Source organism: Vipera ursinii, assembly GCF_947247035.1.
Source record: "Vipera ursinii genome assembly, chromosome: 9".
NCBI classification, from domain to species: domain Eukaryota; kingdom Metazoa; phylum Chordata; class Lepidosauria; order Squamata; family Viperidae; genus Vipera; species Vipera ursinii.
This window is the reverse complement of record NC_139523.1, coordinates 17,435,772-17,498,112: the sequence shown is the minus strand read 5'-3', so window position 1 is coordinate 17,498,112 and position 62,341 is coordinate 17,435,772. Positions and strand designations below refer to the sequence as shown.

The following is a 62,341-nucleotide window of genomic DNA, read 5'->3' as shown; positions in this document are numbered from 1 at the left end:
CTGTCATTTTAAAAAAGACACATATGACTTCCTACCCTTTCCTAGCCACTGTTCGCTTCGCTGCATTTTCATTATAGAAAATATTTCATACAGTTTACCAGGAATGAGCAGTCAACCCCCAATGTCCAACCTCAGATCAAGTCCAGGAATAATAATAGAATCCTTTCATCGCCAGAGCACATCTGTAGTTCCACGTATGAATGGAGTTCCCGGCCTCAATTTTTCCTCATCCTTGCCTGTAATATGGGTATAAACTTATAGTATTCCCCAAGGATGATTAGAATAAGGTGTATGAACTGCTCTGAACCACTTTAAAGCTCTAGGTAAGCCCTAAATATATCTGGCTTAGATATCACGTCTCTCCTCCCAGAATGCTCCTTTCTCAAATCCCCCGAGATCAGGAATAGATTGCAGTTACTGGATAAATTCACTTCATACATAATGATAAATAAAACCACAGGGAGGAGAGAAGCCGAGAGTTAAATCTCAGCCCCTGACCTTGACTGATCTTGAAAAGTTAAGGAAAATCAAATCTAATACTTCAAAGGGGGGCCACCAGGAGATCCAACAGCTGTCCATTAGACAGAAGAGTCCAAAACACATTCCATCAAAAGGCAACACCTCCTTGTTGGCCTGGACTTCTCCATCCTTCAAAGAGTAGATGCGCATATTTGTATTAATTAGGCAATCAAGGTAGCAATGTGAACTGGCTCTGCAGGTAACTTAGCCTGTGCTTTTTTTTTTTACAGGGCATCTTAAGTAAAGGAGGAGGGGTGAAATCAGATGCATGCAAATGGAGAAAGCAGCCCATCCCATGGTCAGGAAAGCGCTTTGCTGAGTGGGGTTGTTGCATCAGGTTGTTGTGTAGCCTGATTCTCCCCCCCCCCCCAGCTTACAGAATATATTCTTTTCTTGTTCTTCCTTCCCTGCGAAGAGGGTCAGAAGAGCCTCCCAGCTCCAGTGCCCCAAATAAATAATGCAACTTCCACACTTTGCAGCGCAGAGTCCGGCGTTAGAACTACTATAGGAGCAGAAGCCTTGGGGGGGAGGGACACACACACAGAGAGAGAGAGAGAGAGAGAGAGGGAGGGAGGGAGGGAGGGAGGGAGAGGGAGAGGGAGAGGGAGGGAGAGAGAGAGAGGGAGAGAGAGAGAGAGAGAGAGAGAGAGAGAGAGAGAGAGAGAGCAGGTTTCAACAAAAGAGCCATTGAGGCAGAAGCAAGTCTAAAGGTAGTGAGGTGGAAAGGCGGATTCTCCGGTCAAAACGGGGCATTAGGATTTGTCCCAGCCCGAGAGATCCGACAGGCTGAGGGCAAGCAGCAATACACCCATACCCACACCTACACCCCTACACTCGCCATAAAACATACTTCCCAAGGGCGCTTAGCCTCTAATGGTTGCAAATCCCAAACAACCGCCACCTTTTCTGATTTCTTTTTCCCTTACTAATGCGTTAACCAGCCAACCATTCGCTGCTTTCTCACGACCTAGAGCAGACCCCGAAGGTTGCAGCCTCATGCTAAGTGAGGGGTGGGGAGGATGGACCGGCCCGGGGGGGGGGTTTAAGTTTGGCGTTTGGCAAATCGGACCGTTAGGAAGCGAAGCGGGGCAGGGCGAGGGGGATACCAGGACCACCCCACCCCAACCCTTCTGCCGGTGGTCTGCCCTCGGCCCCCCCACCCCACCCCACCCCTCTCCAACCGCCTTGCCAGAGCACACCCCAGGCCACGCCGGCTCTTCTTCGGCAAGCAACGAGGGCTGCTTTCTCCGCCCCTCCCCGGAAAGGGACTCCGGCGATCCGGCGCTTTCGAGCCCCGGCAAAGCCGGGGAAGGAGGAGGGCAGAGGTGAGCCGGGGTGGGGGGGGTGGGGGGGGCCGCCGGGCGGGTAAAGCGGACGAGCCGCCCGGTACGTGGCCGCGGGTTGCCCTGCCCGCCGGCGCCTTTCAGGGCGAGCGTGCGATTCTGCGCCGCCGGCCGGCCTCCCCCCCGCCACCCTACACACACACACACACACACACCCGCACCCCGCAATGAGTGCAGCCTCCCGAGCAGCCAATCCGGAGCCGGGATGGGCGTGGTCAGCCTTCTGCCCTGCTGAATGAGCACGAGCTCTCTGGAGGGGGACGGCGACAGTGTGCCAAGTAGCTGGGGAGCGACTTGGAGGGTCCCGGGCATCGAAGTGGACGGGAGGGGGGCGCTTCTTTTTTTTTTTTTTCCTCCTGGGTCACTTGCGAGCCCCGCCGCCCCACCCACCCCCCCCCCCATCCCCGCGCTCGCCGGGCTGGTCTTCGGCTTGCCTCCGTCGCTGCGCTTCACTTTTGCTTCCCACCAACCAGCCCGCGACGGCAATCAAGGTCAAGAGAAGAAGCGGGGTCTCTTCCCCGCGTGGGCGGAAAGGAGTGCTGGAATTTCGCCCCCGAGACACGCACACACGCACGCACACACACACACAGAGACAGACACACACACTCCGCCGGGCAGAGGAATTCGAGGCCAAGCCAGGAGGAGAAGGGCGAGGCGGCCGGGGAAGCGGAGGCTCCCGCAGCGAGCCCCGTCCCAGCCCGCCCGCCCGCCCGAGCTGCACGCCCTCTCCGACTCCGACCGGCGCCCTCGCGCTCTCCCTTCCCATCATGAAGCCGGCGGTTTGGCTGTCTTGGACCGTTGCCCTGAGCTGCTGTGCGCACACAGGTACTTTGCACGGGCTGTTGCTGGATTCTTGTGGCTTTCGGCGAACTTGCTCTCGATGGGGAGGCAGCCGGGAAGAGTGGGTGGGGACCCCCTTCAGTGGGTTGGAGAAACCCCCCCTCCCCTCCCCTCCCCTCCTTCCGCGGCAACTCGTCCCCTGGTTGATTACCTGCAAGTACCTAGCCCGGTGCAAGTTCTTCTAGGAAAGGAATAGTTTTTTTTTTTTCTTAATCGGCTAGGTTGCAAGGACTTTAAAGGGGGGTGGGAGGGAGGGAGGGAGATTCGTAGGGGAGGATCCGCTGCGAGGGAGGGGGCGCGAGAGCCCCCTTGAAGGAAAATGCTGCCTAAGGCTGATGGAGAACGTGCGGCTCAGTGGTTAGAGCAAAGGAGGCAGCGGGGAGGCAGGAGCTCCTGTGAGGCGGAGGGAAGGCTGGACCGATTGAGGGGTGGGGATTGGGTAGCAGGGTGATGAGGCGCGGGGGGGGGGTGTTTCATCCAAATTACGCCTGCGAGCCTTGAGCATGCATGCATGTACTGTACGTATGACCTTGAGGAAAACTCGCTCGAGGTACGGCGGCCCCTCCCTCGCGAGCGGGGAAGGAGGGAGAGAGAGAGGGAACGCGGTGGGCAAATGGGCTTCCGCGCAAGCCACCGCAAGAAAGAGGAGCTTTTTTCTCCCGCGCCCCGGAGAGGAAAGAAGGGGGGGGATCTTCTCCCTTCTTCTCCTCCCCCACCCCCATTCCATAGGTGGAGTTTCATCTCCGCAGAAGAGGGGCTTGGGAGTGTGGGGGGGGGGGGGGAAAGAGAATTAGCTTCCTGCAAGATCTGCAGGGGAGAGGAGAGGAGAGGCGGGGGTCCCACTCAGGTCGCCGTGAAAAGTGTTGGGGTGGAGGGGGGGGCGTGCGTGGGTCGGGGTTGATCTCGTGGCCTTCTTCGGACGGACTCCCCCTCGCGGTTAACCTTGAGACGCTACCTCGGAGGCAGTCGCAGCTCCGGCGCGCCCTTTCGCCAGCCCCCACCCCATCTGTGGGTTCCCACCGCGTTGTCATTCCGAGGGCCGTTTTAGTCGCTTGCCACGGCCTTTCCCTTAGAAATCTGGAGATGGGGCGGGAGGGGGGGGGCGCCGCTCAGAGAGCCGGTGAAATCTTCCCCTTTCTTTTGAGGGAACATTTTTGACATTGGGGTACGTGTCCCATAACTCTTTCTCTCCCTCCCCCCAGCACTTGAAAGGCCTTATCCCCCCACCCCCCCACCTTTCAGATCCAGGACATAAAGGTGTAGATCAGTCTTCTTCAACCTGGTGCCCTCCAGATGTGTTGGGATACAGACCCCCCCCCCAACCTCCCTCACTGTTGCCTTCAGGCTGGGAATCCCTGGGTGTCAGTGGGTGGGGGGGGAGGGGGCAATGTTCTTAGCAATTCGGTCAGCCTCCCCTTTTGACCCTTGGAAAATTAGCCCTTTGTTTGCCATTGCACCATCCATCCCTGGGTGACATGCACTCTGCACATGCCCAGATGCCATACATTTATATTCTTCAGCTGATCCAAACCAGAGCCATGGGGGAAGGAGGGGGGGCAGCTGGCCTCCCTCTGTTTGCCAATTCCAGTATAATTTGTCCACCTCGACTTGGGATGATTCCCATAGATGGGCTGGATCCCTGTGCAACGTAAGAGCGGATCCTGCCTGAGTCGCTCTCCTCTCCTGGCTGTAGAGGAGAATGCAAATAGGTTCGGCCCTTTTTTTGGCTACTGATCCACAATGTGCTCATTTTGGGGAAGCTCTGTGGCAAACCTCTGCCTCTCCCCTTGATGGGAAGAATTGCAACTGGGTTAGAGAGAACAATAGTGACTCTGAACTGCAGCCGAGGGGCCTGGTGAGTGGGTGGGGGGGTCAGAGAGCTGCCTTCTTTCTCCTATGCAGACAATGCTGCCTTCTCCCATTGCCCGCAGCATGCCAAAGCTGCCCCTGGGCAGGGTCAGCCTGGCAGAGGAGCACAGGGAGGAGCTGGTGGGTGGGTGGGTGGGATGCCTTCTCTAAGAAAGATCTCCAAAAGGGGCTTGTCCAGTCGCAGTGCAGCCACCACCAAAGGTGCACCTGCTAAACTTATCCCTGTCATGCGGACTGCAACTCTTAAAGGCACAGCAGCCCTTTTAAGCGGGACAGAGAAAACAGCAGCAGCGGGGGGGGGGGGGGGGGAGAAAAGAAAAAAAGAGGAAAAAAAGCTGATGGCTAGGCTGGGTGTCCCGGTAACTCTGCTGTCAGATGCCTTAGTGACAGCGATGGGAGTGTAGAAAGATGGCCCCCAGGGAAAGAGTTAAGGGGGTCAGGATGTGTGGGGAGAGAAGGACAGAGTTCACACTTACACGCCTGGCTTGCTCTGGGTGCCCTATGGCTACAAGTTCCTTTGCAGTAACACTAATGGTTGCTGAGTGGCTGTGGTGCTCTTATCCTGGGGTGCCTGCACCGCCTTGCTGGAACGAGGGGAGGGAGGTGGAAAAGGCAGCAAAGGGGACGATTCTTTAATGATACTATCTCTTGAGCAGCAGCTAGAGGCAGCATTCAGAGTATGGGAGCCTAACAGGGCACCAGTGGGGAGGGGGGAACAAGATGGGGGGGAGGTTAATTTCCAAAGGATTTCACCTCATCTGATTTTGCTCTGAGCTGCAATTACAAAGTGAATTATTACACAGTTAGATGTGTGCTTTTTGGACCCGTGAAGACCTCTGTGTCATCCGAAAGCCTGCATAGGTACGGCACCTCATTTGGTTGTTAAACACTTGCTGTTGATGTGTTTCCCTTACTCATTTTCCAGAATTAATTTCAGGTTTGGCAGGAGACTGAAAAGGCCGCTAATGAAGGAAGTGGTCTACTGTTTGGGTAGCTGGGATCACCTGCCAATTGGATCTGTGCCGTAAGATCTACTTTTATCTAGCGGTGTTCTTCAGACTTCCTGCCAGCATGACACACAGCAGCTAGTTCCCTAAGGAACGCACTGTGTTCACATAACACATTAAATCTAATTACTGGATTAATCCATTTTCTGAATTTGCACAATAACTTGAACGATCTTCATCACTCTAAACAGGCTGCGTTTGTATATCACACTAATCAACACCAACAAGCAAACAAACCTAAGTTTGGGGCATTGTGCAAATACAGCACCCCAGTTTTTCATTTATCTGGGTTATCCTATGGTGTGAACATGGCACTGGTATACAGTACTTGGTTTTCTGAATTTTTCTGTTTGGCAAAGGTTCTGAAAATATTCTAAAGCAGGGATTGGTCAAAGGAAGGCTATGATCTAGTTCTAATAGGTTATTCTTGGTTGGCCTTGGTGGATCTACAATGATCTTCTTATCTCCACGTATATAGAGGGATCTGCCTCAACAATCAGTAATAAGACCATTTGCTTGGTCTTGCCTTCGAATGTGTTGTGAACCGAATCACAGTTCATGCATTATAGGTAGACTCAGCCAGTTTTGTCTGAAAAAAGCCTTAATTAAAGTGATCTGTAATTTAGTGGAATGGTTTTAATTTAGCCAGATGGTAAGCTATATTTCCCCTATCTTGTCCCAATGTTCTTTATGCTTGTTTGCTCAGAGGTCTGAATAGGTTTCAATAAGGTGGTGGGGCGTGTCCCCAGCTGCCCTCCAGAAATCCTGGGATTGCAATTCCAAAACTTGGGAATTCTCACAATTCTAGTCTTGGCGTATCAGGGATTGGAGAAATCGGGTTAGGGAAGGTCGATCTGCAGAACTGCAGGCTTAGGGTTGGTTCAGCCTCTGAAACGGAGTCGGTCAGAATTGTAGTCAGAGTATCATCTTTCACAGTGCCAAGATATAGAATAATGACATGGACAGTGGTAGGCAACCTTGGCTCTTTTATGACTCGTGGACTTCAACTCCCAGAATTCCTGAGCCAGCATAGCTGACTCAGGAATTCTGGGAGTTGAAGTCCACGAGTCATAAAAGAGCCAAGGTTGCCTACCCCTGACGTAGGTCAGACATTTCCCTGCCTTTCGAGGGAGGCCTATAATAGAGGATACATTTCCTCTGAGTGGAGCAATACTCACCCATCCACTCTTATGCAGCTGTGGAGTTCCTTGCAAGACGTTCTGAAAATGCTAGTGGCTGCTCAAGTCGATTATTTGGATTTACCCACAATAAGGTAAACGCTGAAGAAACCAGTGGCTTTGGGCTGCCACAGTACATAAGCCACCGCCAACCACCAAATGGATCAAGATAAGCCCTAATCAAGCTTTGCCTGTTGTATAATTGCATCGGCTAGATCTTCACCTGACCGAATGAAATCTGCAGCGTGGAATGCGAAGCTTTTATTTCACGCCCTGCTCTTTTGGCAACCTAGAAGAAGGCACGTGGGTGCCTGTTTTATTTTTATTTTTTATCCCCTGTTCGGTTTTATTTTCCCCATATCCATACCCCCCCAGCCCACCCAGTGTCTTCAAGCTCTTCTCAATTCCCCACTGAGCAAAGACCTTGTCCAGGGGTGTCGCAGGAAAGGGGCCCAGGAAAAAGCCAAACGGCAGCCTCACAGCCATGTGATCAAAGCTTTATCCCTTGTTAACGTGTGTTACGGTTCACATTAAAAAAAAAAAAGGTCCTTCGGTCGTACGGTTGGGTCTTGGCATTTTTCCTTCTCCCCATGGATACCCCTGGGCTTACGCCTAGGATTCCCCCCCCACTAATTTGTTCATGCAGTATAAATGCAAAAATAGATACACTGAGTGTTTTGTTCTCAAACCATTGCCATTTCTCCCCCCCCCACAATCGTCTAGGCTGACCTCCCCCTTTGCTTCAGTTTGCTCAGTGTAGACCATGATAGATAGATAAAGCAAAGCAAAACAACCTCCCCACCACCATTGCCACTTTTCCCGGTAAAATCCAACGGGCTCTGCAAATGATAGAAAAGGATTATTTTCTCTCTCTCTCTCTCTCTTTCTCTCTCTGCATACATATATATAAAAATAATTTTAAATGCAGCCATCTCATTGAGAGGCTGTGTGACTGAAATTTGGCAGGAGCAAAAGCTGGCCTAAGGGATGCGCCTTCTGTTGTCTCGGTGGAAATCCACTCAAATTTGCAGTGATCTCAAGTTGGCAAAGTTGCAAGGAGTGCATTTATCTGAATACTAATGCCCTGCCTTGCCTGTATTAAGCGATGCAAATGACTCTTCCCCGTTGCCTATCGCTGACACAGGCTGGGGGGGGGAGGGGAGGAGAGAGCTGGCCAGCAACTCCAGGGATGATGGAGAAAGGAAAGGGGCGTCCGCAAAGGCTCCTTCTGTTGGAAGCTGACAAAAATGATCATCGGTCCACCGATGAACTAAAAAGAAGCAATAAGCGTTGCAGTAACTCAAGGTGATCTTTTGAACACTTCTCTGGAAGCTGACGTTGGGATGATGGGCGCGTCATTTCCACGAGCGCGGGGCGCGCACATACACACAAACATGCACATCATTTCATCTGAACCAAATAACAAATTATCGAATGGCAGTGAGAAGCTATTCAACCAGCTTGGCCAGCCTCGGCTTTGAGAATGGGAAATTCATGCTTTTCCGGATGTGGCACTGCATCAATTGCCAGCCTCCCAAGCTGGCACAGCCATTGCGGAGGGATGTTGAGGGAGGCTTCCTGGAAGGTCCCTGGGTCCCTTTGACTTCACTAAGGAGATGGCTTGGGGCAACCTCTTCCCCGAATACCCGTCAACAATGTTAGGGGGATGTTCTGGGAATTGTGATCTCCAAATATCTGGGGAAGATTTCGTGAGAGGGTTCCATAGATCGTCCTTTAAGATACCCTGCCAGAAGTAATGGAATCCTATTATAAGAGTTGTTTCCAATGAATCAAGTTAGCAATCAATGGAGAAACCTCAGAAAAGTCCCTGCTGGATCAGAACAAATTAGCTTCATCTTATCCACCTCCTGTTTTTCCTGAAACCAGAGTACTTATTAATTACATTTTATGTCCCTGCCTTTCTCCGGGGAGTTCACAATTGTGTTCACCAGGGATGGCCAGAAGGTAGACCAAGCTCTATTGTTAGACCTCCATGTGAGTTGCAGAACAGATCATCAGGGGATTTTTGCTCCCAGCTGTTTAACAACTGTCACAACAGAGAGCGTGCCCCCCCTCCTAATTTAGGCAGTAGAGATGAAAGTGAGCTAGAAAGAAAGAGTAGGGGTTCAAAAGTGGATTGGTTTATCTCTAAATTTGGAGTCTGATCTTTCCTCCACCTAGATGATGGTCACCACAATCTGATGAGTCTCATTAGGCAGAAAAATGGTGGCTGGTTCAACGCTCCCAAGGCTAAATTAACATTTCCCCGTTGTCCCCCAGTCCTAGGTCACTTCTGTAGTACGGATTTAGAGCATCTTCACTGCATCACCCAACCATTGGTGAAGCGATTATAGAAGCGGTCCACATTACTGCTACTTTGGCAGAGTAATACCAGGGAAACCTGAAAAGATGCTCTAAATCTGTAGTGTGGAAATTACCTTGATGCTCCGGCCATTACATGACACTGACTTTCAATTCTTGCACTGAAAGCAACTTCTTGAATTAAGGGTGTCCTCTGAGATAACCTTGTTCCCTATTGCAGTCTCTGTTTTTGCCATTTCCAAGCCTTTCTTTGAAACTAGCTCTGGTTAGGGAACGTCAAGATAATAGCTATCCAAACTGGAGCCCACAGATTTGTCTCCCTCTATTATTGGCAGATTTGTGAAATAAGAGAAGCAGAGAGTGAGTGGTTGGGTTCCTATCAAAGCTAGGATCGAAAAATCCAAATAGCCATTAAATGGCAGCAAAAAAACAAACAAACAGAATTATGACTTTCTAGTGGTCATCCAGAATTTGGCAGTAGAGGTAGACTTTAGAACATGCTTAACTCTAAATCTGGACCAACATTGTACTGTATTCATATAACATGCTATACCCAAACAAATCACATTATGCCTGAAACAAGTCACCTAGTTCACACAACCTGCTAGAGCAGGGGTCTTCAAACCTGGCCCTTTTTATGACTTGTGGATTTGTGGACTTCATCTCCCAGAATTCCTGGCTGAGGAGTTGAAGTCCACAAGTCATAAAAGGGCCAGGTTTGAAGATCCCTGTGCTAGAGCAACCATTTGTTTCCTACAAATAAACTAGAAATCACCCAACTGCGTATTAGCTGATAGTGTTCTGACTTCCAAACATGAATTGGAATAAGGTGGTCCTCGATTTAAAACCAGAATTAGGACCAGAATTTCGGTCGCTGAGCCAGGCCGTTGCTGAGTGAATCTCATCTGATTGTATGACCTTTATTGCTTATGGTTGTTAAGTGAATCATACAGTCATTAAGTAAAATCCAGCTTTGCCCATTGACTTTGCTGGTTGGAAACCAGCTGCAAAGGTTGAAAATGGTGATCACATGACCCCCAGAATATTACAACCATCGTAAATCCATGCCAGGGATGCTACAACAGTTGTAAGTGCGAGGATTGGGTTTAGCTTTCAGTGCTACTGTAACTTTGAATGGTTGTTAAATGAATGGTTTTAAGTTGAGGGCTACCTGTAATCATTGGCTAAAAAAATAAAAGTATCTATCATTCTTTCCATGTTGGTCTATAAGTGAGGGTGAAGGTTCATTACGTTTCCTTACCAAGCTAGGTAACATCTTCAGCGGTGTTTAGTGGATGTCAGTGTCCATGTTCTTCTGTTTATAAGGACTTCAGGTGTGGGTGTGTCAGGTGAGGGTCCTGTGATGGGTCTTGTGACACCTATCCCATCACAAGACACACCCACATCTGAAGCCCTTATAAACAGAAGAACATGGACACCCCTGAAATTCCACTGAAGATTTTGCCTAGCCTGGTAACGAAACCAACCCAAAACTCAGAGAACAATCCTACACCCTCATTCTTCACCTGAGCTACAGATGCTTGTTACTGTTGGTATATAAGTGTTTTGGAGAGGGAGTGTTATAGAATTTGTCCCCATAAAAACACGTTAATCTGAGAATACAATTTGCAATGACTATAGAAACGGATGAACTGGTCCTCCTTGTACTGGTCATCTTAGGGTGCAGGCAAAAGGATAGCTAGCTGGTTGGACATTCTCCCACTTAACCCCAACATTTTGCTGTCATGCCCTTCTCAAACACTGTGGCCTTTTGGGGAGGACTTGGGTCGTAGAGCTGGGTGTGTATACTCAGCTCTTGTTTCATCGCAGCAGCTGGCATGGGAAGTGCAGCATTAACAGCAGAGAGGAGCTGATGCCCAAGCTAATGAACTGTTGAGTTTTGGGGTGAAAACATAGAGCCCCTGTCTCCGCTCTGGAAATGTGGAGCCATTCTGAGTGCATTTGCACTATATGCAGCAGATGTTTCTGCTGGACAAAATAAAGCCTTTTATTTCAGATGTGTGTGTGCGTGCGTGCGTGTGTGTTTTCCAAGCCTCATTCTCTGTCACAAAGTAATTGTCTGCCCCCTTAATTTCCTGTGGCGGTAAACATTTGGATTGATTTTTAAACACGTCTAGTGAGATGCTTTAAGATACCCATTGATTATTGCCAAGTAAAATTGTTGCAGGAAACAGAAAGATTGAATTTTCCCAAGAGGAGGGGGAGGGAGATAGCGAAGACTTCAAAAACTGCACTTATTATATGCTTAATGGCCACTCGATCGATTGGCAGAAACCCAAAAGATTGGATGATTGCTGAACATATTTCACGGGGAGTGAAAGGATTTTGAAAGGTTGGGTCTCACCTCATGGCTCCTCTTTTTCAAGATCCAGAGACTTGATTAGACATACCGATACAAGCCTCCGAACTTGTTTGATGGCCAAAAGCCCAGCCCAGTAACACAAGCTGGGCTAATGACAGCATTTGACCTAAGGGAAGACTGTTGTTCTCAAGCCATGGTTTATCCCAGGGCAATCCGTTATTTTAACTTTGCCAACTTTTAAGATGTACGGACTTCAACTTCCAAAGCTGGCTAGGGAATTCTGGCAGTTGTCAACATCTTAAAGTAGACAAGATTGAGAAATGCCGTTTAGAGCTTCAAAAAAAAAATAGGCAGGGCCAGGACAAAGAAAAGGGTATTGTTAGGACAAAACCCAGTTGCATTTACCAATAGTCCTTGACTTATGGCCAAAATCAAGACCAGGATCTCCAATGCTAAGCTAGGCAGTTGTTAAGTTATTTTATGACCTTTTTTACCATAGATGTTAAGCAAATCACATAGTTGTTAATTGAATCTGGCTTCTGCCACTGATCTTGCTTTTTGGAGTCACCCCCCCCCAAACACTGCAGCTATTGTAAATACAGGGCAGCTCCAATCACTGGCATTTTGATCATGTAACTATCGAGATGCTGTAATCATTGTAAATGTGAGGACCCAATGTAGGTCACCTTCTCAGTGTCTTGTAACTTTGAATGGCCAGTAAATAAATGGCTGTCATTTTTAAAGATAGGTCATGTGTTATGGCACAGTTGCCACCTTGTGCATGGCACAGATGATTCCAGAGTTTGGGTACCACTCCAGAAATTTGGGTTTGCTGTCTTGGCAGGAGTTCAGATTGGGAACCTAGCTCTACTGCCAAAGCAGAATTTTTTGCAGAATCTTGCAATATCGGGACTACATGTCCAGTAGATGATCAGGAATTGCATTCTGTCATGAACGGAACTCCATACAATAGTAAGAGCAACTAGATTATATTCCCTTCCACAATTCCAATATCGTGTTGGCCGACACATCTAGAGTTGCAGTATCAACACATCTAGAAGAGTGCCAGGATATACTGAAGATATCTGCTTCACTCCATTTTGGAGGCATAAACTAATATATTGTTAATATTTTGATGGAAACCACACTTTGTCTAACAGCTGGACAACAGGGCTGGACATAAGCGCTTAGAGGATTTTCATAGGCCATGTAATTCAGGGCAGAGGGGAAGGAGGAGAAGGAGTAGCCAGCTTTACGGGGACAAATGCACAAAATTAACATCTGTTGGCTTCTGGGAATGACCTAATTTCAGGTCTGAACTGATGCCAGGAAGCTATGGCAACATATACTGCAGGGGTCTGCAAAGCCTGTCAGTACAAAGGACTCATAAATAGCAAAGGTGTGTCCCTCTGACCAGGCTTGGTACATATCAGTGCCCTAGCAAAAAAGCCATGTTGGCTTTTCCCACCAAACCAGGTGGGAAAGGACTTGGAGGGGATCCAATTGATCTTCCATAAGAGTAGAAAGCAGCCTGGGGGCAAGGGGGAACAGTCCTAACTTCTTCCCACCCCTGGGTTGGTCAGTTTATGTAACTATGAGGAATGTCTTTGGGCATCTTTATCACTCCTCTCAATTTTAAATATACTGGTGGTGCTCAACTTACTTCATTTAGTGACTGTTCCAAGTTACAACAGCACTGGAAAAAGTGAGTTACGACCGTTTTGCACACTTACAACCGCTGAAGCATCCCCATGGTCACGCGATCAAAATCCAGACACTTGGCAACTCACACTTATGACGGTTGCAGGGTCCTGAGACCATGTGATCACTTTTTGCGACCTTCTGACGAGCAAAATCAATGGGGAAGCCAGATTGACTTAACAACCATGTTACAAATTTAACAGCTGTGGTGATTCACTTAACAACTGTGGCAAGCAAGGTCGTAAAATGGGGCAAATTTCACTTAACAAGTGCCCCGCTTAGCAACAGGAATTTTGGGCTCAATTGTGGCCGTAAGTCGAGGACTACCTGTACTTATGGAAGACATCGCTATAGGGCCAAACTTATAGAGTGAGCCATTAATCAACAATAGACTAGCATCCTCTAGATAGGTTGGGACTCTTCGGCCAAGAATTTGGATCATTACAGTTCCGTTCTACGTCGAGTTGAGGGTAATTGCTCTACCGTGGTTCCCGGAAAATAAGCCCCACCCCAAAAATAAGCCCCAGTTAAGATTGTCAGCTAGACGGACGCATTTAGTACTGTATTTCCCCAAAAATAAGACGGGTCTTTTGGAGCAAAAATTAATGTAAGATCCGATTTTATTTTTCGGGAAAACATGGTAGCATCAAGGATAATGGTGCACCAACTCCTTTTTTATTTTATTTTATTTTATTTATTTATTTTAATCCCATTTATATTCCGCCCTTCTCCGAAGACTCAGGGCGGCTTACAAGCTTAGCAGTAGCCTTCATTCTATGTATATGCCTGCTTGTTAGGGCTTTCACACACACCCCAAGCGGCATTATTACAAAGTCAGCTTAATTGCCCCCAACAATCTGGCTCCTCATTTTACCTACCTGGGAAGGATGGAAGGCTGAGTCAACCTTGAGCCTGGTGGGACTCGAACCTGCACTAATTGCAGGCAGCTGGTGTTACTTAAGGAGGCATTAGCCCACCGCTCCACCAAGGCTCCTTATTTTGAAGGTTTTAAGGCTGTCTACATGTCAGAAAACTGGGTCAGTGGGGTGATTCTCTAATTTCCCACATTGCCCCAGAATGATGCCACTGTGGGTAATTTACAGAGCAGATATCTCACAACACAACTGCAGTGTTGCCAACTATTAAGTACTATGGTAGTCCCCAGCAGGGACATTTTATTTTTGTTCTTATTTATTCCTGCAAATGTTCTCCTGCTCCGGTCAGACTCCAGGTGGTGTACATACCAACATAAAAACAATTCCTTAGGACACATCTCCCAACCCACCCCTAAAACAGCCAGACACCATCATCAATAATCAGGCAATTGCCTGATCCCCACCAACTGAGACATCGAAGAAATCCAGACCTGTTTAAAAATAAAAGCTTCCCCTTCTTGAATGCCTGGAGTGAAGAGGCCAAGGACGATGATATCTGTTGGGGATAGCATGATGGACTAGAGGACCTCCGAGGTCCCTTCCAATTCTGTTATTCTGCCAGCCACAGAAAAGTCCAGCTTCTAGGTCATGCAAGTTTTTGTCTGGACGTTATTGAGCAAGCTTGTCTACGCGTGACAAGATAGATGGAATAATTGTGAACTGGGTGGTCCCTATCCGAGCCCAGCACCGTCCCGTAGAGGCGATATAGGTGATAACCGATACTTTCATAAAATAGGCGTTGTTTTGCACTAATGGGTTCCACTAATGGGTTCCACCAGGACAACTTCAAATTTACACTGTATTGGTTACAAAATAGTCCTCAACTTACAATCATTTAACAAGTTTTGGTGTTATGACAGCACTGATTTATGACCAATCCTCGTGCTTACGACTGTTGTGGCATCCCCAGGATCATGTGATCAAAATTTATTTGGCAGAGACCCAAATCATACGGGACATCATTTTCTCAACCTTCCCAGGGGCCGTCCAAACAAGCAGAGTCAATGGGAGAGAAGCCGGATGTGCTTAGTGATTCGCTTAAGAGCCATGGTGATTCACTTAACGACCACAATGTCAAGCAAGGCTCCCTTAATGAGCCCCATTTACTGCTAAGCTTGTAAGCCGCCCTGAGTCTTCGGAGAAGGGCGGGATATAAATGGAATTAAAAATTTTTAAAAAATTAAAAATTAATGATGGAAGCTCTGGTCCCTGTATGCATGTATTCTGAGTCGTATAAACAGCATCTTTATAGGAGCTTTTCACTATTAAAATATTATTTGCAAAGTGGCAGTGGGATCTGGAGTTCCTCCAGAATATTCTGCAAAGCCCAGAGTCCTTTCTCTGAAGCTTGGTGGAACATTTCCAATTTATGGGTAGAAAGCAAGGATCCGGGGCGGGGGGGGGGAGTTGCCCAGGCGAGGGGCATGTGTGGGTCAGAAGTAGTGGCAGAGACATTTAGTGGGAGAGGTATGTCAAGCAGACAGGAGGGCTGGCGGAACTGATGGCAATTGAATGAGCCCTTGATACAAAGGGTCTATTGTCCAACCCCCCAACTCAGGCCCTCTCAAGCTGCCAGCTCTGGCAATTCTCCCTCCCCGCTTACAATGTGACAATATGGCCACTCTCTCTCTCTCTCTCTCTCTCTCTCTCATGGATCCCTCGTCATCTTTCTCTCCTTCCTGGCTCACTTTCGGAAGGCTTTCTCAGCAAAAGAGAATCAAAACCAGTTTGGAGATTCAGCCACACCTCAATACTACAAAGCCCAGAGGCCTGACTTGCTGACTTTTCATCCAGCAGCGAAAAGGCTCTGTTCAACGCCAAGTCAAGGGATAGCTTTTCTAAGAATCGCTCAAATGGATGATGCATTTGAATGGATGCTGAGATCTTTACTCTGCCTGTCCATGCTGGAAGAGCTTCTGACTAAGAAGATCCCCACCATCGAGAGTTCAGTTCCCTAAAAGATTTTCATGAAACACCTAAAACAGCTCTAGCTGACATTTTCCTCGAATGAATGTCAGAAGCCAGTTTATTCCACTATTTCTATTGGTCTCGTAACAATTCAGGAAGATTGAGATCTGGTGATAAGCATTGACGTATTTATTTGTCCGCGATATATCACTGCATCCACACCCACTTTTTTTTTTTGGCCATGGATGGACTACTCCTATTGTTCTTCCTTTTCTTTTCTTTTTTTCAGCCACTTTTTTTAGAAAATGCTGCTCAGCCTCAAACCCATTTCCTTCCCCCCCCCCCCAGATCTTCATCATAGGAATTTTTTTTTCCTTAATTAGGTTGCCTGGCAGGGAATCAGTTTTGTGACTGCAGAGCCATAGCAGAGATGGAGGGAGGGAGAAGGGCAGGGCAGAAAGAGAAATGTTGTATACCGGCCTCCTAAAAGATCCTGGTGGACTTTTTTTTTTTTTTTTTTGCACATTCACACTTTCCGGTTGGGGAGAAGAAGTCAAGCGTCCTGCTTTTTTCAGAGTTGAGGAACAAGGGACTATCCAGAAATGGCTGAGGTGGAGAATTCACAGCCTTTGGCAGGCCACGATGTCTCTCTCTCACGATTCTAATTAATTCCCAAAGATGAATTTCTTCCTGAATCCTCTGGGCTAACTTTTTTGCCTGGGTGGAGGAGCAACCCACCTCCCCTTGGATGCCGCTCTAGTTCTGTGGGGTGGACAAGAGTTATGTGTGCTTTCATTCCCCCCCCCCACTTTTTTTCCCCTGCAGTTTTGGCACAATGGAGTGCAGATTTCATGCCTATTACCAGGCAGAAATTCAGCAGTTCGTTTCAGCCTCTGTGCCGCTTCAAAAAGGATTTGCTGTGAAGCATGGAAATACGAGGCAAGGACGTCCTAGAGCCTGGGGGATGTAATGTGGGGAGGGAAGGAACGGGGGGGGGAGTATAAGTGTTTTGGAAAGGGGAATACTTGGTTCACAGCAGGCCTCCATTGCAGTAACCATTAGGCCATTGCTTCTTTCTTTGCAAAGGCACCAAATGCCTTCCAGATGTTTTTAGATTTATATCCCTATCAACTACAGGCAGTGTGGCCAGTGGCAAGAGACTCTCTGCCTGTTGTGGTTTAAAATAATTCTTGCAATTCTGTATACCATACAAAGAGGAGAGGACTTCCTATTCCCATTGTGTGGTTTCATGCAACATGGTTTACCCACGTCCTTATCTGGTGTCTCCATTCACCCTAAATGCTAAGCCAGGTTGATTCCAATCTTGGTTAGGTTTCATAGGGCTTGCCATGTTGCCTGAGCCCAGACCATTAATTTACAAGCCAGCGCAATGCACAAATCACCCAAAAAGTTAATTCAAAAACTAGATTAAGTTTTTGTTCTATGAATACAACCCTGGAGAACCTCGCTGCCTCTCACATCGCTCTTGATATCTGCATTCCTCATGCCTCACGTTAATCTCTGCTCATTGAGCAAAGCCATTCATCTATTTCAGATGTGTTGGGACTGCCCATCTCTTGCGTTTATCTGAGACTCTTTTGTTTCTAATCTTAACTTGACTTGTGGAGGCAGCTGGTTCTCATGCCAAAAGAACTTGCTCAAGATAGATGATAACATTTCTGCCTCTTCTCACCGTCTATTCCTGTTCCACTGATAAGTCATTACATTCAGACGCTTCTTCTGAGTCCTGCCCTGCCAAGCTGTCAACAGAACCCAGACCTGCTAACTTCTCACCAGCCTCAGAGAGGTAGGTCCAAATATGGCTTTGTGCTCAGGACTGGACGTCCTTCGTGGGATGTTACAGTAATTCCATGATTTAAAACTAAGCACTAGTCAGATTTGTTCCCAGTGGTTCCTAGGAGAAGGTGAAACATAACAATAATTGAAACATCAAAACATCTCTCTTTCCTCAGTTCACAAAATAGAGCAGACACAGCTTTGGAGAATGTGACACACACACACACACACACACACACATGTGCACCCCGCCACCCTTCCCAAGTTCACATAATTACTCAGCTATTCATTCTGTGAGTGACAGGCTGTCATCATTATTTTTGAGATGGAACCGTGGAGTGTCTTTCAAAGGCTTGGAGTCACTTGAAAGACTCCGCTTTTCCTTGTCCATTTCGACTCCGAAGAGAGAGGAAACAAATGTACGGTGGTTAGAAAGAAAGAGCTCAATTCTCTCTCTTTCCACCACCCTGCTGCCTGGTCTTTCAGCCGCTGCACCCCTACTTTTTCAGAGCTCCCAGTCCAGTCCCATTCCATGGCCATGCACCTTCCATTGGTCTTCTGCTATTTGCAGTGGCTCTTACTGGCATACTGTTTGTGATCTCATACATCAGAGTTGCATAGGCCTGAATTGGAAGACAGTAACTTCTCTAAAGCAACCAGCAGTTGTTCCTGGAGCAAAGAGGGGCTTCCAGGGTCATTGGTAGGCGGTGAGCCGACCTACAGCTTTTAAGTAACACTGCCGCATATACTTGTGAATAGTAGAATGCTCTTGAAAGTCTCCAGATGAAAACCCAGATGGATAGTTCCTTTGGTTGGTCATAAGAGTGTGTCTGTGGGTGTATCTGTAAATGAGAGAAAGAGAAGATGTGAACAAATTTGCTAGGAATATTGTGGACTCACATTTTAGGAGACCTTTGACAAAATGCTCTCAAAGGAACCATGTCTGCCACTGCTGCTTTCTTCTCATCTCTATTTGGTCCCCGAAGGACATCCTTGTCTAGAGGAAACATCAAGGAAGATGGGACTGCTGATCCATCGCTTGGTTTTTGTCACTAGGTCCAAGCTTCAAGAGAACAGGTGACACCAGACAGAATCAGGAAAGATCAGAGGCCCTTGAAACTCAGGAGTTCTTCCTACTCGGAGCAGCCAAGGGCCATCGCTGTTAATCAAGGATGCACAATATGAGCTGAAACCGTGCCTTTTTTTTTTTTTTTTTGGACTGGTGTTGTGAGAGTCGTGCTCCGGGAGTGGGTGACTTGGCACAGGAGCTAAGTTTGACTTGATTCAATTTACGGTGAATTAAAATGAAGCAAATACATTAGTATGATTTCTTAATCATTATGGACTTCATTAACCACTGGAACCAGGTACCATCCAAAGCATTCAGAAGGCCACATTGCAGCCCTCATGGCTACCATCGGCTATTCCTGCTCTAAAATCTCCATTGTTCCCCAATTAATTGCATCAACAGTTTGGAGATGCAAAGAGGTTCTTAACACCACTTGCAATAACCAAACGGGTTCTGTGTTTCTTGATGTTCATAATAGGCCTAGGAATTCACTTCATTTTTTCTCAGAAGGTTGATCAGCTGGACCTGGTTGGTCCTGCCTCTCTGGGGTAACTAAAGCCCAAGAGAGGTGGGTTAGTCTGCCTTTCTGACTCCCATCCAAGCCTTTGTCTTTAGTTGATTCTGTGTCTCAGTCTTCTTGACCCTCTTGAGAGGATTATCCCATGATTCAGACCCTCGTGGAGGGAGTAAACTTCTAAACAATAGAACAAAAGGCCAACCTTTATTGGATTGCAGTTAAGCAGGCTTTTACATTGGAGGGATCTGTGCATTAAGACGGTCCTTGAATGTTAACAACTTCCCGGTGGTCAAAAGGGGTGGAGAGTAGATTCGGCAAGGGCAAACCACTTTGCATGGGTAACTGGATTTACATCAGGTAGGAATTAATACCCTAACTTAAATCTTCTGGGTGCATTTTCCCTAACATAAGTCAACCTAATGGGATTTGCAGACCTATGTCCCTGGAGGACGCCTGCCTGGGAACACTGTTTACCCTCAAGGTATCAAGGAACCTACATTTGAAATAGCTCCATGGATCTGTGTTGTCATTTATCAACATTTAGGTAAAGAATTGAGGCCTTTGAACTATGGTGCTGGAGAAGACTCCTGTGAGTCCCTTGGACTGCAAGGCAATCAAACCGGTCAGTCCTAGAGGAGATCAACCCTGCCTGCTCTTTAGAAGGCCAGATCCTGAAGTTGAAACTCAAATACTTTGGCCACCAAATGAGAAGGAAGGACTCACTGGAGAAGAGCCTAATGCTGGGAAAGGTGGAGGGCAGGAGAAGAAGGGGACGACAGAAAATGAGGTGGCTGGATGGAGTCACTGAAGCAGTAGGCGTGAGCTTAAAGGGACTCCAGAAGATGGTAGAGGACAGGAAGGCCTGGAGGAACGTTGTCCATGGGGTCACGATGGGTCGGACATGACTTTGCAACTAACAACAACAACAGGTAGCTTTGATTGGACCCAGCACCCTATGCTGGGTCCAATCAGCAATCAGTATGGAGAAACCATGACATTCATTTGTGTAAGAGACCTCTTGAATGGTGATAGCGCTCATTTTGGAGTCTGCATGACAAGCAACAGTTAACAGAATTAAAGCATAACAGAGTTGGAAGGGACCTTGGAGGTCTTCTAATCCAACTCCCTGCTCAAGCAGGAGACCCTACGTATACCATTCTGGACAAATCACTGTCCAATCTCTTGTTAAAAGCCTCCAGTGATGGAGCACCCACAACTTATGAAGGCAAGCCATTTCAGTAATTAATTGTTCTCACTGTCAGGAAATTTCTCCTTAGTTCTAGTTTGCTCCTCTCTCTTTTCCATCTGTTACATTTTGTCCTGCCCTCAGGTGTTTGGAGAATACGTTGTCCCCCGCTTCTTGGTGACAATCCCTCAAATATTGGGAAGACTGTTATCATGTCACCCCAGTCCTTCCCTTCATTAGACTAGACAAACCCAGTTCCTATGTTTTATCATCTAGCACAGGGGTGTCAAACTCAATTTCATTGAGGGCCGCATCAACATTGCGGTTGCCCTCAGGGGGCCGGGTGGGTGTGGTCTGAGTGGGCGTGGCCTACTGGGTGGGCGTGGCTAGAGTGTGTATGGCCTACTGGGTGGGTGTGGCCAGCTCTACATCATTCGCATCAAGGGTGCCTATGGGGGCCTGGTCAGGAGTGGGACAGATCTGAAGGTCTCTGGCAGAAGGAGGGTCTCTGGGCCGGGGCCGAGGCAGTGGGGGCCGTTCCCTCACTGTTTCCAGGATGGCTTCGCGGGCCGCATGAAACCACTTCGCTGGCCGGATCCGGCCCCCAGGCCTTCTGTTTGACATGTCTGCTCTAGCACCCTAATTATCTTAGTTGCTCTTCTCTGTACTCTTTCTAGCGTCTCTTTTTTGTTCCTTTGTAAATCTGTTTCAGTATTTCATTAAAGGACGGAATTCAAAAGTACAGTGCGCCCTCCATGAACTAATGTAATAAAATCAGTGTTACAAGATCTACCAATCTATTCACATGCACGTCGTCACGATCATTTGGACCATCCGCTCCTGCCTTCATTTCAGGAGAAAGAAAAGTCTTGAGGTCTAGGATTCTAGTCATCTGATGGCACATTGGTATGCACACACCTGTCCGCGTACAATCCTGGATGCCTGCCAACTCTGAGCTGCCTTTAAATGCTTTTGCCAAGAGCGACAGAGGAAAGCAGGAGAGGAAGTAGTTTCGTAGGAGTGCTGGAGAGCCCAGCAGAATCTTACTTGGCCGAAGAGCAAATTCACAGCACACCGAGCTGCATCTGTGTGGAGAGATAAGGCCGCGCCAGGATACCTGAGGGCCAACGGTGTCATCTTTAAAAATAATAATAATAAAGCACGCTCTGTCTACCTTCGTTCTCCACATTTTTGCCTTTCTCAGCTCTCACAAAAGAGAGGAAGAATGCAGTCCTTACTTTAGAGAGCAAGTAATTGTTTCTGAGTAGGCAGGCTTTGAATTGCAGTGGAAAATGCAATTTTCGGCCACAGGAAGGGAAAGAGGCTGGGAACACGCAAGAAGCACATTCTGATCATGAATGGGTGTTGGCAGGGGCAGGACACAGACCTTGCTAACCGGAAGATAGATAGATAGATAGATAGATAGATAGATAGATAGATAGATAGATAGATAGATAGATAGATAGATAGATAGATAGATTTACAAAGAGTAAAAAAGGGCTTCCATTTTACTCTTGGCATTGTTCTGATTGTCCTGGGTGGTGTTTGTGAGCATTGCTCCGAGTTGCAAGGTGAGGGAGCAATAGCAAGAAGGCCCACTGGTAAAATTCACTTTTTTGATACCTTCCCTTGGAATGTGATGGAAAACCAGGGTGGCACTAGACTGCTGAGAAGTTGATTGTGCCATAGATAATCCCCACTCACTCAGCACATTCCCCTGCTCTCCTCACAACTAAGCAAGTGTGAGAGATCTCCATGATCCACTCGAGAGAAATAAATGTTGTCTGACAAGTCCTTGGCAGTGGCATTATCATCCACCACTCCCATGCTCTGGAATGTTCCTGTTAAATTTCAAATGGAGATCATTCTTAGTCTGACTGGAGGGAAGGGGATGCAGCTAACCTGAAAATGTTTTGCATGTAAAGTAAATATTTAATTAGCATATTGATAGGAGCATAGAACATTTCTTCATATTGATGTCTGCCAACCACACGGCAGGTTTTCAGATCCATGTTACAGGTGGCATAATGTTACCTAAAAAGAAAAAAAAAGATGTACTAGTTCAGAACTGCCAATCACAAAAAAAACACCTGCCAGGTAGAAAAACTGCTTTTAGATAAAACAGTGGTGTTGATCCTCCAGGTATAGAAGTAGTATGCCACTAGTAGCTGAGCCTGAAGACAATCTTGGAGAAGCTTGTGTTTCCTCCATTCCTGTAAACCTTCCAAGATAAATGGGCCACTGGCAGAAGCAAAATGCCGGTCTTGGCAGACAGTCAGTCTGAATTCAGGAAATCGGTTTAAGCGTATCTCCTCTGAAGCTCCAGCCAAAAAGTTCTGATTTCTTTATTAGGATCACTAAACAGTCTGACTTTAAATCTTTGTTTTGCTTTGGCAGGGTTGGCAGCTTATTTCTTTCAACAGCCCATGGATCAAGTGATTGTGTCCGGTCAGTCAGTGACGTTAGCGTGTGTGATCATGGGCTACCGTGGTATGGTTCAGTGGACCAAGGATGGACTGGCCTTAGGGGGAGAGAGAGACTTACCTGGTATGTATGTATGTATATCACGACCCTATTAAGAGCGACAATGTTGATGACTGGAGAAAAGAGACCCATAGGCCTTATGGGCAGAAATAACTGGGTTACCCCAAGCTGCAGTCTGTGTTGATCATAACTCAACCTTATCCTGAGTGACACAGAAGTGAATTGTCCTTCGGGAGATGTTGTTGTTGTTAGCTGCGAAGTCGTGTCCGACCCATCGCGACCCTATGGACAACATTCCTCCAGGCCTTCCTGTCCTCTACCATCTTCTGGAGTCCATTTAAGCTCACGCCTACTGCTTCAGTGACTCCATCCAGCCACCTCATTCTCTGTCGTCCCCTTCTTCTATTGCCCTCAATCTTTCACAGCATTAGGCTCTTCTCCAGGGAGTCCTTCCTTCTCAGAAGGTGGCCAAAGTATTTGAGTTTCAGCTTCAGGATCTGGCCTTCTAAAGAGCAGTCAGGGTTGATCTCCTCTAGGACTGACCGGTTTGATCGCCTTGCAGTCCAAGGGACTCGCAGGAGTCTTCTCCAGCACCATAGTTCAAAGGCCTCAATTCTTTGGCCCTCAGCCTTTCTTATGGTCCAACTTTCACTACCATACATTGCATTCACTACCATACATTGCATTCGGGAGATAGGGCGGGATATAAATCCCATCAATAAATAAATAAATAAATCCTTGTAATGGTGTGTGGGGAGGACCTTGGGAGACCGGGGCAAAGAAAGGCAGCCTCGGGGATGATCAGAGAAGAGGGAGCACAGCCCACAGCTGCAGAGTGGGCCTAGGACGCTCAGAAGAAACCACACACCCCCAAATGTCTTGGGCTGTAAAGGTGATGGTGGGAGATGTCTATTTTCAGACTTGCAAGATTCTATTAATGTAACTTTACAGTAAAGTACAGGTAGTCCTCAATTTACGACCATGACTGAACCCCAAATTTCTCTCGTTCAGCAAGACAGTTGTTAGGTCAATTTTGCCCCCTTTTGTGACCTTCCTTGCCACAGTTGTTAAGGGAATCACTGCAGTTATGTTAGTAACACGGTCATTAAATGAGTCTGGCTTCCCCATTGACTTTGCTTGTCAGAAGGTCAGAAAAGGGAATCACATGGCCCCGGGACCTTGCAACCCTCATATATATGAACCAGTTGCCAAGCGGTCAAATTTTGATCGTGTGACCTTGGGGATGCTGCAACGGTCGTAAGTGTGAAAAATGGTCATAAGTGCTTTTTTCAATGCCGTTCTAACTTGGAATGGTCACTAAATGAACTGTTGTAAGCCGAGGACTACCTGTAGAGTTAGCTTATTTCCTGTCTGGTCTATCTAGTAAGGCTGACCTCTTACCCCATCACTTTTCCACAGGCTGGTCCCGCTATTCTATTGTAGGAGACGCCTCTGCCGGTCAACACAACCTACGCATTGACTATGCTGAGCTAGACGATGACGCTGTCTATGAGTGTCAAGCCACACAAGCAGCACTGCGCTCCCAGCGAGCCAAACTTACTGTGCTCAGTGAGTTCTCTCCCATCTTCCTGTTTTTGTTGGTGAGACGATCCCAGGGTCTCAGAATTCCCAATTTGTGGCCACCTGAAAAGCAGCCCCAGCTAATACACCACAAGAGAAACTCAAATATATATAAAATGTTCTACCGGTGGCATCTCCCTCCAGCTCGATTAGCTAAGATGTACAAAACTATATCCCCTAGCTGTTGGAAATGTTCCGAAGAAATAGGTACTTATTTTCATGTTTGGTGGTCCTGCAATAATAAGAAATATCAGGACAGAGAGTAGATTATAGACCAGAATTTTTCCTATTTGGCATAATAACAGAGAAATATACCAAAGAAGAGTTATATATAATGATAGACATCATCACGGCAGCGAGAATGACGTTCGCCCAGAAATGGAAAAATAGTGAAATACCTGACGAGAGTGAAGTGATAAATAAAATTTGGGCATGCGCAGAAATGGACAAGTTAACTATGGAAATTAAAAATAAAGATCAGTCAGATTATTACAAAATTTGGAATAGGTTTTACCTATGGTGGGAGCAGAAAGGAAGGTCTAAATAGAGATACACAGGATGCTGATTTCACATATTATTAGAATAAGATGGTTGATAAGATCGAATATGGTCGGCAGTTTGGCGGGTCGAATCCCAAGTGCCGCATAACAGTGAGCACCTGTTACTCGTCCCAGCTTCTGCCAACCTAGCAGTTCGAAAGCATATAAAAATGCAACTAGAAAAATAGGAACCACTACGGTGGGAAGGTAACAGCGTTCCGTGCTCCTTTGGCATCTAGTCATGCCGGCCACATGACCACGGAGTCATCCTCGGACAAGCGCTGGCTCTTCGGCTTTGAAATGGAGATGAGCACCGGCCCCTAGAGTCGGAAATGACTAGCACACATGTGTGGGGGAACCTTTACTTTATATAAATGATATGTATATAAAATGTATATATGTGTATAAAATACAAAAATGATGTAGACAAGAAGGAATGTCAGACCGTTAACACTTTGTCCAAAGTTTTAAATAATAAAATTTGCAATAAAAGAGAGAGAGAGAGAGAAACTCAAACATCTAATACTGTCTGTCAGAGTCTATTGTTGATTCTTCTGGTTGATCTTTCCATGAGAGTATCGTGAAAGGCTCAACTGAGCTAGGAGGAAAGGGATATGGCTCGTCTGAGATCACGGCTTGTTGTGTAAAGTCACCCTTGGCTTCTGGAGAAAGCTGGGCCATGCCCATGTTAAATCTGGAAGTCATTTCCAGTGATGAAGATAATTTGGAAAGCTTGCATAGGACAAAAAGTGTGATCTGAGAATCCCTGGGGGTCCCTTCGCTCAGAGGTCCATGAAATAAAAGTTATTTGCCAGATAGTAAAGAGACTTGCTGAAATTTAAAACAATATAACTCTTCTCATTACAGATAGTCCTTGTTTAGTGACCACAATTGGGACCAACCACTTGGTGACTAAGCAAAGCAGTCACTAAGTGACTGTGCTTACAACATTCCTTCGGCTTTCTTTTGCTTTATGGACCTGTGAAGGCTGCGCTTAAGTCATAAGTGCGAGGATGGGTTGTGAAGTTACCTTTTTATCACCATTGCAACTGTGAATGGTGACTAAACAAAGCAATGACTAAATGAGGACTAACCTACATTATTGTTTATTTCTTATAAGATTGCATATCAGAGATCTTGTTGCGTGTCCACATATGTTCAGGCAACATATTTTTAAGTTCAATTTTTCTCTCCTTCCCTCCTTAAATCCTCCGCCCAGTTCAAAATTAGGCTGTCAAAATATACGAAAATGACTGCCAATTTCAGTGGTATGTTTTTGGACTAGTTGAGGGGGTGGGGGGGATGACCTTAAACATTTGAAGTTTGAATTTGGGGCATTTTTTGATCTTCTTTCTGGTCTTGCAAACATTTCATTACTCAACTAGGTATGTAATTAGTGCAGTGGGGTGGGGGACACAGAGTTTGCTGACTCATCAATGCATTAAAAAAAATGGAGCCAGCAAACTATCCTGCATTGATGATGATATTTAACCCGGTAACGAAATATTTGCAGGAAGAGAAACAGGCTCCAGAATTCAATCCTGGGCTACATACATATTCTCCATTATGGCAAGAGTAGAAATGGACCAGTTTGTCTCTTGAGGGTCTCTTGTTCCCATCTCTCCTCCAGCCACATTTTTAAAGCGTTGTTGCAGAAAGGTAATCACTTCACCCTCAGATATGGTTCATTGCAAGGGTCTACGTATGAATCAAGCTTACCTATTCTGGTCTAGCATAATAAGCCTTTTCTCCATATTTTTCCTGGCAGCGTAGATTGAATGATAAGCCAGCGGGGTTGTTGGAGAGCCTGCATCACTGCTCTTTGCTGATTATATTTCCAATTGTTTCAGAAATCAGACCAAGAGACAGAATGAGCAAAAGTGAATGAATTGTGGACATCTTGGTGCTGTCCGACTTTGGTTGTTTCCTGGCAGACGTTCCGTTACCAAACTAGGTATCCTCATCAAAGCGGTTGGTGTTAATTTTCAGTGCAATGAAGGTGTTCCCTCACTGGATAATGAAACATCTGCAAGAAAACAACCAAGTTCAGAAAGTATCAAGGACTCCACAGTTCAACCCCAAGCTACAAATATTCTCTTCTGCTAGTGAATGAATTGTACTGCAGTTAGCCAACAGTTGGTCATTCCCAGGCCTGCTTGTCAATAGACTCATTCCAAGTCAAGGCAACCAACCATATCTTTCTGCCTCTCTTCTTGCAGTCCCCCCCAATGACCCTGAGATTCACGGTGGCCCCATTGTCCATGTCATCTCCAACATCCCCTACAACCTTTCATGCCGCGCAGCTGGAGCTAAGCCAGCAGCTGAAATCACCTGGTATCGTGATGGGCAAAGGCAAGAGTCAGCTGTTTACTCCAAGGTGAGTCAGTGAGTGTTCAGCTTTGGTCCCCAAAGAGAGTATGGGACCAACCTGAGAATTTGTGCTTTTGGGGGGTAAACTCAGCCTGGCGGTTTTCAATCACTAGTTGTGCAATGGTGCAATGGTCAGAGGGAGATCCAATCTGGAAATAAGGAGGGATTTCATAGTACCAGGGCCTTTTTTGTAAAAGAAAAAGGTGCCGGAACTCACACATGTTATACAACCCGCCTAGCCTACCCTACAAGGTTCCATCCAAAAAAAGGTGCCGGAACTCCGTTCTGAGCGTTCTATGACAAAAAAAGCCCTGCATAGTACTGAGAATTATTAAATAGCGGAAGACCCAAAGGCGCTTTTTCAAAAAAGGCAACTGGACTCATCTTGGTTTGTTTGTTTTTTCCTTTGAAAACATTTCGCTTCTCACCCTCTCATTCAGAGATCTTGAAGAAATTTGTTGGATGAGAAGCAAAACGTTTTCAAAGGAGAAAAACAAGAAAGCCCAGCTGCCTTTTGGAAAAAAAGTACCTTTGGGACCCTGACTTGGATGATTGGGAATCTTCATAGACAAGCAGTGGAAGAGTTTATCTCCTGGAATTGTGGATGCTCCATCACTGGAGATTTTCAAGACCAGTTACGACAACTATTTTGGCGGGATAGCAATAGCAATAGCACTTAGACTTATATACCGCTTCACGATGCTTTACAGCCGTCTCTAAGTGGTTTACATATTGCCCCCAACAATCTGGGTCCTCATTTTACCAACCTCGGAAGGGTGGAAGGCTGACTCAACCTTGAGGCCGGTAAGACTTGAATTGCCGAACTGCTGGCAGCCGGCAGTCAGCAGAATTAGCCTGCAGTACTGCATTCTAACCACTGCGCCACCAGGGATGATACGAGGACCCCTGTCTTGGACAGGGGCTTGGACTAGAAGACCTCCGAGGTCTCTTCCAACTCTATGAGATTGAGAAATGGGCAAGTTAAGGTGAAGTCTCAAAATGTGGGCCAGCGTGTAAGGAAGAGGGGAACAGGGGGAAAGGCTCATCTCCAAAACAATTCTATAACACCCGGCTCTGCCTTCCTAGAGTTGCTAGAAGTTTGGATATAAATGCTTCTCCTTTCTTCTCCTGCAGTCCCTGATGGATGATGGCAAGCGGGAAGTAGCTGTCAGCACCTTCCTCTTAATCCCAAGCAGCCGAGATGTGGGCAGCACCTTCACCTGCCGCGTCAGCAACCCTGCAGCCCCTGCTGGCAAGCAGACCTCAGTCACCATTAATGTTCAGTGTGAGTATCCAAGGCCAGGAGATGTTCCGAAGGAGACTGGGATGAAGGAGGGATGAGTTGGAGATACCTGCACTTGGGTTTGTGGCCAAGGAATGGCCAGGTAGACCACTGAGTTTGGAAGGGATGATGATGATGGTGGTAGTAATAATAATAATAATAATAATAATAATAATAATAATAATAATAATAATAATAATAATAATAATATTTTAAGGAGGTACCTGGTTGATACCTAGGATGCTGGCAGCAATCCGTGTCAACCATCAGCGCCAGTCAGTTTGAATGTTCAGTTGGCTGAGGTTCACGTTTAATGAATAAAAGATAATAATAATAATAATATAATAATAACAATAATAATAATAACTACTACAACTACTACCCGTGTCAACCATCAGCGCCAGTCAATTTGAATGTTCAACTGACTGAGATTCATGTATAATGAAATAACAATAACAATAATAATAATAATAATAATGTTGGAAGGGACCTTGGAGGTCATCTAGTCCAACCCCCTGCTCAGGCAGGAAACCCGATATTATTTCAGACAAATGGTTGTCCAGTCTCTTCTTAAAAAGTTACAGTGTTGGAGCATTCACCGCTTCTGGAGGCAGGTTGTTCCACTGATTAATTGTTCTAACTGTCAGGAAGTTTCTCCTTAGTTCTAGGTTTCTTCTCTCTTTGGTTAGTTTCTATCCGTTGTTTGTTGTCCTGCCTTCAGGCACTTTGGAGAATAGCTTGACTCCCTCTTCTTCGGGGCAGCCCCTGAGATATTGGAACACTGCTATTGTGTCACCCCTAGTCCTTCTCTTCATTAAACTAGACATACCCAATTCCTGCAACCATTCCTGAGCAAACCCCTAGCCACAGATGTATTTATTAAGTGTCAGAAATCCTCACGGAGTATTATCCCAACAACAACAACAAAAAAGATTCAAGGGTGTCAATCCAAGATCTGGGCTAAGGCCATCTAGGAGGAGACTGACACAAATGAATTCCCAGACTGTAATTTGCTTTGTGAAGGGGGACATTCTTCTATCACTGGAAATGAAGAAGGTGTTGAAGATGTTTAACCTTGAGAAGAGAGGACACATACAACAGCATTCTTCAGATAGCAGAAAGAATGCCTGAGATGTTGTCTTTTGTTTCCAGAGTGCAGGGCAAAAAAAATGAATTATGGGATGGCAGATTCTCTGTCTGAAGGTTAGGAAAAGCTTCTGAACTGCCAAAGCCATTCAGTAATGGAGCTAGGGATCTGAGGGTGGAGTAGGTTGACCTTCATCAGAAGTGTCCAAGCAGAAGAAGACATCCCTCCGTCTGAACGCTTTAGTTTGGATTCCTCCGCTGAACTGTGGGTGGGACATGATGGCTAAAAGTAACTTCTTCCAATTGTAGGATTCTGTACTGTTTTGTACATATGAGCGCTGCCTATATCGTAGGAGCTGACTTCAGCATTCTAAGACTGTTATTAGAAGCCGTGATCACGAGGAATCATAGTCAAACCATGAAGTTGGAGACAAATATTTACTGCAGCTGGTCCTGAAAATCAGATACCTGATCCTTGAGAGAAGCCCAGGAAACCTGAAGGGGCAAGCAACTGGGATTGTAGCTTCCTGAGTTTGGTGTAGCCTCCAAAACGGTCTAACTCTGTTTAGATGGAGCAGCTATTGGCAGTCCCACTAGGACAGAGGTCCCCAACCTTTTGGGCAGCAAGGACTGGTTACATGGAGAGAGGTTTTTCTGCGGACCGGAGGGGGCATGGTTTTGTGTGCTGCCTGCATCCCACAGGTGGGGCTTTGCTTCTTTGTGCAGACCAGTTGCTGGCATGCCTTGGCCCGGTACTGGTCCACGGACCGGGGGTTGGGGAGCCCTGTCCTAGGGATCCAACTAGATCTGCAAACCAGACTGTAAGGGAGCCAAGTGGCTGTTGGAACATCAGACAGTGCATCCCATAATAATTCTCCCACTTTGCAAAATTTGTTTCAAAGAGTTTTTGGATGAAGATTAGGGTGCGAAAGAACTATATTGCACTATGGAAAAGTAAAAGAATTGGGATTTCTCCCATCCCTCTTCTCCACCCTACAGATCCACCAGTTGTGATCCTGGCAGTGCAGCCACAAACTGTGCCTGAGGGTGGCAAAGTGAGTTTCCTCTGCACAGCAACCTCCAATCCTGAAGTGACGGGTTATCGGTAAGACTTTGTATACGAAGAAGCTGCAGACTAATCTAAGAGTTCAAGTAGAGCAACTGTGTGGTTGAGGCGCCCTCTAATGGCAGCATGGAGGATTTGCATGCTCAGTTACACAGCTAGTCCTCGCTTACTGACCACAATTTGAACCGGCAACTCTACATGGCTAAGCGGGGCAGTTGTAAAATGAAATGTCATGTGACTTCACCAGATTTAGGATCATCAATTCCAGCTACGGTCAACAAGAATATTGCCCACAGTCATTAAGCATGAGGTCACATGACTGTGATTTGTGACTTCCTACTGGCTTCCCCATGGAATGAATGTATTTGTACGAAGCTGGCTGTGAAGGTCATGAAAGGTGATCATGGGACAATGCAACTGTCATAAATATCCGCTGGTTGCCAAGTGCGTAAATCGCAATCACATGACTACCGAGATGTTGCAACGGCTGCAATTTCCTGGACCAGATGTAAATCTCTGAACAAGCAGTTATTAAGCGAGGACTATGCTGGCCAGCTGATATGTAAGAATTAGCTAACATGGATCAGCTGAAAGTTACACTACTTCCCACTTGTATTCCCACTATAGAAGTGTATGATTGCTAAATCTAGTGATGGTTGAAATCCAATTGATAGTAATCAGTGATATTCCCCATTGATTTCTTTGGTCCAATTTTAATTTGGTAGCCACCATCCATTCCTGTGGCAGGAAGTTGCCCAGGACAATTATGCATTGCATAAAAAATTCTCTATTTGTCTTCTCTAAGTCTCAACCATTCAGCTTCATTATGGATTTTGGTTTCTAGTATCGTAACAGAAAAGGAGTAAATTCCTTGCTCTTATGCCTTTATTGATGTCTTGAGTAAATTAAAAAGGGCCAATATCACAACTTTTTCTTCTAAGACAAGGATGGGCACACTTTCAATGGCCAGAAAACACATTAACGTTTTCAGTGGAAAGGTGACAGGTTCTACTGAGGGGCAATAACAACCAAGCAACTGAGTTCCTATAAAATGCAAAAGTATAGTAAAGTATAGTATAGGTGGGTGCTTGGGTTGTGCTTGCAAGAATCTACTCAGCCAGTGTTGTAGCACGGAAGATGAATCAGGTCACCACATTAAGCCAGGCTGTGATTTATTTATTTGTCAGCTCTTCGTAGTAGTCCAGACAAGGAACCAAATTCTTGAGTATTTAAACTGCCTTTTATTGTAAGGTTACAGCAGGGGTCTTCAAACTTGGCCCTTTTATGACTTGTGGACTTCAACTCCCAGAATTCCTCAGCCAGGCACGCTGGCTGAGGAATTCTGGGAGTTGAAGTCCACAAGTCATAAAAGGGCCAAGTCTGAACCCCTGGGTTACAGTAACCAAACTTGCAAGTCTGAAAGTACTTCTCCCCTCCCTTACCTTTACTTTCCAGAGAACGAAAGAGGATTCCCTATGAGATGCTTTCTTGACCCTCTTTTGTGGCACGAGACATCTCTTGTCAGGCCCTGTAGCTCTTCCTCCTACTCCCAACTTATTCTCACAGCTCGTTGCACTGCCCATGACATGAACCCAGTTTTAGAGCTTAATATGTTGAGTCAAGGTCTCCTAAGACCATATCTGCCTTGACAGGTGGGCTAAAGGCGGCATCCCCATCCCAGAGGCCAATGGTGACAGCTACGAAGCCACAGTTGACCAGTCTTTCTTCACAGAGCCTGTGTCGTGTGAAGTGTCCAACGCTGTGGGCAGCACCAATGTTAGCACTCTGGTGGACGTCCATTGTGAGTGAAAACTTTCAAGAATGAATTAGGGAAGGGGTTGGGGGTTTCAGCAAGCATTTTTTTCTAGCATTTCCCCGGGGACGGAACCTGTAATTTCTATAGGGGTACAAAAACAATAAGTGGCTGGGGCATTTGGGGGGTTGAAGTCAACACATCTTAAAGTTGCTGAGGTTGAGAAACACTCAGAGATAGACCCAAAGGTGCTTTTTCAAGAGGCAACTGGTCCTTCTTTGCTTTGGCTTGAAGGCATCCACTTCTCCTCCAAGAAGCTTCTTCAGTTCTACCTGAACTGAAGAACTTCAGTCAGTACTGAAGAAGCTTCTTAGATGAGAAACAAAACATCTTCAAGGAAAAATAAAGTCCAGTTGCCTCTTGAAAAAGCATCTCTGGGAAAACCATGACCTGGATGACTGAGAATCTCCGTAGATACTCAATGGCAGACAAAGAGATAAGAGAGAGGCTACAAAGTGTAGCGGGGTCCTGATGCCTCTAGGAGCCTATGGGCTGCTGTCATTGATGCTGAACTATTTCCTCTTTTTTGCTCCTATAGTTGGACCTCACCTTGTCTCCCAGCCCAAGCCCCTAACAGTGGACATCGGCTCAGATGCCTCTTTTACCTGCACCTGGACAGGGAACCCACCTCTTACCTTGGCCTGGACAAAGAAAGGATCCAGTGTGGTGAGTTCAACTTCAACAGTCAATTTCCATTTTCTCTACAACAGGGGTCTTCAAACATGCCCCTTTTATGACTTGTGGACTTCAACTCCCAGAATCCCTCAGCCAGGCATGCTGGCTGAGGAATTCTGGGAGTTGAAGTCCACAAGTCATAAAGGGCCAAGTTTGAAGACCCCTGCTCTACGATTTCAATAGTTAACCACAAGCTCAACATCAGCAAGTAGACAAGAGATCAGAATGGGAGATTTTCACCAAAGTCTTAACCAGACTTGGGCATCAGCTAAGCAACAGGGATGTTCACAGCCTAAAGGGGCTTCTCAAAATTTAAGACTTTTTTGTTTTCATTTATTACAGTTACAACTTTAATACGAAGAATCTGGTAGCGTTTTTTTCCAACAGACACATTTGATTAAAATACATCAGCTTTCATGAGTTGTGTCTGATGAGATGAGAAGGTTGATGCCTTCCAATCACATGTGTTCATCAGAAAAGATGCTACCAGACTCCTGATTTCTTGGCATCATAAATTAACCCAGTTCTCCTACAATGTCATGTGAGAAAGGTCTCCTCTGTGGCTCATCACTGAGGATTAAAATGCAGTATGTTTCTGCAGCATTCTCCCTGCGTTACAAAGAAAGCTTATTTCCAGCCCATCACCGATCAGTTATACATCTTGGTGACATTCTTGCCAAGTTCAACTGTTCCACAGCTGCCTTCTTTGTTAGCAATTGCCAAATATTGCTCTACAGCAGTTTTTTCTCAATTTTGCCACTTTAAGATGCATGGACCTCAACTCCCAGAATCCCACAGCCCACTGGGATTCTGGGAGTTGAAGTCCACACATCTTAAAGTGACCAAGATTATGAAATACTGCTCTCTCTCTCTTCCCATATATTAGGGACTCCCCAGGACTAAACTTGGCCCTGCCAAATTTCTTCCATTAAGGAAGACAAGGTCAATTGAGCCAACTTATATCAACAGGTGCTGAGTAATGGCAACACATTGCATCTCAAGGCCGTGACACAAGAGGACGCCGGCATGTATGTGTGCAAAGCCATCGTGCCTCGCATTGGAGTGGCTGAGAAAGAGGTGACCCTGGCTGTAAATGGTGAGAGTTCAAGACTCGGAAGGGCAAATCTGGCAAAGGGGAGATGGTTCAAACCATTTTCCAATTGTGGGGGAGGGAGGAATTCCTGTGAGGAAAGTAGGACTTTCCCATCCTCGTTTATTAAAACCATCCTATTGTGATCAAATCATGACTCCCTATCAAATTCAATTCATTCATTCATTCATTCAAGTTTATCTAGCCTTCCATCTCACGATAGAGACTCTGGGCAATGAATAGCAATCAGATTATAAATAAGAAATTAAGCATAAATTTAAACCAGGGGTCCCCAACCTGTAGGCCATGGCCTGCTAGAAAACGGGGCGGTGTTAGCACCTGCGCAGCAAAAACAAGATGATGGTAGCAACTATCATTCAGGCGCTAGCACCACCCCGTTTGCATTGCGTGTGCTCACGGCCCCGTTTGTGCGCACGCACGCATGTGTAAAATGCTTCCCCCTCCCTTTTCCTCCAGTCCCCAACTAGAAAGATTGGAGACCTCTGATTTAAACTATGAATACATATTATGAAACATCATAAAGGCTGGAAATATAATTCCCCCAGGTGAGGGAGGATAAAAATGGCAACCTTGTCAATGGAGCCCTCTGAGCAACTCTCCGGTTGCCAGGGAGCCCCCATCCCTAAGGCCCCAGCCAGGTGTTAAGGAGTTTTTCAATGAGAAGCTAAGAGGTCACCTGACAAGTTCTAATTTTCAATAGAAGAGAATATATGCAGCTCAGTCTTTGGTGCTCTTTGAGCTTGTGTCTACAACATACAACAATCTACAGTACATCTACAGCAGGGGTCTGCAACCTTGACAACTTTAAGACTTGTGGACTTCAGCTCCCAGAATTCCACATGTCTTAAAGTTGTCAAGGTTGCAGACTCCTGATCTACAACATACTTAAAGTTCATCTAGAACATAGGTATGTCTATAGCACACATACAGCTACAACTTTGAGCATGGTATGTACAAGATAACAGTGTTAAGAATTGTAACAGCCACCATGTAGGACAGACAGGCAGAAGACTAGCATTCATGAACACCAAGTAGCAATTAGAAGACACGATGAAAACTGGGTTTGTTGTCACTGTGAGTTGGGGGGGGCATGAAGGGAGGCTCAGCTAATCTCAATGTATACATGTTGTACTTTGATAATAAAGGTTCATTCATTCATTCAAAAATTCCTAAATTTCACAACACAGGGATTGACTCAACCATAGTTTCAACTGGGCATTCTAGACCAAGCTAAATCCAAAACCGCCAGGGAATAGCTTGGCATTCAGACATCAATAGACACATAGAGATAGACGTATTTATACACCATTCATAAGAGACAATAAAAAAGCTACCGATGAAACAAAAAGGCCTGATTCTGCCCAGCAGCTAACACCCAGATAAGCAGGGATTAACACCACACAAAAGTCAAGGAGAAAACAATACCCTAATCAAGGAAATAATAATAATAATAATAATAATAATAATAATAATAATAATAATAATAATAATAATAATGATGATGATGATGATGATGATGATGATGATGCAAGCAATAATAGTAAGGTAAAGGCAAGCAAGGGTAGTACCAATAGTAATGGGTGCCTTAGGTGCAATCCCAAAACAATTGGAACACCACTTGAACACCATTGGCATTGACAAATTCACCATTACCGTAGTCAATTGCAAAAGGCGGCCTTACTAGGAACTGCTTCCATCCTGCGACGATATCTGTAATACCATCAAACATCCACATCTGCCTACCCCAGGTCCTTGGTAAGGACTCGATAGGTAGACAAAAATGCCAAATCCAGTCTGAACATCTGGCTGACTGTGCAAATATTATTATTATTATTATTATTATTATTATTATTATTATTATTATTATTATTATTATTATTATTATTATATAATAATAATAATAATAATAATAATAATAATAATAATAATAATAATAATAATAATAATAATAATAATAATAAAGAGTTGGAAGGGATCTTGGAGGTCTTGTAGTCCAAACTCCTGCTCAGGCAGGAAACCATATACCATTTCAGACAAATAGTTGTCCAGTCTCTTCTTTAAAACTACCAAGGATAAAGCCACACTCCCAGCAACATTAGCAGGGCAAACTATTGTATAGAAAGAGGGAGCAAGCCCCACCCTCACAAAATACTGACGATGTTATCTGTAGTAGTTTCATGATGAAATGTCTACATGCACGCAACCAAGCTCAGAGAGCACCAAGGAACTCCTAAGCCTCTAATTTGTGCCTTTGTTTCCAGGTCCTCCCATTATTAGTGCTGAACCAAGCCAGCAGACAGCAGTGGGGGCCAAAGCCCGACTGGAATGCTTGGTGGAAAGCGTGCCCCACCCGGACAGAATCGTAAGTATTTCGATTCTTTAGTGACCTTCCGCTTGCCTTCATTAGACTTCTGCTTAGAATCCAGCACCCTGGAAGTGCCAGTTCTTTAACTGTATACAAGTTTCTAGTTCTCAAGACATCCTGTATATAAGTTAACTCCCTCGTTAGCTTAATTTCTTAGCCAAGGTTAAAGTCATCTCAAGGTGTTTTAAAATACAAAAGGCAAGCCCAAAATGCAAAATGTACACAGCGTGCCTCTTAACACAGTTGTTTGATGGATTAACTGCCTGGAAAGAAGTTTCCCCAAGAGCATTTGAGAGCCAGTGGGGGGGGGAGTTGTTTCAGTTATACCAAACAATTTTAAAATTTGAATAACCAATATCTATTTCAAAAAGGAAGCTCGGGTTAATTAGCCATTTAAAAGAAGGGGTTAGGTTAAAGCAGTATCAGCTGCAAAATAAACAAGTCAGCGATATCATAAATAAGATGCAGTCAGCTCTTGACTTAGAACCTGTCATTTAACTGTTCACAGTTACAGTGGCACCTGAAAAAAGTAACTTACTGTATCACCATTGCAGTATTGTCCAGAATGGTCATGTGATCAAAATTTGGGCATGGCAACTGACATCGCAAACTGTCATGCATTTATGACTGTCGCAGCATCCTGGGGTCATGTGATCATCATTTTTCAACCTTCCCAGTCAGTTTCTAACAAGCAAAGTCAACAGGAAGCAGGATTTGCTTAATGACTGTCTGATTCTTTTCACAACTGCAATGATTCGCTTAACAACCCGGGCAAAAAAAAGGTCATAAAATCGGGCACAACTCATAACAGCTGCCTTGCTTAGCAATAACAATAGCACTATATACTTATACTTACCTCTCTAAGCGGTTTACAGAGTCAGCCTGTTGCTCCCAACAAACTGGGTCCTCATTTTACCAACCTCGGAAGGATGGAAGGCTGAGTCAACCTTGAGCCGGTGAGAATTGAACTGCTGGCAGCCGGCAGTCAGCAAAAGTAACCTGCAGTACTGCACTCTAACCACTGCGCCACCACGGCAGCAGAAATTTGTAGTCATAAGTCAAAGACTGCCTGTAATCCCTTTTTAATGATAGGTTTTTATTTTATTCAAAACAAAGTTAAAATACAGAATGTTGTGTTTTAATTTTGTTTAGGACTACCTGTAATCTCAAAGGCCTTGCGATAGCCAACATTGGTTGGGGGCCATCAGTACAGTACATTTCTACAGAAGATGCGGGGCCGACACAAAAAAGGTCCTGACATTAATGCCAGCAATGGTTCGAATATTCGGACAACATGGGCAGATCTTCAGCTAAGATAGTTGAAAGGACATTTTAGCCCGCAGGGATTTATAAGAGGAGGCAATGAGCTCATTTGCTTGGCTGCTCCAGCTTCTGCCTTGCTGACCAGGAAAACTATGGCAACCGCTTTATTCTGCCCGTTCATATCCTTGTCATGTGCTTCAAAGAGCCTCCAGGCCACCAGCAAACAATGAAGCACCACCTTAAAAAAAAGTGTAATTGATGGGTGTACAAACAGTTAAAAACAGCAAGAAGGCTGGAGTGGAATTATTAATGAAACAATAAGTCTCAAATCCAATTTCTCATCTTTCCCCAAAGCTCAGCAGGCTTAGGTGGCAGAAATATCCGGGCTTACCTGCTTGTCTCCGTGGAGACTTCTGTCTGGATAGATGTGCAGAGATGTGCAGTGCTGTTATCGCTCTTCTCCAAAATCAAAACTCTGCAAGGCCATTAAATTACTGTAGGGGGTGCCAAGAGAATCAACACGGCAGACCCCAACTAGAGCAAGCAGGGCTGCATTTGAAGATGCAAACCAGCATTCTCCAGCCAGAGATGCATCAGATTGGGGTCGGCTTTCGTAAGCCCAATGAATCCTAGGTGGGCTCCATTGCCTGTCTTACTTGGCCAGACTTTGTCAGCCCTTCAGAAGTTGAACACCCAAGTTATAAATTATTTTTATTAGAAGGTTAAGGCACAGAATCTTGCAACTCTGAATGGGTCTCCTCCCATCCTCCTTCCCTTCAGCTGAAAGAGAGCTAGGGAAGGTCTGATACGCTTTTTCAAATTACATTCCTGCTTTGGATTCAGAGTTCTCTTATCATCACCTTGGCTGCTGCAGCTCTTCCTCTTCTTCCTCAAAGCTAATCTCCCAGCCCATTACAGAGAGTCCTCGACTTATAACCACTCATTTAGTGACCCTTTGAAATCACAATAGCACTGAAAAAAAGTGACATGACAGTTTTTTTCACACTTACAACCGTTGCAGCATCCCCATGGTCCCGTAACCAAAATTGGGATGCTTGGCCACTGTTTCATATTTACGACAATTGCAGCATCCCAGGAGATCATGGGATCTCCTTTTGCGACGTTCTAACAAAGTCAGTGGGGAAGCCAGATTCACTTAACAACTGTGTCCAGAAAGGTCGTAAAATGGGGCAAAGCCGACTTAGCAACTGTCTTGCTTCGCCACAGAAATTTGAGGCTCCAGGACTTTGAGGACAGGGCTTAAGTTACCCTTCCAGCCCAATGAGCAAGAGGGGGCTTGCAGCCTGTCAGAGTGGGGTTTATAAAATGTTAGGTTTGGAATTTAAAATGACTTAAGTGCTTCCCTGTTTCTACGGAGTGGATGGTCTCAGCGCAGGAGCCGAAGAGTCAGCATTTTCTTTGGCTGCCAAACCAAAGCAGGATGAATTGTGCAAAAGTGAAAGCCAGCTGTCTGGGCAAATCTGCTTTATTTGCAGAATGCATAAAGGTCACTGAATCCAGATTCTTGTGGCCCAGAACGCCCAATGCTCTTAACTGCAGGGGACGCAGGCGTCTGCCTTTGATTTCTCCCTGAACAAGTAGATGAGACAGCATATTGGTGACCGGCGCTCCTGCTCCCTCGTGTGTGCGTGGTTTGCCAAGTAGCCACAATGCAACCCAAAGTCCTTGATGTAGCTTGCGATAGCACGGCTCTCCGCAGTTTGCATTTTTCTCTCCATGTTTTTTCTTTTCTTTTTTTTTCTGTAAAAAAAGCATCACCAGCCAGCCACGAATAGAACGCTAGACTAAAAAGAATTTTAAAACAGAAGTGGAATCCCTGCCCGGGGGGAAGTGGGGAGCACGGAAGCTAATTTTGCTCCCACCCTGCCAAGTAGCCAAGAACAAACCAACACATAACTTGCAACTTGGCTTCATTTTCAAATTCCAGTGATTTTTTTCTCTCTTCCAATTAGCCTCACTCCAGAGATTTATTTTGTAAAAAGAACTTCCATATCACAGCTATCTAGATGCTACCCGTGTACAGATAGTCCCCAGCTTGCGACCACAATTGAGCCCAAAATTTATGTTGCTAAGTGACAGATTTGTTAAGTGAGGTCTTTTGCCCCATTTTACGACCTTTCTCACCACGGGTTGTTAAGTGAATCTGACTTCCCCATTGACTTTGCTCATCAGAAGGTTGCAAAAGGGGATCACGTGACCCTGGAGAGACTGCAAACTGTCATAAATATGAACCAGTTGCCAAGCGTCCAAATTTTGATCACATGACCACACTGGGTCTTGCATCCACTTTTGGTCACCACGATGGAAATAAGATGTTGAGAGTCTAGAAAGAGTGCAGAGAAGAGCAACAAAGATGACCAGGGGACTGGAGGCTAAAACATATAAGGAACAGTTGCTGGAATTGGGCATGTCTAGTTTAATGAAGAGAAGGACGAGGGGGGACATGATAGCAGTGTTCCAGTATCTCAGGGGCTGCCACAAAGAAGTGGGAGTCAAGCTATTCTCCAAAGCACCTGTAGGCAGGACAAGAAGCAACGGATGGAAACTAATCAAGGAAAGAAGCAGCCTAGAACTAAGGAGAAACTTCCTGACAGTTGGAACGATTAACCAGTGGAACTACCTGCCTCCAGAAGCAGTGAATACTCCAACACTGGAAGTTTTTAAGAAGAGACTGGACAGTCATTTGTCTGAAATGGTATAGGGTTTCCTGCCTGAGTAGGGGGTTGGACTAGATGACCTCCAAAGTCCCTTCCAATATCATTATCATCATTAGTATTATTATTATTATAAGGGTGCAGCAGTCATAAGGGTGAAAAATGGTCATAAGTCACCTTTTTTGGTGCTGTTTTAACTTCAGTCACTGAACGAACTGTTGAAAGTCGAGGATTACCTGTAGTTTCTCCCCACTGCCACTTTGTCTCACCTTTCTCTTCTGCTCCAGGCCTGGACATGGGGCGAACGGATGCTGGATGCTGGCTCACTGGATCGTTTCACAGTGGACACCGTAGTGACCGAGCAAGGGGTGCTCTCATTTCTGCTGATCGACCCAACCCACGATGATGACTTTGCCCTTCCCTACAACTGCACGGCTTGGAACCGCTTTGGCGCCCGCTCCGTTGCAGTCAGCTTGCGCCGCCAAGGTGCGTCTCCTCTTTTTGCTAGTTTGGTCATGGCTGCCTGGACTCAACAGCCTGTTGTAGCCAGTCGGCTGGGTTCACGCAACACGCAATCAATCCTCATGGCACAGAACGTGGTTATTGGCCGGACCACGTATCGCCCATCAGTTCCCTTGAAAGATCCAAAAAAATGGCATTCTCCAAGATCCCTTTCTAGAACGTGACCGTTGATGGGACCCAGGAAGGATGCCTTCCTTGTTGCTGCATGGGATCAGCATTCCTCCTGAGGTTCAGAGGAGCCCAGTTCTTCTGGCCTTTTGTAACATTGTGAAAACCTGGCTTTTCTCCCAGGCGCTGAGCCCCCATCTGAAAGGATTGAGATGGTGTTTGGCCTCAGCTGTGCTTTGATTATTGTTGTTTTTGTTTGGGGTTATTAGTTATTATTTATTTTAACCTGATGTTAGCCAAACAGAGTTGTGGATGGATGGATGGATGGATGGATGGATGGATGGATGGGAGGGAGGGAGGGAGAGAGAAAGGAAGGAAGGAAGGAAGGAAGGAAGGAAGGAAGGAAGGAAGGAAGGAAGGAAGGGGACAAATTTGTAATTCAGTGTATTACACAAAACCAATAGCTGTAAGATCAACGCATTTAGATACTAGTATTTTAGCATGTCGTCCAATTTCAAAAGGAGTCTGATAGTTAGCACCTTTTGAGACTCGTACATTTTGTTAAAAAGAAGGATAAGTGAACAGTGGTTCTCTTCATCAAATGCAGGTGATCACTACTTCCTAATATGACTCTCCTCCCCCTGAAAGACTCCATTAGTTTAGATCAGGGATGTCAAACTCACAATGTCACGTGACCTGTCGCGATGTATCATGACTTTTTTGGGCATTGCCGGCAATGGGGTGGGCACAGTTTCGTTATGATGTATCCGCCAGATGCAGCATTCATCTTGAGTAGCGTTTTTCGCAAACCCAGACCATTTGGCTAGTTTGGTGTCTTGCCCTTTGGCCAAAGAAAGAGTTAATTCAGCAATCAGATTAAAAGTTCGATGCAAGTATTTCTCCCCACAAACCAAATGTTGTCAATTCATTGCTGTATTCCAAAGAGATGAATCTTTGCTGGTTTGTCTGAAGTCTTTGGAAGTAGGAGAAAAATGAGGAAGCTTGCTAAAAGGATAGTAGCTTTCTCCAGCTTGGAGTTTCCAAGTGGGAGAAGACCCTAGTAGTCTAGAGATGAAACTAATCCAAGCCATGTTTTGTTTTGTTTTCCTACCAAGAGGTCCTATCTGTCCTGATGTTGGGTGCTTTGGCTGCCTCGGGCGTTGTGGCTCTCTTGCTCTTAGTGGTCTTTGTCTCTCTCTGCTATCGACGCAAGCGCTGTGGAAAAGGTGAGGATTTCTGCAACTTTCTCCCGCTCCTTCTCCTTCCTCTATCCCTGGACTTTGCAGTCCTTTCTTGAGTTAAAGCCCAGCTGCAAGATGATGATGATGATGATGATGATGATAATAATAATAATAATAATAATAATAATGATGATGATGATGAAGAAGAAGAAGAAGAAGAAGAAGAAGAAGAAGGAAGAAGAAGAAGAAGAAGAAGAAGAAGAAGAAGAAGAAGAAGAAGAAGAAGAAGAAGAAGAAGAAGAAGAAGAAGTTGTTGTTGTTGTTGGAAGGGACCTTGGAGGTCATCTAGTCCAACCCCCTGCTCAGGCAGGAAACCCTATACCATTTCAGACAAATGAGTGTCCAGTCTCTTCTTAAAAACTTCCAGTGTTGGAGCATTTACCACCTCTGGAGGCAGGTTGTTCCACTGGTTAATTGTTGTAACTGTCAGGAAGTTTCTCCTTAGTTCTAGGTTGCTTCTCTCCTTGACTAGTTTCCATCCATTGCTTCTTGTCCTGCCTTCAGGTGCTTTGGAGAACAGATTGACTCCCTCTTCTTTGGGGCAACCCCTGAGATATTGGAAGACTGCTATCATGTCCCCCCTCGTCCTTCTCTTTGTTACACTAGACCAGGGGTCAGCAACCTGAAACAGTGAAAGAGCCACTCGGAACCAGTTCCCTCACAAAAGGAAAAACTGGGAGCCGCAAAAAATGTGTGCGCATGTGTGTACATGCGCAAATGTGCAGAACAGGGTTTGACTGAAGAGTGGAGCCAAGGCGAGATATGCACCTACCCTGCATATTTGAATTGATTGGTTAAACTTTTTTAGTCCCACTTTTTTTTTTGGACTGCACATGGCAGAGAACTGGGAGCCGCAGGAGACGGCTGAAAGAGCTGCATGCGGCTCCGGAGCCGCGGGTTGCAGACCTGTGCCTCCAGTCCCCTGATCATCTTTGTTGCTCTTCTCTGTACTCTTTCTAGAGTCTCAACATCTTTTTTCCATCGTGGTGACCAAAACTGGATGCAGTATTCCAAGTGTGGCCTTACTAAGCCAGAGTTTCTCAACCTTAGCAACTTTTAAGATGTGTGGACTTCAACTCCCAAAATTGCTATCATTGCAGGAACATGGAGAAACATGGGGCCAAGCAAAGTCTGGACCCTCTGTAGGAACAGGATAGGATACCACAGTAGTTCTCAGGACCATCTTGAGTATCCCAGTGGTAGGGCTCTTTTTGGCTTCATCAAGGAAGGAAAAATCTCAGTTTATCAGTCCTTGATACAACTTCATCTTGTGTGCAGCAAGCCCACTTCCTGAAGCAGTTTGTGTCCTCTGCATAATGACATCATCTTTGTCATTGGCCAGCTGATGCCACTGAGCAAATGATCTTATTTCCATTATTGGGGCAATGATCTCATTACGCAGCTGACAGAATGGGCATTGTTTGCATAGTAGCATCATCTTGCAAACAATGTAAATCATTGGGACGACAGACACTTTGATTTAATGGACACTTCAGATAATGAACACACACACCCCCAATCGTCATTGCCCTCTTTTAGCCATATATACCACAGCCTCAAATACTCTAGCAATAGAAATAGCATATTACATATCACCCTGTAGTGCTTCACTGCGCTCTCTGAGCGGTTTACAGAGTCAGCCTGTTGCCCTCAACAATCCAAGTCCTCGTTTTACCGACCTGGGGAGGATGGAAGGCTGAGTCGACCTTGAGCTGGTCAGGATCGAACTGCTGGCTGTGGCCAGAGTTAGCTTGCAATGCTGCATTCTAACCATTGTGCCACCACCTCAAGGCCTCTCTTCATTTTTCTCAATAGCCCATCATACAGTTAGTCCTCAGCTTACAACTGCTCACTTAGCAACCGTTCAAAGTGATGAAACTATAAACTATTTACAATCCAACTTCAAATTTACAACAGCCACAAAACCTCCCCCATCACATTTTGGACGCTTGGTGACTCGCGTGATCTTTTTTCCCCCCCACATTTTTCTCTGGTTTTCAGGGTATACTTTACGTTGGGAAGAATGTATTCACTTAACAACTGCAGCATTCACTTAATAACGGATGCAAAAAAATGTTGTCAATTGGTCTGCTCAATTACAGTCATCAACGGCCCATTCTCTCTGTCCCTTTGTTTGCACATCCGTCAACAAACTACAGATGGCCCCAGATGTGGAGCTCCTGCAAGGCATCATCAACCTTTGTCCTTTGGAGTAACTTCCTAGTCCAGGGGTAGGCAACCTCGGCTCTTTTATGACTCGTGGACTTCAACTCCCAGAATTCCTGAGCCAGCCATGCTGAGGGGAAAGGGAGAAGTTTCCAAGCTGAGCCATGCTGGCTGAGGAATTCTGGGAGTTGAAGTCCACGAGTCATAAAAGAGCCGAGGTTGCCTACCCCTGTCCTAGGCCTAGGCCGCTTTATGACTTGTGGACTTCAACTCCCAGAATTCCTCAGCCAGCCATGCTGAGGGGAAAGGAAGAGGTTTCCATGCTGAGCCATACTGGCTCAGGAATTCTGGGAGTTGAAGTCCACGAGTCATAAAAGAGCCGAGGTTGCCTACCCCTGTCCTTGGTGATGGGGAGCATGATCTGACATCCACCCCTGTCCATCTGTCTCTTGCACAGCCAAGCGGGGAACGCAGCTGTCTAAGGCCGACATCCTCGTGCAGATCACCACAAGCGAGAGCAGCCCCAGCAGACCCAGTGAGGTTGAAGATGACGCCAAGGAACCGATGGTAAGCAGAGATGGGCACTCATGGGGTCCTCTATTTCTGTCAAATCCCTGTTTCTGCAGCATCTGGTCCCAGCTAGCTGAGCTGGCCTGCTTTTGCGGGTGGGGGGAAGAGAGAGACAGAGAAAGTACTTCTTTTTTAATTGTAGCCACAAATGAGGCATATGCAGAATTCAAAATTACACACTGTATGTGCTGGGGGCAGAGAGGGAGCTGCAGCTAAAGGTCGTAGAATGGAGTGCAGCTGTCCGAATGCTTGAGGCAAAAAGTTGTATAATTTTCTAGGGACCTCGCTTCCAGTGGGGGTTTTTCCCCCCCAATCAATAATACTCTTTCCTCACCTGCTTTGCAGAGTTCCAGCCAGCCTGTTACGTTTTTCTAGGATACTCTTAATTCATTCCCCACTGGACCTGGCCTAGTGTTTCTCAATTTTGGCCATTTTAAGTAGTATGGACTTCAACTCCCAGAATTCCCCAGCCAACATGGCTGGCTGAGGAATTCTGGGAGTTGAAGTCCATACTTCTTAAAGTAGCCAAAGCCACCAGGAAATCACGCCCTTCCCTTTTTTCTCAGATTCCCCAGTCCCTGCTGCCTCCTCCACTGATGGAGTCCCTCCGTCCTCAATGGGTATTGGGGTAATCCCTCTGCACCAATTAAAAATGGTAAGATTTGGGGGGTTATCCCTGCAAATCTTCAGGTTCCCCGAGCATGTTCACCTCATTGCTTTTTTTGCCATAGGTGGCATTGTTTTAGCCACCTAAACCCTGGCATTGGCTCACGAATGCCAGAAATTAAGAGAGTAAACACAGGATGCCTAATCCTAAATCTTCATTGGCTGTGTTCACACAGCCCATTCAGCCTGGTTCCCAAATAAATGTCTTTTGAATTTTTTTCACCGTACCACACACTGATTAAATTCCCTGAATTACCATCCCCCAAAACAAAATCTAGTTTAGATTAAAACTAGTCAAGCCTAAAGGTAAAGGTTCCCACGCACATACGTGCTAGTCATTTCCAACTCTAGGGGCCGGTGCTCATCTCCGTTTCAAAGCCGAAGAGCCAGCGCTTGTCCAAGGACGTCTCTGTGGTCATGTGGCCGGCATGACTACACGCCAAAGGCACACGGAACGCTGTTACCTTCCCAGCGTAGTGGTCCCTATTTTTCTACTTGCATTTTTACGTGCTTTCGAACTGCTAGGTTGGCAGAAGCTGGGATGACTAACAGGCGCTCACTCTGTTATGCGGCACTCGGGATTCGACCCACCAAACTGCCGACCTTCTGATCGACAAGCTCAGCATCCTAACCCACTGAGCCACCGCGTCCCTAGTCAAGCCTAGCATGTTGCAAAAATGCAACTGCTCAAGGCATAACTGATTTGGATGACGGTATGGCAAAAAAGCACAGGTATCATATCTCACTTGGCCTCTGTGGTGGAATGGAGTCTGGATTCCCAGGAGGGAGGAGCTGCCTTCCAGAGAACAAAGGGGCAACAAAGCATGGGAAATTTGATTGGGAGGAAGACAGTTAAAAGGGTTCCTCACTAGCGATTCCCTGAGTACTGTCTGTATATATCAGACCTGGGCATTCTAGGGCCCGCGGGCCACATCCAGCCCTTTGGCTGTCCCTGTTTGGCCCACCGCGGCTGCCCTATTGCTTCAGCCCTCCACAACAGTCCCAGTTTTACATGCAGCTCCCCGATGTATATAATGATGCAAATAGTTTAGTTCGGCAAAATTTCTATCTATAAGTGAGGAACAATAAAGGAAACTACTCAGAAGAAACTCCACGTCTTTCTTGGACTTTTTTGGGGGGGAGAAATGGGCTGACACCCTAGAACATAGAATGGGCCACCAGAAAGACCCCACGTGGCCTCCAAGTGCTATTTGAATTTCCATGTTCATGATTGGCTCATATTTGGGCCTGCTGTTTTGAGGGGCGCTTCCCAATGGGCTAGTAACCGCCAAGTGTAGAGTGATTGTTTTAAATGTGGCTTTATTCTTTCCTTCTTCTACTCCGCCCACCCCCCCCACCCACCCCCCAATATACTGGCATTATTGCTCCGTTCTGTTTTAAGGTCCTAGCCAGGTGGGCAGTTTCAGTTCTGGGCCTCAAGCTGCGCAAAGCCTCTTGGATAGCAGTGCTCACCTTTCCCCCTTCCTCTGCCTCCAGGCTACAAGCAGCGAGTCTCCAGCCACGTCCCACACTGAACACAGTGAAATCCTGGAGGATGACGAAGGGAGTCAGGAGCTGAAGGTGAGCATGCCTGGGGTTGTACGGGATTTCCCGCATATCTGACCGAGCCAGTGCAGGTGCAGAGGAATTTATTTGCATTCAGGTCCCCCCTTGGCTCTGGGTCTACCTGGGGGAATTGTAGACCCCCTCGCTCTCTTTCAAGCCACCTTCCTTCCAAGGGTTGTGGTGGTGGTGGGACGTCGGCTTGAGCTCTCGGAGAAAAGAGGGGTTGGAGATGTCTCCAGTGAATAAACAAATGAAGGGAAAGGAAGTTGTGGGGGGAGAAGATTCCTACGATAGATAAGATTTAGATTCACCTGCCACCGATCATTCTGGTTCACAGAAAACTATTCTGCAATAGCGTATCCTAGAAAAGGGCACAGCTCCTGACTGGCAAGCCAAGGATCAAGCGGGGACCCCATCTCTTCATTTCATGACTCTCTTTTCTCCACAGGACCCCACCAATGGCTACTACAAGGTGCGTGCCCATGAGGAGCCTTGCCTGGGGAGCAGCTTTTCAGAATACACGCCAGCCCCCCGACCTTTGTTTGGGCCAACTTCCTTGTACCCCACCACGGGGCCGGTGCAACCCAAACTTTTTGACTACACCCACCGCTACACCTTGGGCACCCCCAGTTCCCGTTCGGCATATGACACCACCCACGAGCGGCTTTTCCCTCCAGAGAACATATACAGTGGGGCGACTTACCTCACGGCTCCCTATAGCCGGGCTTTCACTAGCTACGTCAAGCCGAGCAGCTACGAGAAGGCCGAGAGCGGCTACGAGCAGTCCGATCAAGCCAGCAAAGCTTCGGGCTGCTCCCGTTTCTCCTACACTTCCTTGTCTCAGCAGTCTGACTATGGGCGCCCTGCTCAACAGCGTATGCAGACCCACGTATGACGGAGCTGCACCCCTTCCGGACTCCTTCCATCTTCAGAGAGAAAGAAACGGAAGTGGACACTCACTTTGGGGAACTGGTTCCAGAAGGGACAGTCTTGAGGACCTCAATCTCTTCCTGAGGACCCCAACAGTCTCACCCTCTGGGGAGCCCAACAGGGGGGCTGGCCTAGGGGGCCACTCCGGCAACCAAGATGGCCAGCATCTTGCTTGCCTTCTTCCGAGTGGAAACTTAAGAACTGTGAAGCAATTGATAAGATAGACTTTCTTTGTGTCAGGAAAACAAAAGCGGACCCAGAATGCAAGGTGTTCCCCTTTTGGTCTGGACCTGACTTATAGGGTGACTCAGTCTGTAAGAATCCAGATTTCACATGGTGGCCAAGCTTTCATGGGAGATCAGCCATAAGTGTAGCTTACAAATCCAGTGGTGATCAAGCTGCTTCAGCAGTGGGACTGACTGATGCGCCACCTTGCCCCCCACCCCTTCCTGCAGTCGCATGATTCTGGGAAATCTTTACGCATGGGCACTAGTGCTTGTATTTTCATTTTCCTGGCTAGATGCTGTGGTTTACATCCGTGTTTCTCAACCTCGGCCGCTTTAAGGGGCATGGACTTCAATTCCCAGAATTCTCCCACCAGCATGCTGGCTGGGGGAACTCTGGGAGTTGAAGTCCATACATCTTAAAAGTGTCTGAGGTTGAGAAACACTGGTTGAAATAACTCCTATCTTCCTTCTCTTTAGCAAGCAGAGGGTGAGCACCCTGGATGGACATAAAGGCAATTATATTCCTTCCCCTTTATTAGGTAATGGCAGTGCCATGTTTTAGGGAAAAAAGGTGTGCTCAGTGGGTTAGGACGCTGAGCTTGTCGATCAGAAGGTCGGCAGTTTGGCGGGTCGAATCCCGAGTGCCGCGTAACAGAGTGAGCGCCTGTTACTCGTCCCAGCTTCTGCCAACCTAGCAGATCGAAAGCACGTAAAAAATGCAAGTAGAAAAATAGGGACCACTACGGTGGGAAGGTAACAGCGTTCCGTGCGCCTTTGGCGTCTAGTCATGCCGGCCACATGACCACGGAGACGTCCTCGGACAAATGCTGGCTCTTAGGCTTTGAAACGGAGATGAGCACCGGCCCCTAGAGTCGGAAACGACTAGCACGCATGTGCGGGGGAACCTTTACCTTTACTTCCAAGCACTTGCCACACCTGAGACTTGCCAGCAGGTGGCATTTAATCACAATGCCAAGAGAAAACCTGAAAAGAACTGACAATAACTTGAAGGGAAAAGGGACTGATGGAATAAAATCTAATTTAAGAGTGGGGGAGAAAAGCAGAGCATGGAAGAGTGCAAGCAGTCACAAAGAGGCAAGATCTGTTGATCTTGTTTGTGCATCTATGGGGGAATGGATAAGGCTGCTGGTTTCCTTTAGAGCAGGGGTCTTCAAACTCGGCCCTTTTATGACTCATGGACTTCAACTCCCAGAATTCCTCAGCCAAGCATGCTGGCTGAGGAATTCTGGGAGTTGAAGTCCACGAGTCATAAAAGGGCCGAGTTTGAAGACCCATGCTTTAGAGTTAAGTTATTCTTCTTCCTGTTTCCTTTCTTTTCTCTCTTTTTGCCTTAAGTGTATTTGTATGCTCCTGTAGGGCGTTTACAAGGGGAGGACACTGTTGCTTTCTTGTCTTCAGAACCAATGGAGCCGGTTTACTTTTTTCGTTCCGTTGTTTCCGTTTTTCAAACAAGATCTCTCCGAGGCCGTTTGCAGCCGTGCCTGCTTGATTGAGCCCATGGTGCTTCAGAGACAAAGAAGGAGAAATGTACGGACACTTGAAATATTTATATTTAATTTTAAAAAACATGAGACGAGTGAGGCTGGATCATTTCTCTTTGTTCATTCAGCAGCAGCAAAGGAAATGGCAAACACTTAAAAGGCGTTAACTTTAGAGAACTGTAAACTGCCCTTCGCGATGATTGACGTTTGTCCTCCACCTCTTTGGTGCAATGTTTTACACAGGTATCACACAATGTGCTCCCATTATAGCCTAGATGGCAATAGAAAGCTAACAGGTACCCTATGCTATTAGAAGAGAAGGAAAAAAAAATGAAAACCTTCATATTTGGATTCTGCACCGAGAACTGAATTGTTAAATAGGTTTAAATTATATGATTTGTGAAGACAGTTTTACATTTTCTCCCCAGCCATTTCTGACGTAAAGGACAAAGCATTTAAAATTACTGGTAGCTTATGCTCTCACATCTATTATCTATTTCAGGTAGTCCACAACTTACGATCACAATTAGTCCCGGAATTTGGGTCGCTAAGCGATGTGGTTGTAAGGACCCAATTTTACAATATTTTTTTACCACGGTCATGTGACTCACGTCTCTGTTATGTGAATCACACAATCATTAAGCAAATCCAGTTTTCCTAATTGACTTTGAACCAGAATTTTAGTTGCTAATGATGCGAACATTAAGTGAATCTGGATCCAAATTTACAACCATTTTTTACTACGGCTTTTAAGCAGATCACAAAGTCATTAAGCGAATCACGCAATCATTAAGCAAACCCAGTTTCCCCAACTGAGTTTGCTTGTCAGAAGCCAGCTGGGAAGTTTACAAATCACGATCACGTGATCACAGAGGCAGCAACCATCATAAATGTAAACCGGTTGCCTAATGCCTGGATTATGATTGCGTGCAACAGTCGTTAAGTTCAAACGGGTTATAAGTCACTTTTTCTGAGACCATCGTAATTTCCAATTGCCTTAAAACAAACGGCTGTAAACCAAGGACTACCTGTACATTTCAGAATTATCTTTGCAATGCATGAGGACTAGCATCTTAACTTTTAAAATGAAAGGCAGATCTTTGGAGACTACTATACATTGCCCTCTTTTGCATTCTCAAACCCCAGCCCAGCCCTGAAATATTAACATTATACCCACGGTCTTACACAAGAGGGCAGTCTTATACAGCTTGAATTTCTTAGAACAAAAAACATTACTTCTAATGTGTAAATTTTCTTTTCATAAGCCCCCCCCCCTCAAAATGTCATATTTTTGACCTTCCTTCCCTTTGGGTGTATCTAAGCTCTCTTGCTGAGCGGCAGGAATTTCCTTCGGCCAGAGATTGGAGCTCATGGGGTCACAGGTTTTGCGTGCCTTTATGGCTTCGATTTCAAATTCTGTCTGCTTAAAATCGCAGAGTCAAGACGACATCCGCACCTTAAGACCTCACTGGCAGGTTGTGATAGATCCAAGTCCCGATGACCTGCAATGTGGTGCACTTTGCATATTGCTCAGCATGATGTGTGACGTCCGCAATTCCTCAATTACATTTATGGCTCCTAGATGGGAAACTGCAGGGCGCTGCGGTTTGTTCGGCAAACCAAAGGTTGAGCACATGATTTGTTGGGAAGTATATCTAGCAACAGAGGGCAGAGGAATCCGTGGTCTTCACTCAGAATATCTTCCAACATTTCCTGATTCTGAAATTGTTTAATTTCAGAGAAACTACTGCCACGTCCGTACTCACCACTTACAAAGGCTGTATTTTCCCCTGTCGCCCAAGTAGCTTCTCAAGGTTGGAAGCTGGCAGAAAGTTGGAAGTCCTTCCTGTTCCACTGCTTTTTTGCCTGTCCTTGGTCATTCTCTTTCTCTTTTTAAATAAGGAAACACCCCTGAAACAAGGACCTATTTGGGGCATGGGTGATCTAATCTCATTTAAGAGTTACATGGTTCCTGAGTTTCATCTTCTTTGGAGAAAGGTGGAGCTTTGTAATGTTTTTAGATGTTTGAGGACTCCGTTCCCAGCATTCCCAGCCAACATGGCCTAAGAATCCTGGGAGGTGAAGTTCTAACGCGTCTGGAGAGCACCCTTAATATATGAGGCAGACAATGGTTTTCCTATTCCATAGCAGGAAAGCGAAATAAATTATGCCATTCAGCAATACACATGCTCCGAGGTTTGTATTCTTCTTAGGGCCTCTCAGCACATATGTACATGTGCACATATTTCACAGCAAATCTGATGCTACCACTGCTTTTAATAGCAGATGGGGCTGATGTCACACTATCTTAATGCCTGGGGGGGGGACAGAAGAGAGAATGAGGTATTGCTGGCTCTCTCTGCTTCTCACCAGCATAATCAGCCATACTTAAATGATCTCAATGGCTTCATTGTGATCTTGTTATTGTTGCTGTTAGCCAAATATATTATTTTTCATCACGGCTGCATACCAAGAGCTTGTGAAATGCTTCACGTGATGCATTTGGGGACAAAGATATAGATGACAATGGGTTGCCACACAACTGACAAACAAAAGGGGCAGTTGACTTGCACTCTCATTTCAAATCTCTCTGCAAACCCTCAACTCGGAAAGCAGGTTAGCCCTGGAATGTTGAGTTGAAGAGCAGAAGAGAGAGGATCAAAAGGAGACGGGAGGAAGGAAAGAGAAGAAAAAGGGAGGGAGGGCGAGGAAAGGGAAGGGAAAGAGAAAGAAAGAAAGAAAGAAAGAAAGAAAGAAAGAAAGAAAGAAAGAAAGAAAGAAAGAAAGAAAAAGAAAGAAAAGGAAGGAAGGAAAGAAAGAAAGAAAGAAAGAAAGAAAAGAAAGAAAAAGAAAAATAAGTCTCCACCCACTTTTGCTTCAGACTCCATCCATTGCTATCATAAAGTGTGATAGATTCCTAACGGCTAGAGCAGGGGTAGGCAACCTTGGCTCTTTATGAGTCGTGGACTTCAACTCCCAGAATTCCTGAGCCAGGCTGGCTCAGGAATTCTGGGAGTTAAAGTCCACGAGTCATAAAAGAGCCAAGGTTGCCTACCCCTGGGCTAGAGCAATCAATCAATGGAATAGCTTGCCTTCAGAAGTTGTGCGTGCTCCATCACTGGAAGCTTTCAAGAAGGGTATAGGGTCTTCTGCTTGAGCAGGGGTTGGACTAGAAGACCTCCAAGGTCCCCTCCAACTCTGTTATTCTGTGTTCTATGTTCTAAGAGTTCAAGTGAGGGGTCCTTGCTGCTCTTTGAGCTTGGTGGTTTTCTTGCAGACATTTCGTTATCCAAACTTGGTAACGCCATCAGTATTAGCAAGAAAACCACCACGTTCAGAGACCACCAAGGACCCCTCAGCACTCATATTGTTTTTCTTTTAAAAACAGCAAATTTCCTTCCTGTCTCCCACCCCACCTCCTAACCCTAACCCTGAAAAATAGCAGAAGCCTTTTCCCTTCGTGGATAGTTCTTTTGAGTTTTTATTTTATTTTATTTTAGTTATTTATTTTATTGAAACTGCCACTGTTTGTCCTACCTATCCGCTGACAGCCAGGTTTTCGCCCCCCCTCTCAAGTGGAAGCATGAACATCCAGATGTGGCTACAGGTCATCCTCAACTTACAACAGTTCATTTAGTGACTGTTCAAAGTTATAACGGCACTGAAAAAAGTGACCGATGGCCAGTTTTCACACTTGTGACCATTGCCGCATCTCCGTGGTCACGTGATTTACATTCAGCTGCTTCACCACTGGTTCATATTTATGATGGTTGCCGTGTCCCGGGGTCATGCGATCACCTTTTGCGACGTTCTGACAAATAAAGTCAAAGGGGAAATCATGTTTACTTAACAACCATGTTACTCATTTAACAGCTGTAGTGATTCACTTAACAAATGTAGCAAGACAAGTCGTAAATTGCGGCAAAACCCGCTTAACAAATTTCTCACTTAGCAACATAACTTTGGGGCTCCGTTGTGGTCATAAATCAAGGACTACCTATATTCAGCCTTCTCTTACTTTTATATCTCCAAACTGGGCATGGGGAGGAATGCCTGAATTTCCCTACGGGAGGAATCCATGAAGGGCACCACGTTCCTTCCTTCAATGCAATCCACCATTTTTATTCTTTCTCTCCTTGGTGCCTCCACTCCTTTCCCTGGATTCGAATCCGTTTGATGGAAACGATAGGTTTTTCCTACCACAAATGCTGCATGATGGATTGAACAGTTCCAGCCCTGCAGGACTTCTCCCCCAACAGCTGCAGACGGTGACTTAATTCAACCGAGTGGACCACGTCATGCGCTATTAAGTCATTGCCAATAGGGAATCACCAATGAGGAGGATTGATTAAATAAAAAAAAAGATCAATCTATCCTCACGGCTGCAGCCACCGGAGAGTGAGGTCAGCCATTGGATCAGGTTTTCATTGGATTCGAAGACTGAACTAAGCATTCTAAGCAGGCCGGGGCTTAAAAGAAGACCTATGGCAGAACCGTTTTCCTTGTCTTCTCTTTGGAGCGTGCAAATCTATGAGCAACTGCAGCTTGCAATTCCGAGGGGCAAAATTAGGATGAGCAAATTGTGGATCGTGTGCATACATGCACGCCACACCCCCGATCCAATTTTTGGGAGCTTTTCCCCTTCCCCAGTCTGAACAATGCAATTAGCATTTTTTATATAGCACTGTTTCTCAACTTTTAAGATGACAATCAATTGGAGTACAGCTGGACGGGACCTTGGAGGTCTTCTAGTCCAACCCCCTTCTCAAGCAGGAGATGCAATACCATTTCAGACTATGGCTGTCCAGTCTCTTCTTAAAAACTTCCAGTGTTGGAGCATTCACAGCTTCTGGAGGCAGGTCCTTCCACTGGTTAATTGTTCTCACTGTCAGGAAATTCCTCCTTAGTTCTAGGTTGCTTCTCTCTTTGGTTAGTTTCCATTCACTGTTTCTTGTCCTGCCTTCAGGTGCTTTGGAGAACAGCTTGACTCCCTCTTCTTTGTGGCAACCGCAGAGATATTGGAAGACTGCTATCATGTCACCCATAGTCCTTCTTTTCTCTAGACTAGACATACCCAATTCCTGCAACCGTTCTTCATATGTTTTAGTCTCCAGGCCTTTGCTCTTTTTTGCACTTTTCCCAAAGTCTCAGCATCTTTTTTGTAAAGTGGTGACGAAAACTGGATGCTGTATTCCAGGTGTGGTCTTACTAAGGTTTTATAAAGCGGTACTAATACCTCACGTGATTTTGATTCTATGCCTCTGTTTATACAACCAAGGATTGTATTAGCCGTTTTGGCTGCTGTTGCATACTGTGTGGACTTCAACTCCACACAACCTGGCTGGTCAATTCTGGGAGTTGTGATGTAGCCCACACATAAAGTTGCCAAAGTCAAGCAATAAAGGCTTCTGTTTGCTGGCAACTAGTGATTGTCTGCAATTTTGCAAGCCAGGCACGGCAGCCCTAGATAGCAGGTGCTACATTTGCAGTAAGCAGATTCTGTGACCTCTGCATCCTCCATGGATGGTTAAGATTCTTGCAGATGGAAAAATTGCTTTAGTAACCAGGATTGCCTCTTTAAGGGGAGAATAAATTGCCTGCATTCAGTTGTAACATCCACAGCCCTCCTGTCATGGTTCCGACAAATGAACCACTTCAAAGAACTTCGAGGCATTGTTTACCTTAAAGAATCTTTATTCGAGTAGCATAGCATCGGCACTAACACAGTCGAAGCCAAAAACTGAGTTCCCCACCTCTGAGCACATAGTATCAAAGCATAATTCCCTCCTCCAGTTTACAGTCATAAATCACATTCCCCAATTAGTTTAAATCCCAGGCTTCCTCTCCAGCCTGCCAATTCTTTATCATCTCTTATTTCAACAACCTTGGTTCTCACACTAGGTTCGGTACTGTTGCGTCTAGCTAAACTCCCATGATCATTCCTCCTCCTCCCCCCAGTATCATCTAACTCTAACTCTAATTCTAAAAGTAAAAAATAAGAAGAAAATGGTTGCATCTCCATCTCTTGTCAAACCAAAAACATCTGATGTCAGCAGCGTTGATAGCTCCGTTCCCAAAGATGATCAACACTAATTTCAGCGGAAGCTTCTCACCATCTGCTTGGTAACTTGCCCGAAACTTAGGAACATTTGTAGATTTGTAGATGTAGATTTGGGGGAGCCAAGAGACAGGCACAGTTATACCTCTAGCTAAGAGATGGAAGGCAACATTCTTGGATATCCAGAGGGAAAAGCTAGAAAAGCGATTCATGGTTTGAAGCCCCAAAACAGGCTTTGAGCCAATCATGCAGGCTGTTCTTCCTTTTAAAAAGGTGATTAAATCTCCCTGGAGTAAAAAAAACAACCATACAGGTAGTCCTCACCTTATGGCCATAATTGAGGCCAGAATTTCCATTGCTAAGCCAAGCAGTTGTTAAGTGAATCATGAGGTTGTTAAGCGAATCGGGCTTCCCCCACTGACTTTGCTTATCAGAGGCCAACTGGGAAGGTCACAAATGACACATGACACCACCACCACCCCCATTGCTGCAACCATCATAAATACGATACATGCCAGTTGCCAAGTGCCCAAATTTTGATCACATGATTGTGGACATGCTCCAATGGTTGTAAGTCCGAGGACCGGTTGTAAGTCAGTTATTTTCAATAACTTTGATTGCTAAACAAATGCTAAGCAACTATCTGCATTAAAAACTCCCATTTTGTGACCCTGTAATCCCTTAATTCGGGGTAGAGGCGAGATGACTGGATGGAGCTGAGAATTTACTGGCCAGATGCCCTTCCTGATGCCCTGCAGAGTTCGCAGCAGATATTTTCTCTCTGAGTCCTAGGAGAGAAACATCTGCAGCTACCTAGGATTGAACTCTCAACCTTCCAAATGGGAGGGAAGCATGTTCACCACTAGGCCACCGCACCACTTGAGGACTACCTACATTACATTTGGCTAAAATAGGTCAATATGGTTAATGATCCTGCTTTTTATAGGGACCCATCAGTTATCTTGGCATGATGTATTAACCAGACCACCACATTAAGCCATCAAATGGTTTAAATTGGGCTTAATGGATGTGAACACAAATGTATCTTTTTTTAACCTGGGTTTAACATGAAGTACATTGTGGGAATCCTAACCCAGCCAATTTGTCTGATCCTAACACTGTAACGTTGGTTGCTGTCCATGGGCAGGAAAGCTGTGGACTTTGGAAGCTGTTGAATTATGGCTCCCAGAAACCCTGGCTTGCCTAACCATCAGAGGTAGGATTGCTGGGAATTGTAGTCCAGCAAGAAAACCCTAACTTCTGCCAGGTGGCATGTTTTCTTGCTGTCTTCCATCAGCTGCATCCTGTCTTTATGATAGTTTGTTCATGTGGTGGATTATTGGTGTATTAAACTAAAGCAACAAAGTGGAGGAATGAAGCTAGCTAGCTGCTGGATATACTTTTCCTGTGCTGTTGATATTTAAGCTGCAAGCTGGATAATTTGGTTATTTAAGAGGATTGTATTCTGAGTCAACCTTCAGTCTGTTGGTTTTCATGTCCTTATTTGCAAAGCACATCACGCCACCATTTATTGTTTGTTTGTTTGTTTGTTAACAGCCCAGTTGACAATACTTTCTCTGCTCTGAGCCCTCTGCAGCAAACAAAACGCAATATACACACACAAGCACAAAATGAGCCCAACATGCTAAATGAGTTCAAGAGCTGCAAAATAAAACAAGCAGATGGCGATGCCCAAAGTCTAAAGAGCATTAAAATTACTCTTTCTCTCAATGGGAGATATGCTAGAAACCAACTATAAAATTCCCAGCAAGCCACCTGAAGCCTTCCCAATTGTGAATTTGAAGGCCAAAGAGCAAATTTCTTTATTTAGAAGATTTATGTGTCACCTTGAGCAGCTAACAATCAACCTTTATAAACGGATTTGAAAAATTAAGCAAACCTCCATAGGATTGGAGCCATCGGACTCAGCCAAGGTGCCATAACAATCCCATAACAAGCTACACATGTGCTGGGTTCAATTCCTATCCAGTGCCAACGCCTGGAAAACAGCCAGGTCTTCTTCACAGCCTTCCGACGATTACAAGTTTTTGCTTTTTGTGTTTCATTAAAACATCCCTGACGTTTTCCTAGCAAGACTTTTCAGAAGTGGTTTGCCATTGCCTCCTTCCTAGGGCCGAGAGAAGGTGACTGGATCAAGCTCACCCAGCTGGCTTTGTGGCTAAAACAGGACTAGAACTCAACAGTCTCAGGGTTTCTATGCTGATGCCTTAACCACTACACTACACTACCAGAAATGTTGTATCTCCTTTAAAAAAAAAGCCTTTCTCTAGCCAACCTCAAAAATGCACATCCCTCAATTAGCAATGGCACCCAGGAAAAACAACCTTAAGATTCAAGCGGATGCCTAATGGAGAAACTTTGAAATAAAGATGCAAGCACTTTGGAAGCCAAGACAGTATGGAAAGTCCTGCTCCAATATGCGATCCTTTAATTTTGCTGTCCTGTGCCACCAGCTCCACTTTCCGGATCCATTCCAGAGAGAAAAGCATGTATAATTTGCTGCAGTCATCTATAACATACAGTTCTGGTTTAGCAAATCCCCAAAAAAATATTTTTGCGTAGCAATGTATGAGAAAAGAGGAGAAACAATAAAGGGAAGATTTATACAAGTTTTGATTTTATTTTATTATTATTTTATTTTACTTTCTTTTATTTTAATCACATCTTTTTTTAATCAATAATGCAAGGCGGCAAATATATCCAGTGCATCTTCCTCCTATTTTCCCCACTATAATCACCTCACTGGGTTGTTTGAGCTAAGAGAGAGAGACTGCCGGCTTTCGTGGCTAAGGGAGGACTTGAACTCAGAGCCTCCCACTTCCTAGCCTGGTGTATTAACCGCTAGAGTCTGACCAAGTCTTCAGCTCTTGTTCTTATCTAAGGTAAAGGTCAAGGTCAAGGTTCCCCCGCACATGCATGCTAGTCGTTTCCGACTCTAGGGGCCGGTGCTCATCTCCGATTCAAAGCCGAAGAGCCAGCGCTTGTCCAAGGACGTCTCCGTGGTCATGTGGCCGGCATGACTAGACGCCAAAGGCGCACGGACCGCTGTTACCTTCCCACCGTGGTGGTCCCTATTTTTCTACTTGCATTTTTATGTGCTTTCGAACTGCTAGGTTGGCAGAAGCTGGGATGAGTAACAGGCGCTCACTCTGTTACGCGGTACTCAGGATTCGACCCGCCAAACTGCCAACCTTCTGATCGACAAGCTCAGCGTCCTAACCCACTGAGCCACCGCGCCCTTTTTTGTTCTTATCTAATAAACCATAATTTATTGGCCCCAGATGGTTAAATCTGAAGTTGGCTTCTCACAGCATGGAGCTAGAAACAAAGAGATCTAATATAGTTTACATTAAAAATGGGCTGCCCCAATTCCCTTGATTTTGTTTGTTATTTTATAAACGTGTTATAAATGGGCAGATTGTTTTCTCAAAACATCAACCATGTGGCACTTCTGCCTGCAGTGGTTAGGCCTGAGAAAGGGTAATTCCCACAAGCAAATCATATTCCAAGTTTAATAAACAAATCTGCAAGGGTGAATGTGAGTATTACACTATGAAAACAAGATGCTGCCAAATTAAATATCAGCAAATCCATTCATTCATTCATTCATTCATTCATCCAAAAGATGTGTAGGGTCACCCATCTTACATAACAGAGGTCCCCAACCTTTTGGGCATCAGGGACCCGTTCCATGGAGAGAGGTTTTTCTGCAGACCGGAAAGTGCGTGATTTTGTGTGCAGCCTGCATCTTGCAGTTGGGGCTTTGCTTGTTTGTTGCTGGCATGCCGCAGCCCAGTACTGGTCCACAGACCAGGGGTTGGGGACCCGTTATATAATATAAGCCTGGGAGGCTAACAACCATCAAGCCATTGGGAATACATGGGGGGGGGGCGGAAATAAAAGTAGGAACACCATAAGAGTAAAAAAAAAATGTACATGCCAGCTAAGGTTCCATAATCCTCTCACATCAAACTTATGCTGGGCTCGACTCAGCTCCCATCCTTCCTCATCACTTGAGGCAGATCTTGGTCTCCACACCTTTCCAGAAGACTAAGAAGATAGGTATTGCCTATTCTTCCACTACTGTATCTGTCCCAAACCAAATATCCCTAGATAATATATTATATGGATATATAATATACCAGTGTTTCTCAGCCTTGTCAACGTGAAGATGTGTGGACTTCAACTCCCAGAGTTCCCATAGCCAGGAAAGAAGATTCCGTCACTTCTTTGGAACATTCATACGTTCTCATTGTTAGGAGACTTTTTTCTAGCCAGCAGCCTCTGCCTTCTCTGCAACATAAATCCATTTCTCTTTGTTCAGCATTAAAATAAATAAACACAATACTCTAGCTTTCTTCACCTGAGACTCTGAGAAGATATCCTAGCTCTTCAGTCTTGCCCACTTTCTAAAATTAAACCCAACTTTTTCCATACTCCACAGCCATTCCTCCTGTTGTGGAACAGCCCAATGGAAAAAAAAACAAGAGACAGCAACACAAAGCAATACTTCTTACTTTAAGTGGGAGGACCAGTTGCAAGTCACATTTTTCAATGCTACTGTCACTTTGAACAGTCGCTAAATCAATGGTTGTAAGTCAAGGACTGTACTGGGACCAGAATCTTGACTGTTCTTTTTTTTTTTTTAGAAAGAATATGGGCAGAATAAATATGCCCATGTGCCTCACTTGGAAGGAAGATGATGCCAATCTGCACCAATGGGTAAAAATCCATTGCAAAACCAGGAAGAGGGGAGATCAGCCCAGATCCCATTGGAAGACCTGTTAGAAAATGTTCACACCTGGTGGATAATCCCCTTTAGGGCAGAGGAAAAACAAGATTAAAAGCCTTGCAGTCACCATCTACTTACTAGTGATTGAAGTAGTTTTTCCTTGGCCCTGCAGATATTACTTCAAAGGAGGCAATACTTTGATGGGGGGGGGGGCTGTTAGGAAAGGTCCCTTTCAACATAACCTCTCCCCCCCCACACACACACCTCGTTTGTTTCTCTGCATTAGTTTTGGCCAAATTGACATCTTTGATCAAAGAAGAGACATTATCTAACTTTACTGCTGACTGGAAATCCCCTTATAGACTTTTTTGTAAGAAACAGAAGGGGAAAAAATGAACTTTTTAATACATGGTTTTGATGACCAAAAACAGATTATAGGAAAAAAATGAGAGTCATGCTGTAACTAGAATATATATACTCTACAACAGCGTTTCCCAACCTTAGGAACTTGAAGATGCGTGGACTTCAACTCCCAGAATTCCCCAGCCAGCTATGCTGGCTGGGGAATTCTGGGAGTTGAAGTCCACGCATCTTCAAGTTCCTAAGGTTGGGAAACGCTGCTCTACAATGTGTGTGTGTGTATTATGTATATTATACAATATATATAATATACAATATATTATTATTATTATATTATATTGCTATGTTATGTCGTTATGTTACCTTGTTATATTGTGATAATTACTTGTTAAAGAAAATCAGAAACTACTTTGTATTTTCTGCCATTTCTTTTGTACTTTTGCCTCTGTTTCCCCCCCTCTCTCTTTTCTTCTTTCTTTTCTTTAATCTAATATTAGTCCCCGCCATTTTTTAATCTTTTTTTTTATTAAAATCTTAAATAAAGTTATATGGGGGGGTGGGGTGAGGAAAACTCGAAAGCCAGGGCATTCTTTGGCTGGCCCGGCCAAGCCCCGGGATCGGGTCTGATCTATCAACCCTAAGATAATAAATATAAAATATAATAAATATAAATATAACCCTCCTTTGGCTTTCGCTCGCAGAAACACGCGTGGGCAGCGAGCAAAGCCACCACTCGGCTCTTCCCAAGCACGCGCGGTCCATTTCGGCTCCCCGAAAACCAGGACGGCTTCCGCCCGGGAGCCTGCAGAGAAGAGAGGCGGCGCCTTCCCCGTGGCCGAGGGGCTCCA

General features: G+C 45.5%; 1 protein-coding gene across 1 annotated transcript; it reads left to right on the top strand.

Moving 5' to 3' along the window:
* Window positions 1-2,629: 2,629 nt before the first annotated feature.
* On the top strand, window positions 2,630-48,558 carry KIRREL2 (kirre like nephrin family adhesion molecule 2; the record flags this gene model as incomplete). Its single annotated transcript, XM_083370033.1, has 15 exons — window positions 2,630-2,687; window positions 22,912-23,061; window positions 24,418-24,567; window positions 27,338-27,495; window positions 28,623-28,773; window positions 30,856-30,961; window positions 32,575-32,723; window positions 33,274-33,401; window positions 34,380-34,506; window positions 36,783-36,883; window positions 41,112-41,310; window positions 42,570-42,680; window positions 45,319-45,428; window positions 47,595-47,678; window positions 48,112-48,558. The coding sequence occupies 15 exons, from the start codon at window positions 2,630-2,632 to the stop codon at window positions 48,556-48,558; spliced, it is 2,229 nt and encodes a 742-aa protein (XP_083226159.1).
* Between the last annotated feature and the right edge of the window lie 13,783 nt (window positions 48,559-62,341).